At 33.6% G+C, this 72,089-nt stretch overlaps 1 protein-coding gene across 3 annotated transcripts; it reads left to right on the top strand.

Moving 5' to 3' along the window:
* The first annotated feature begins 15,462 nt into the window (after positions 1 to 15,462).
* Positions 15,463 to 47,324, top strand: LOC149565638 (protein BASIC PENTACYSTEINE5-like). 3 transcript variants are annotated; one of them, XM_089819149.1, is made up of 4 exons: positions 15,463 to 15,854; positions 15,953 to 16,020; positions 26,846 to 28,613; positions 45,632 to 47,324. In XM_089819149.1, the coding sequence occupies exon 4, from the start codon at positions 45,637 to 45,639 to the stop codon at positions 46,621 to 46,623; it is 987 nt and encodes a 328-aa protein (XP_089675275.1). In that variant the 5' UTR covers positions 15,463 to 15,854; positions 15,953 to 16,020; positions 26,846 to 28,613; positions 45,632 to 45,636; the 3' UTR covers positions 46,624 to 47,324. The 3 variants fall into 3 exon arrangements, with proteins under 3 accessions (XP_089675275.1, XP_089675276.1, XP_089675274.1); XM_089819148.1 differs by lacking the exon at positions 26,846 to 28,613 and having other exon boundaries at positions 15,465 to 15,854; XM_089819150.1 differs by lacking the exons at positions 15,953 to 16,020; positions 26,846 to 28,613.
* The last annotated feature ends 24,765 nt before the right edge of the window (positions 47,325 to 72,089 follow it).

The raw sequence follows: 72,089 nt of genomic DNA, 5'->3' as shown, positions 1-72,089 counted from the left end.
GCTCGCAAGCCACCAAGCAACCTCCTTGTTTCTAAACCGCAACCACTAGCTCTTCTCCAACTTTATCTAAGATCCAAGTGTAAACTGCCTCATATTCGGCGCTCTGTCCACACTCAAAACTCCATCATAATCCTGTTGTAAACTACCTCACATTTAGTGCTCTATTCACAGACTTAGGAAAACTCGCTCGTCTACTTCCTCCTTCTCTCCAAGCTTCTACAAAGAAGAGATCACACCTCGAAGCTTTCACACCTTGAAGCTCCCAAAGCTTGATTAGAAATGCTCATATGCCTTGCTTAAATAGGCACTTACCACCCAATGCATGATTTATCCACAACCTTCTAGAATTTCACCTACACAATATCCACAACCTTCTACGATTCCACCTACACAATATCAACAACCTTCTAGAATTCCATCTACACACCTCGATAAATGGAATGACAACCATTTTTTTTTTTTTTTCTATTACGCCACCTATGCACCTCGAAAATAAAAATTCCTCTCTTTTTTTTCTTTTCTCCTTTTTCCCTTATTTTATTTTGTTAATTAATTTTCCTTCTATTTTTGTTACTTTCTCTCTCATCCACAATTTTTTTTCTTTTCATTTTTTTTTTTTTTTTTGTTTTTTATATAAATTTTTCCCATGCAAGATGCTCCTGCATCAGGTACCCTGACCAGGGCAAGCTTTAGAAGGTTAGTTCTCTATAACACTTTTCAGAGATGATATATATTTTATTTATTTGACATTTTTTAATATATATTGATTTACAAATATATTAGAAAAAATATATGTATTTAGATTTTACTTTTAAACTTTGCAAGAAAAGCGAAAAGTGATTAGAAAAAGGTGTTTATTTATATATCTAGATTAATTTCGCATCCAAAACTAAAACTGAATTCAATAAGTTTCTTCTAGATAAATATTAAAATACTAGAGGTATTTATTGTTTGTAAATTACTTCTATCCAATAACAATATTCTAAAATAAAATAAAATAAAATAAACCATGCCTCCAAATATTATACGAGTAATTGAATACTATAATTGCTAAAATAACTAATATATTTTTACATTTAATAAATTTCATTAACGTCTCATTATTTATTTGTGCATACAAATATCGATAGATAGATAGGTAATTATTATTCAAAATTTCAAATTAATTAAAATTTATCCAATAAAATTGAGACATAACTCTAGTGCTAAATTAAGTTAAAATCTAAATTTAATCATAACCCTAACTCTAATCCTAATTAAATATTAATCAGTATTTATCAAATATATTATATATTTAAATAACATTGAGAGAGATAGAAGGTATACCATAGTGAGATGAGTGAGTGAGTGATTAAGTGAGTGTGTGTGTTAGTGTGAGAGTAGGGGATAGAAAGAGAGAGATATGATGGTGAGAAGAATTGGGGTTGAAAGGGAGAGAGGGGTATTAAGGGAGAAATCTAGAGAGAGTGGAAAGGGATGTGTGTGTGTGTGTGTGTGTGTGTGTGAGAGAGAGAGAGAGAGAGAGAGATATAATTGAGAGAGGGAGACTATGTGTGAGAGAGATTGCGATATCGGGGGCATATACAGGGAGACTGTGTGTGTGTGTGTGTGTGTGTGTGTGTGTGTGAGAGAGAGAGAGAGAGAGAGAGAGAGAGAGAGAGAGAGAGAGAGGTGGTGTTGAAAGGGAGAGAGGGGTATTAGGGGTATATAGAGAGAGAATTTTTAATAGAAGAAATTGAGGATAGGGGAGAGAGAGAGATGATGGTGAGAAGAGTTCGAGTTGAAAGGGAGAGAGGAAAATTTGGGAGCATATCTAGAGAGAGTAGAAAGGGATGTGTATTTGTGTGTGTGTGTGTGTGTGTGTGTGTGTGTGTGTGTGTGTGTGTGTGTGTGTGTGTGTGTGTGTGTGTGTGTGTGTGTGTGTGTGCATGTGTGTGTGTGTGTTTGTGTGTGTGTGTGTGTGTGTGTGTGTGTGTGTGTGTGTGTGTGTGTGAGAGAGAGAGAGAGAGAGAGAGAGAGAGAGAGAGAGAGAGAGAGATGCAAATTAACACCATATCTAGAAATAGAAATTAAAATGTTAAAGAATAATTTTATAGTAACATTATATACCTATAATTAAATAATTTGATACTTACCTTTTACATCTATAATTAGAAATTAATTAAGTAATTTGATAATAACTTAATCAAATAAAAAAATTAATAAAAATGCTTCATGTTGCACCACAACTACCACTAGCTTATATATCTATATATATTTTACATTGAAAGTAATCATTCTTGAGTTGCCTATTTTTCATAAATTCCAACCAATTTAATAGAAAATAGGTGCCTCGATAGTGATTACTCTCGACAAATTTTTTATATAAATATATATAAGCTACTCTATTTTGTTTGTTATAAATATGAATTTAAATATAACTAAAATAAGAGTGTTTCATAAATGATAAGTAAAAAAGATTTTCTATTAATAAAAAATAATCAAGTAATTGTTAGCAAAAAATAAAACTCACACTCATTCAAATAGAAAATTAATTTTATAAAAACATAAATTAAAATTGTTAAATTTGTAGTACCTAATTAATAATGGAGTTTTTATTAAGATCTAATTTCATTTAATTATGAATTCAAATATTATGTAATAAATTTTCACTTTTCAAAATTATAACTAAACAAAATATATATAATACTATTTAAAAAATTACAAACAAATGTATAACATAAATTTAAAATTTAAATTTTGTAATGCACAGTGGATAAATTGAACTTTTAAAAAATCAAAGGATGTCAATAAACCATGTCACATTATAGTTAAAATTAAATGTAAAGCACCAAGAGGAAGAGGAGGATGTGTTTGAAAAAATAGAAAACGTGTTCTCTCTTTCCCCACTCCCACTCCCTTATCTTTTCTTTTCTTTCACAAACTCAACCATGGTGAAGTAGTGTATTCATTTTCTCCATTTAATTTATTTTTTCAACCTTTTCCACTATTTCATTTGTAGCACTTATAAAAACATCTTATGTAATGTTTTTATGTAATTTTTTTAAAGGATAGATTTGTAGAAGGCATATATTAGTTGAAATTATTATTCTACATTTTGTAGTAAAATATTTGATTTTTTATAGAAATTGAAGGATTCCCAAAAGTTTCATCATGGTGTATTTTGTAAGGGACTGCCATGATAAACAAAATATACTACCCATAATAATTATGGAAAAGGTGCTTGCAATCTATTCAATTATAGTTTATGCATTCTAAGCTTGAGTCATGGTGAATAGACACACACCAAAGGAGTGTTAGCATGAATTTTGATGATATTCATATGGAGGAGTATCCTAATAGTGTTGGAGATATGATTCAATGATTATGTGTTGGTTCATGATAGATTTTTGTCATTGATGTCAACGTATTGGTTATTTTGTGAAGACTAGCAGAACAACAGACAGAGATTGGCTTTGCCTAGTTTAAGGATTAAAGATTAGAATATGCACACTTTGGATTATGTTCTAGAGTATGTCTAGATGCTATAACTAAGAGTGAGTACTGCAATATGAATATTGGATAAAGTTGTGAAGAATTTGGTGAAGGTAGCTTTCAGACAACATTTCTGGAAAGCAGGTACTGTTGTTTGGTTTTTATCTCCTAACACAGATGAACATCTGAAACTAAATTTGGTCAGGTGAAATCTTTAATACCTGCTCGTGTTAACAAAATATGTGATAATACATCATGCACTAGAGAGAATCATTGGAGATAAAGAATTTGTTGTTATGACAAGAAAATGACTCTGAAGCAATACATACTTACTTTGTGAGTTTCAGCCCAAATCTGTGAAAGATGCTTTAGAGAATGAATATTGGATACAAGCAATGAATGAAAAAATTGAGTAGATTGAAAAGAAAAAAACATGGAACCTAATACCCAGACCTAAAGACAAAAATGTTATTGGAGCAAAGCAGGTATTCCAGAACAAGCTGAATGAAAATGGTGAGGTCACAAGGAACTAGGCTACATTGTTATGCAAAGGATATGCACAAGAGGAAGGTGTTGACTATGGGGAAACATTTTCCCCTATATAAAGACTATAAGGAGTTAGACAACTGCTTCTACAATCTACTTATAAAGGATTTAAGGTATATCAAATGGATGCCAAATTTGCATTTCTAAATAGGATACTTGAAGAAGTATACATAGAGTATTTGTGGATCCTACCAAGAAAAATATGATATGTAGGTTCCACAAATATTTATATGGTTTGTAAAAATCTCCTAGAACATGGTATGAAAGATTGTATAACTATTTGGTGAAGATTGGTTTTGCAAGAACAAATGGTAACACCGATCTATACTTGAAGATATGTAAGAACAATGAGGTGTTGTTATCTAAATTTTTTGTTGATGATATCATATTTGGAGGCAAGGAAGCATTATGCAAATCATTTTCTGATGAAATGAAGAAGGAATTTGAAATGTTAATGTTTGGTGAGATCAAATTCTTTGTTGGCTTACAAGTATATCAAATGAAGCAAGGTGTCATCATTAATCGGTCCAAATATATTGAGGAGATAATAAACTTTTTTGGGATGGAAGATTCAAGACCAGTTAGTAAACTTATGTCTACTGGACACAAATTATATAAGAATGATGATTCTACTAATGTGAACCAGACACAAGATAGATCAATGCTTGGAAAACAACAATATGTTGTTCATAGTAGAGTTGATATTGCATTAGCAGTTGGGATAGTTGCAAGATTTTCTACAAGTCCTAAGGAAAATCACATGATAGTAGTAAAAAGGATACTGAGATTTCTAAAAGGAATAAAAGACTATGAATTGTATTACAATAAGAATGATAGGTTTGAACTGAAGGTATTTATTAATTCTAATTGGGAAAGAAATGTTGATGACATAAAAAACACAAGTGGAGGTGCATTCTTTCTAGGAAAGAGACTAATTTCATGGATAAGCAAGAAGCAAAATTGCATTTTCCAACAATAACTAAAGTTGAGTATGCACGGAAGAAGTAGTAAATTATTCAAATATCATATAGATCAAGAAATTGTTGAAAGGTATGAAGGAAGAAATTAATGATCAAGTGGTTATCTATTGTGATAACACTAGAGTTAATAATATATCAAAGAATCATGTAATGCACACAAAGACAAAGCACATTGCTATCAAGTATCATTACTTGAGAGAGCTAGTTGAAGACAATGAAGCGAAATTGGAGTATGTGAATACTAAAGAGAAAATAGCTAACATATTCATAACGCTTTACCAAAAGATGCCCATGAATATCTTAGAGTTAAACTAAGGGCGATTCCCCTAGACAAAGCTACTTAAGCAAGGATGGTGCTTTGCATCAAATTTGTTGATCAGACTATCTTATAAATTGATGAAGACAATTTTACTTTAGGAGTTGCCTAAGGAAGTAGTGAAGAAGAAGAACATGAAAATGAATTAGTCATAGAAGATGACAGAAGAAGAATTCAGAGCTGATAAGAAAGAATCTACATGAGAAAGATGTATGAGTTGAAGGTGTCTTTGGCATTGTTGTCAAAGAGGGAGACATTATCTAGTCACCATGAGGGAAAGATTATCGGAGATGAAACATGGAGATAATGAAAGTTGGTAGAGATATATAAGTAAGAGGGAAAGATTTATAAGAGGGAGTTCATATGACCTAGAGATGTTGCTAGATCTGATATGACAGAAAGAGAGTTATAGAGATGAGAATCAGAATGAAACTAAGGATATTAATGAAGATCTGATACATTGAGGGTGTTGCTCGAGACAATAAAAGTTTTTGGATTGCATGGTAACTTGAAGTGTTTGATGTATTGCTATTAATGCCAAAGATGGAGATTGTTGGAAACTACAATTGGAACAATTTTTATGCTGTCATTGATGTCAAATCTAGTGGTGAGATAGTTTGCTATTTGATCTAAGTGTCATATCTTTTTGATTGATGAAGAAGATTTGAGAATTTGTTCATAACAAAAGTGTCTAGAGGAAAGGTTGAGTTATGAAGAGGAAACTACAAATGGACATTTGATTATCTGGACTTTGAAAGGATAAATTGATTGTTTAAATCATGCTACAAGTGTAGAGGACAGTAATGTTCAAGTCTTGAAAACTACATGTTAACAAAGACAGATCAAATGCATAGGCTTGATTGAGCAACAGAGCAAAAGACTAAAGAATTTTGTACTACATGTCGAGTGATGCTAGTGTTGATCGAGTGCAAGAACAAGTTGAGAAAAATTAGTGTTGACCAAGCATCAGTATCGACCAAGTGACTTTTTATGTGTCGAGCAAGAAATGTAGTAGTGACCAAGTAACCTAGTAATGACTATGTGTTAGAACACAATGTTAGCCGAAGAAAAACATTTTAACTATTTATGAGAAATCGTAACTTCCAACTAACTAAGTTGATTTCTTGGAATATGGAAAGCATGTTGAAGTTAAGGATTGATGAGTTGGATCATTTAATACTAGGAGATGATTAGGTACCAAAAGAAGTTTTTAGAAAAGAAGAGAATAAACAAGATGATGATCAAATTCATTATATGTGATGAATCTAACTGTAAACCCTAAGATCTACAGTGATGTTTAAGTAAATAAATATCATAATTACCTATTTAAGGAGGTACAAGGGTGAACTTTTGTAATTTTCTAAAGAGAATTGAAAGTTTGAGTAGTTGTTAATGTTATTGACTAGTGAATCTAAGCAGAATGCTAAAACGAGTTTAGAAGAAGCGGAGAGTGATTTCTTGAAAGGTTGCCAAGTATATATGAGATTGAGATGACAATGATGGCTAGATAGTGAATCAATTTATGAGTTGAATAGAGATCTATACATGCAAAGTGAGTTGTACTTCATAGATCAAAAACCTGTTGTTACTTTCTAACCATTGTAAATAGTATTTGAAATCCTTTAATCAAGGTTGACCTAACAGTCATATGTAAATCCTTTAACAGGGTGACATTCTAAGGGAATGTCCTAAAGTCCTCTAACAAGGCCACTCCTCACAGGGTGCTAAAATCCTTTAATAAGGTCACATTTAATAGTGTGTTTTGTAACCTTTAAAAGGGTTGACTCCTAACATAGCTCACTTCAAAAGAGTGAAAACTAGTGACATGTTGTTGGTGGTTTTTTCCAAATTGGGTTTCCACGTTAAATCCTAGATTCAAACTTGTGGGTGTTATTTATGGTGTTATACTAATTAATGCTTACATTTTGCAAGTATGTTATATTTAGGACACTTGACAACTAGTCGATTTTACTAAAAGTTGACTGTAGAGACTAAGCTATGGAATGATAAGATCTGAAGTTGGTTAAGTGTTTGTTTGTTCAATTGGTATATGTGGACCTTGGATAACATATTCACCCCCCTCCACCTCTTAGTTATTCTAAATATTCTAACAGTCCCTACATGAACCATGTTCATGTAGGGACATGTCTCTACATGAAACATGTCCCTTCATCAATTTATAAATATTAGCAAACATGGAATCTTCAAAAGTACAAAAAATAAACAAGTGCAACTACAAGATGCAACAACAATATCAGTTACCTTCTCAAGTGTCAAAACATTATAATACTTAATGTAATTAGTTTGATCTTTCATTCTAGTTCTACATTATTATTATTTTTATTTTTATTTTTTATTAGTAAAAGGATTTTTCCAATATTTATTAATTTTTAAAATTTACATTGTTGTTTATCCCTTTTCAAAGTACAGGCACTGGGGGAAACAGAACAGAAAAGAAAACCTCGAGTCTAGCCCAACACGTGAGCATCCTCTCTATTTTATGAGACAATTACCTCTTCTTTTTAAAAAAGGGCTTTGAGAAGGAATACCTTCTCTTACATGAGAGACAAAACTTAGTACAACATTATAGTATCCTCGATCTATCTCCTTTTTACATTGCTAAAATTTGACTTGCATTCTTGTTATTAAAGTTTTTTTTTGAAGCTTGATTGCTATTTAGATTTCACACTTTATTATGTCCTCATGATTCCAAAGTTTAAAATTCAAGTCACTAGATGTTTTTCTTACACACTTTCTTTTGGCTAATAACCTTGTTAGTAATAGTGAATCATAAAAATCATATTGAATCAAAAATATTATTATTAATAGTTTTTTTCCTAACAAATATAGATAGTGTCTTTTTTATTTAAACACTTTTGGAATATAAATTTATTTTATGATAGATTAAAAATTGAATTATTAGGAAAGTTAATATTAACAATGTCTCATACTAAGAGGCACAAAGAATCCTACACAACCTAAATCTAGAAAAGGGAAATACACATTTATGTAATATGTATTAGTGAGCGGCTATTTAAATAGAAGATCTAAAAGAAAAGCAGGAAAAGACATCACAACTCAAGACAAAAAAATCCTACTTGTCGCATAGAAACTATAAAAGGATTGTTTATCCTAGTGTGATAAGTAAACTAATAAAATATTAATGCACCCTATTGCCAAATCCAAATGTAAAATATATTTGATCTTAAAGCTTTCTGCAATATTATATTGAAGGCAAGAGACATTTGTAAAATAAAAGATAATAGTTGAAATAAATTATTAAAATTGTCTACCATCTAAATCTAATAAAAATAACAATTCCCTCTTTTCATCTTCATCAAGTAAAAGGAAATGTTTCTTCAACTGCACAATCATCCCGTGATTCACTACCTTTTCAAGTAGATTTTCTACATGATAAATGTCCTTACCAGGGACAAATTTAGTTGTTGTAGCTCCCTATAGCCTTAACTTCTTCTTACTTAATTAGACACTGTAGAGGAGTCTTCATCTCTAATCTTCTTTCCCTTTGGTCCTTGACTCTTCTTCTTAGTTCTTATTTTCTTTGGTTCTAGTTTGGATTTCTCTACTTTAACTTTGATGACTTTGGATCCACTAGCCTTAGTTGTTGCTTGTGTTTTCTCCTCTAGTGAATATATCACCTTTATTGAGCTTCTTGTCTTAAACGATGAGATAGGAGGTGGAGTTGATAAGTCCTCTTCTAGATCAATTGGTTATGGTACTACCTTCCCCCTCTCTTTTTGAACCTTATCTATTTCTTCTTTACTTATGTCTACTTTGTTTGCTACACTGTCAACCATTTTCTTGATCGTTCTATTTCTTGCCTTCTCAGTCAAATTTGTTTGAACTTTTCAATGGGCCCTTGGTCTACTAGTGAATTTGAATGGCTCACAACGAGCCCATCAGGGATCAAGTTTTGTTGAGTGCAAGGTTTCAAGACATCATAAGGAATGAGGTCGGGAACGTGCCTCAGGCAAATTTAGCAACATGGATGCTCCTTAGTCCTTGGCTCTTAGCCAAAGAGGTTTCAAGCACATGTAGGCCCATATCAGGTACCTAGAACTTGTTTGTGGATGACCTCCATCAAAAAAAAAAAATTGTTTGAACTTGAACATACTTTTCTTCACATGTCTTGAACCTTTCTGCCTTTGAGTCTCTTGAAATTTTCAACATATATTATTAAAATCTTTGAAATAACCTCATGATCCATTAGTTGAATCCATATTCTCTTAATTCTACTACTTCTATATAGCATTGGTTAGTCTTAACCATAAAGCATAAATTGTGTTTTTTAATTTCTCCATAATTTCTCTTAGAATTCTCTCCCTTAACCACATCTTCTTTTGAAAGATCTTAAATTGTCCAGAGAAGAGAATATATACTTGATTATTGTCCTAAGATATGTAAAACTATGTGATTAGCTAAGTTGCAATCATATTCTTGTTCCAAGTGATTCTAGGAATAAATTTCATCAAATAGATAAAAATTATGTAATATTAAAGAACCATATTGTAAACATGTGATCTGTATGTAGCAATGTACGATCATGCTAAAAATATCCTCAAAATTCTCAAAATCCCATAAAGAGATGATGTCATCTCTAGGTGTCTTAAGATTTTATGCTAATTCCTCCCCATTAGGTCCTCGACCTAATCAGGCTTTCGAAAAAATTCACACCAGGGACTAGTGCAACCTATTGTGTAGAGTCAATCAACTCTTATCTAACTCATATCCTCTTTATTTTATCATTAAAATCATTCACATAAACTTTATTTCCCTTAACATAATTATTTACATTATGTGTCTTAATTGAACTATTCATCCTTGATCTATTATCTCTATATCTGCAAATCTTAGTGATATGCCCATAATTATTGCATCTAAAGCAAATAGTACTCTAACTCCAATACCACAATTATGTTAGGATTAGAGAGACATAAATAACAATTACATACAAATACACCCAATATAAAAAAGGAATAAAGCACATCGAAGAGAACACATGACACAAAGGTTTAACATGGTTCACCCAATCCATGGGCTAGTCCACCAAACATCAAGTCCAATATTCTTATTATGTAGTGATTATAATCTGCAATCCCTTTCAACTCAATACTGCCACAAGAAGCTACTAAATCATCATACATCATAAAATCCCTAACCCTAAGCCATTTTATACATTTTTTTTGCTGCTTACAAAATGAGGGCTAGATTATTTCATCTAAACAAGTTAACCATAAAAATACTTGACGAGTCAACCTTGGTAAATAGTTGATGAGTTAATGCAAAAATCCTTGATGAGTGAACCAAAGAAAAAAATTGGGTCGATGTCCCAAACCCAAAAGAATTATAAAAAGTGTATAATACTTTCCTGGCCAGTCACCATATGTCAACAAATTGTTTTGATTGGTCCTTAATCTTTAGTTCATCTCAATGTCTCTAGAGGTTTTATATTTGTGGCACATAAGGTTTTCTCCACGAGCATTAGATCTCATCTGTAGTCAAGATTTGGATCAACAATATCTAGATCTATGTCCATATTTCGAAATGATATCCAAAATAGGATGTGAAATATGAATTTCTTTGACATTCCTTTTCCCTATGATTGATTTATTGCATACAAAGCATCTTCTATTGAATTTGTGGTAAAAAAATTGATTTATATGTGTTTCCTTAGGTTTCTCAATTAGATTTCATCTATCTTTTGTTGCTTTTGAATATTCCCAAACCTTACTTATCTCATACCAATATTTTCCTTTCAAGCTATTGATCAAGCTTTTTCAATGCTCAATTTGAATTTTTCCTTGAATTACTTTTCTTCTGTGAGATCTACCTTCATGACTTCATTTTCCTTCTCTTGTTCTTGCTCATTAAATTCCTTGTCTCATCTAAATCAAGTTGCATCTATCCAATCCGAGTGTTCAATTTGTTGCATTTATTGGTCTTCGTCTTTAGAGGATTTTCAAGTTTTACTTATTTTTTCATACCTTTCATTCAATTCCTTTGAGAACCTAATAATCATAGTTTCCATCTCATTTTGCAACTCTTCTTTTTCTTTCATTTATTTTTCAAGAAGATACAAAGAAGATTTGTCAATATTTATGACAATGCTTCCATAAGATTTTATTTGACCCACAAGTTCCTCTCTTTAAGATCTTGATTTATTTATTTGTTCTTTGAGTATCCTAATAAATCCATCAACTTCCTTAAATTTTCATTTCAACTCAATATTCTTGGCTTTCTTTTTTCCACAACTTCAAGTGTAATCAAGAGCTACTCTTGAATGGTTTTAGATCCCATTAGAATTATCCTCAAGCTGTTAGACTTTTTTTGAGGCACAAATCTCCAATACCATTATGCTCTATTTACTTTGTTGCCAACAAGATTGGTTAGGGCCTCACATGAGGTCATGAGGTCTAGTCTCCACATCCAAAGGGTTTTAGAGTATGTGTTATGCCCATGTAAATGGTTGTGTTAAAAAATTTACTAAGGGCATTGGATTTTATATGGAGAGATATGTAATTCCTACAGTCTTAAAAAGAGTGACATCACTTTCTATTTTTTTTCAACAATCAAACAAGAAATCTATTTTTTTTTAAAAATGTTATCCTATAATGAAAGAAAATAGGTGCAAGTTAGCACATGCATAAAAATTAGGAATCTTAAACACATCTCTCTATTTGGCATTACAACAGAAAGAGAATGATACACTTTACTCAAGAATTCTTGGGCATATAGAGGATTCAATGGTCCTTTTTTGGGTAGTGGAATGTGACTATGAAATTGTGGAAGTGGAAAGCAAGATCTAGGGTAAACTAAACTGAAATAATGACTTTTTACATATATAAGAAAATAAAAAATTCATAGGTTGATTCTAGTAGAAGTTTTGGGAAATACAAACTATAAGTAACTTGTAGAATGAATATTACAAAAAAGTAGGGGGGCCTTATCAGTTGGGGTGACTCACTCTTGATAGCTAGATGAAATGACTTGTACATTGTAGATCTCCAAATGTTTGACCAATATCTTTTTTTTTGAATTCACCACCCATTCTTGCACAAAGAGAGCAAGAAAAATATCGGGTAGAAAGGGGTTTTCTTAGGTCAAAATCTAGTTTAAGAATGAAACTTGAAGTTAAAATGTAAATTGAAAGTATGTTAATATGTAGTAGAGGCTAAATCTGAAAATGAAATGGTTACATCTTCATAGTCTTTCTTAGTGCCCAAATGATCATGGAGATGATTATATTGACCTTGTGATTTTAATAAAAGAAGACAATGAATGCCATCATGAATGCATAGATTTGAAAATTACTCCTTGTCCTCAATACCTTAAATACTTGATCACTTTCTCTCAAGGACTTGAATGCTTAAACATGAAGACACAATCAAATTTATGATGAGTGTTGTCAAATTAAGGGACAATAACTTGATTTTACACCTCACCAAGCATTTTGGATATTGAATCTAGAGCTAGCAAACATAAGTTTAAAATTGATCCACAAGCTAATTGTTAATCAATTCAAATTTGGGCCCTAATTGGTGGAAGTGACTCACCTAAGGCAACATATTTTCCCAATGCAAGCTCAAATTGGGACTTGAGGTCTAGAACTAATGGAGGGTGCCATATTTAAATCCGAGATTGATTTGGATCAAACATATTGGGCATAGGAGGCTAAGAATGCTAAAATGGGCCCAGGAAAGAAATACATTACATAGGGATGTAATTTATGACATTGGATATCCAAATAGGTTTTTAATTAAAAAAACAAATTAATTCTCTTACGTTTCATTAGTTTATATGATTTTAAAATTTAAAACTATGTAAGTTTCAATAAACTACATTTTAAAACTAGATTGATGCTATGTATTTCCTTCTTATAATTATTATTTGTAGTGTTAAGCTTTCACTTTTAACACTATAAATGATGGAAATTTAACACCATAATTTCAACTTGAGCTTAATTTTTAGCAACATAATGCATGACACTATCTTTTTACTATAATGAATTAATATATTTTGTAGGTTCATGGCTAAATAAAATTAGATTTATTATTTTCATGATTAAAAGCAAACATATACTTGTTAGGACTAAGGATCCGTCTACCTTGTAAATCACATAACATCCTTCCAACATCCTCAAAAGTGTTGTAAGACACTTAGGGTGTATTAGAAAATACTTAGAAATATTTAATCTCGCTATTGTTTGTAATACAATCACAAGGGGTGATAGATTCCTAAAATGAGAGGTGAGTTGTGAACACAATCATTTAATATTATTTTCCCCACACATAGACACCTAAACTGAAATAATTGATGACACCAAAAAATGGAAAATAAGTAACCTTTCATCTTCTCCAAGTGGCTGCTTAAAAGAGGAAACACGTATCTATTGGTATTTATCATTTTATCGTATCTTGTTTTATTGGCAAAATGGTTAGTGCTCCCCTTAGGGTTTATACAAGGGACTAACTACATCTTATGGATTCTATAAGTATAATGGTTGTATCAAGCATTGGTAAGTCAATCTTTTGGTGTAATGACATCTACACTTGTAACAAGTCGTATTAGAGCTTGGTCACATGCTTGAATCCCCTTGTGTAACAGTGAGGGGAGAATTATTGGCAAAATGGTCAATGCTGCCATTGGGGTTCATGACGAGGGACTAACCATGACAAGGGACTAACCACCTCATATAGATTTTACAAGTTAGTGTCTATAACAAGCATAAATAGGTCAATCTTTTGTGCAACAAAAACCATAATTTTAACAAGTTTATGTCCCATGTTTGTACATATGGACCCAAAATTGGTGCCCTTTACCATTTCATGAAAATAAATTCAAGGTTTAGGAATGTTTGGAAAGAAGAGTATTCTCTTGATGTTTTATTGGAGGTTTTAGAGCTCTTGTCATTCTATATAAAAAGTTCTTCGAATCTAGAAAGTACGAGGAATAGTTGAATGTAGAGCTATTTTATAGGAACACAAACATGTGGAGGCATATGGAGATTGTTTACATGTATGCCTCCACATTGGAGGAGAAAAGGAGAATATAACTGAATGTATTGTGATCACAATTTTTCATCACTAATGCATACTTGATCTCTCTTCTTGGCAGAGTTTTTCCTATAAGGGTTTTTGCATGTCAAGTCTATGTCTTGTGGTGTTCTTACATTTCCAATTTATGCCTGTATATTGCTATCTTATGATATTGTTAATGTTATGATGCTTTGTTTATAATTGATGTTATAAGTTCAAATAAGGATGTTTTGATAAACATGGTATAAATATGTAATATTTAACATCATAAAGATGAAGGATCTAAGCATGGTTTTTCCACATTAAGAGAACTTAATTTTGGATTTCCATATAAGTTTAAGATTACCATGTTGTAGTAGTCCAAGCTTGGCATCTCATCCATTTATTGATTTTTTGAGTAGAGATTGAATTTCCAACTACAATATTAGAACATGTATATTTCTCAATAGTACTTTGAACCACTCTCCACATTTACTCATACATTTGGGACCAATAAGCAAAAAATTCAAAAAGAACAATTTTTCAGGAAACAAATTTATGGTGAGACCAGAGAAGAGGTTGTGGAGCTATATGTAATCGTCTTAAGCTCTTTGGCACATTTGACAAAGTCATTTAAAAGTCTATGGTTTGTCAAAATAAGCATATATAGGACTACTAATGTCAATATAATAATATCTACTTAATGACAAGCTTTCTTAGACAACACCAAAGATAGTAAGGCTTCTTAGATTGTATAATAATTTTCTAGATTCTATTAATTTGCTAAACTTGCTCTCATTTGTAAGTGAACATACTAAATATCTCAATAAAGCAGATAAAATTATATATATAATTGATATTATAATCTTTAGTAGACAAATGAAACATCTAAATCAACATTATTGATAAATTGGATGATAAATCCTGACCAATAAAGCTTCTAATTTGACATTCTTGAATATGAATAATAAAAATGAGATCCTTGCACCTTTAACACATTAGGTGACAATGAAAAGAACCTCCTAACCATATTCTATCCATTTTATTATTAAGATTCAACTTTCTCACGAGCTTTCTAAATTCCTTTTGAGCACAAAGGGGTTTGAAATTTGAATATGGATAGGGTGATGAGGAGGGTGTGAAGGCCTATGACCGTTTTTGATGAGAATTAAACCTGATAATCACGCAAATATTCCTATCATGAAGGACCCCAAACTTGACCCATTTGCCGCTTAAAGGTAGGGTCTTACCATTGGTTGAGCACTAAAATTGAAGCATTTTGAGTTTCAGTTCAGTCGAGCGGGTTCAATGATGAAGGGCAAATTACTTATTCTATACTAGGTTACTTCCATTTTGGCCATTTGTAATAGAAATATAAGAGGAATAGATGCCATAAGTGTGTCCCACTTTCTCTCATTGGTTTGTCGCTATTATTTCCTGGTCTGCTCTGGAAATCGAGGAGAGGAGAATAAGTATTATATGTACTGCGGAGGGAGCGAGCCGGTAAGCCAAAACATCTCATACTACACATTTTGTTCATTTTTCGATTTTCCATTCTAGCTTGGTTCGATGTAAACGTAACTTAATATTACCTTACCTAGATCAATGCTGCTGGATATCTCACCAATACGAGGCACCGATCATCTTCTCACTTGATGGTTTTGAATGAGTGAGTGCATGATTTCCCGTCTGTAATTTCCTTTGATTATGTAGATCACAAAAGTTTGGTTGCTTTGTAGGGTGGGCTCTGTGAATTTTGTTAACGGTAACTTTTATGGAATCATGAAATGGAGTTGCAGCTTTGACTTCTGAGATGAGTTTGGTATTTGGAAAGGAAATTGAATTTGGGATTGTAATTTCTTGAGGACACTTGGTGTCGAAGTTCATATCAACATCCAAGTAGACTCGTCTTAGGGTTGAAAGTTAATGCTGTTTGACAGTTGCTCCACATCACTCTTGCAATTTCCGTTGTCAAGATGTGATTTCTGTGCAATCCCACTTAATTCTCAGTAAAGAACTATCGTGTATATGCAGCCTTATACAAAAAGCTTACACAAAATCTAGATTGATGAGGGTAACTGCACATTTCCTAAAGTGGATTGCACCTGCAAATCCAGGGAGGGGAATACTTCTGCTACAGACGGGAATATCGCTTATGGTTGTTTAAAATGAAATTAGGTTTGGTTGCATAGAGATGGATTTAGATTACCATATTGACTAGGTACGAAAAACCTTTGTTATTTATTTGCGATTCACCTCCTCCTCGCCATGCCTTTGCCTATGCTATAGAATCTCAAACATGAGACATAGAGTTAGAGCTTAAAGTACAAAGTAACGGCTATACATAGATTTTGTTCAAATGCTACATTTAGGTATGCAGCATGCACATTACCAATCTTTGTGCTACTCATCCTATTCTCAGAGTTTAAGCTAGTTACTTCTATATTCTGCGAAGGTGCTTTATGTCCATCCTTGTTGAAGATGCAAGATAAAAGAAAAGTGTAGAATATCAAGGCTTGATTGATGATGTTTTGCAGATTTTGTACTCTTTCAAGAATATAGAATATTTAATAATTTGATTTAGATCCCTTACCTGCACCAAGAAACAATGAACTGGTCATCTTCCTTTCTACGATAGCTTAAGGGTATTTCAGTTTTCCCAATTATTCTTTCCTTAAAATAGGGTTATAATCATTTCCACCAGGACACGTAATTCACAATATCTGAAGGCATTCACAATTTGCAAAAATGTACAAAAATGCTAATGAGCAAATCAGGGAACCCACATTAATGGAACTAACAAACCTGAGTGGGTAGTGAGAAAGGTTCTGGTACTATGTTTGGAAGTCACAGTGTGCATGCATACATTCAATGAATGAGAATAATTTAGAGGAAATGCTTTGATGTTAAATACTGCTGGAATACTACATCATAGTTAAGTATAATAATGTGGAGCATGCCACTTAAAATGTTCATCAGGTTTCTAGAATACTAATAGTTGTTTGTTTTTCAGTAAACAGTTTAAGTTGTGACCTGGAGTTGTAATTTAATCTAGATACTTGTCACCTTTTTGTAATATGGCGATCTGTACATTTTCTTTTGTTTGGTGTTCTAATTTATGTCAACTCTGCCCTTGATCTGTATCTGCAACTGCCAGCAGTAAAAAGATAAAAATGAGACAGGATGACATGCTACTTTAGCTGTGCCTTCCTCTTTCAAGAAATCTAAACAGAAGTTTACCTGTTCTAGAAATATATTGCATAATAACAGTCCACAAAGAGGGAGACACCAATTTTTTTTTCACGGAGAAGATGGGAAAATTGTATGGAGATCACGTGATGAAGTCATCAAGGCAGTGTTCAGACCACAGCAAGAAGAGTGGAAGAGAGTCTGCTCCATTCCATGATAATGATTGCTCCTGTTGAGGAATACATTCTTTGAAATAAATCTTATATTTGTACTTATGCATGTCTTGAGTCACAAGTGGAGTCTATGTTCTTGTGGACAGGGAGTGCATCTCAATTCAAAAGAGAAATGCAGTATTATGGATAGCAAGTTTTCTCAACTCACAAGATAAATTTAATTCATCAGCAAGGATCCGTACCGACTGATATTATCACGGGACATGAATTCTAGTATGCGCCCTAATCCATAAATTCTTATCAAGTGATAAGAGTTATTTAGGCTGTTGTGTTTGTAACAGTCCAACTGCCATTGTTCCTGCTCCTGTCTGGAACATGATGTAGTAGGAAATGGGTGGGTAGTGAATGTTGGAAATATTACATCATATCCAGGTATACTTAATAGATAATAATGTGGAGCATACCACCTAAATATGTCTATATAAGATATTAATTAGAGCTATATAATAATAATAGTCATATGTTACAACTGTATAAATAAGCTGGTTGTAGGTGGTTATGCGAACAAACTCCACTTTGTCTAAGAACAGCATTCTAGTTACTAGAATGTTTTCAGGCTTGAGGCTTTTCAAACAAATATTGTGTGCAAATTACATGAATGGGCATAAGGTGGCCATAAACATAACCTCTTTTCCTTACCTAATTCTCACATGACAATTTTTTGTATGGTTATGGTTGTATTACCGTCTAACTGATAAATACAATGTTAATCTTACCTATTTCCTATGTCTAACATAGTAAGCACCCCTTTAATTGGCGTCACATTCATATGTTGTTGATTGATGGAAATTAGAATTTAAAGACCTTCCATAAGCGATTTCATCAGCATGCGAACTTCAGAGTTTAGTGAATATATATATTGTAAATTGCTTGGTTGGTACTTGGCTACCTCTTGCATTTTACATGTACACAAATTACATAATTTTGGTAAGAAATGTGATTACTTTTGCTTCTTTGATAACAATAACAAACAAAATGTTGACCTGATCTTGTAATTGTAGGAAGCAAAGCGATGAGTTGAATTAACTCTACATGTTCATGTCATCCCTTGTGAATGCAGTACTAAATGATGATTATGCAGCCGATTTGCAAGGGTAGAGTGATTGGGAGGTAGACACTCTCTTGAGCTGAAACCTATCTAACCCTGCATCTCTCTTTATTAGACCACTTTATTCACTGCATCCCAAGGAAACAAAAGGAAAGCTTCATTGTGTTTTGAGAAAACAAAAGGAGGGTGGGAGCACAAATGGCCAACCTTTGTAGTTACTGATTGATCCTGTTGTTCATTTTTGTTGCAACAATGTTGTTTGGTTGGACAATGGGAAGGGACCATGATGTGTGTTCTAATGTTTTATATGTAGTATGATAGAAAATGTACCTTTCTTCGGAAAATTAGTTTTAAGCGATTGTCCTGAAAGCCAGAGATATGATAGTTAGCTAGTTTTCCTGTGACACATCATTAAGCCTTATTACAGTTTCATACACTGAGAAATGTGATGAGGCCCTAGACTACAATTTCTTAGTCATTTGTCAAATATCTTGGTACATGAATGGTCAAATGCAACAAGATGAGAGACAGTTGTTTTAGGAGGTAGGACACCCAGTGGCTTGGCTGTTTTATGTCTGCAGACACCTTTTTTAAGGTCAAAAGGTTGATTAAACTGTCTTTAATGACCTGAAATGACTATGCTTGGACACGCTTGTACCCAAAAAGTAATGAAATGTAATGTCCCCTTTTTTGGATTGTTCTAAATCTTGCCCTGAAATCACAAATTCCTTTCAAATAAGAACTGTAAGATAGTCAGAGGTATAAACTTACCATTTAAAATGTCTTTTAACAAGGTAAACCCTCATTTAAGTCCTGCCACCATACACACACACATATCAATTTTTTCCATTAGGTATAGTAATCACATATTTGAGTACAAAATCATATAATTATTGTAAGACAATAGATACGTCATATCACATCTTTATTCATTTTTAGTATTCAAGCACAATAGAGTTTGAATGTGGGAGCATGATAAGTTTGGCCCAAAGCAAATCTTTTCACCAAGCCCAAGAGGAGACACTCACCTTCTCGGCCCCAAATGGTAGGCCCAGGGGACATCTAGCATGAGTTGTCTACCCAGTGGGATGCTTATATTTGCACTCCCTATTCGTATTTTCTCATTCATCCTCTTATGATAGAGCATTGTAGGTTGGTCTGAAGCCCTCACACTAGCCCATGAGAAGACAATCACCCTTTTGGCCCCAAGCAGGCACAATGGAAATCTGTCATGGATTGGTATACTTAGTGGGGTGCTTGAATCTGCATTCCTTACTCATGTCTCCTTTGTCATCCTCCAAAATCAAACATTGGTGGAGGTTGGAAATGAAATTCCAATATGGCGCCTAGAAATCCTCCTAAACCCAATAGCAGACAATAGTCGGCAGTTTTGCCGTGTTCATAAATAAATGCGTGTAAATTAGGTAATGGTTTGTCAGTGATGTAATGCCATTTCTTCTTGATAGGTAGTTGTTGGCAGTTGTTGGTAGTTGACAGACTTAGCCAACCACTGAGTAGTATTTATGGCAGTCATTTTGTGTATGTGGAACTAGTTCCAATTTTGTATGCATTGCATGTGGCAATAAACGTAATATCTCTCTGAGACTCTATTGTGTTGACGATTATTTTGTTCAGTTATTATTTGTTATGTTTTGCAAATAATGTCTCTGTTTAGTCTGCATAGTAATTAATCTAGTACTCTACAGGAGTATATATAAACACTCACCCTCTTGGCCCCAAGTGGTAGGCACATTGGGCATCCATCACAGGATATTCTACCTAAATTGTCATCTCTGTCTTCTTCCCCTCATCCATTTTCTTATCCTCTTCATGATTATTCATTGGGGTAATATTCTAGAATATGTAATTTACTTTATTATTATCTATGACACACATATAAGGAATTACATGTTAGATAATATCTTCATAAAGCATACACCAAGCATTTATCTTATGCATATTGCAATTAGATAAGATTGCTAATGGCTGCAATGTAGAGATTCCTGATCTGATCTATATGCTTGATTGCTTGACACTGTTTTATTCTCTTATTTTTCTGCCTCAATGTGTTTTCCTTGGAAGTCTGATCTCTTTATTTATCGTTGGATGATGCTTTTCTCTAATGTAAAGATTGATGTTTCTTGAGATGACTGCTTGAGGGCTTGATTTCTTGATCTCCTTAATTGCTGATATATTCTGAATTGTTCTGCTTTTTAGTGACAGTGACATGACAACAAAAGAGAGGAGCTTCTTTTGAGCAAGTATTTGCGAAGCATTGATTAAATGTCTCCACTTTCTAACTTATTTGCCATTTTTCTACTCCACTTATTAATATTCATGAATTGTCATGCCCTAAGTGTTGACAAGACAAGCAGCAACTTGGTTTGGACTTGAGGTGTTACAAAATCTAGGATTGGTAACTCAAGAATCAAACTAAGAGTCTATTGAAATTATACCCAGAATTATTAGTCAAATCAGTATTGGATGACAATAACCATTCTTGTCTGCCACAGAATTAACGTTTCAACATTTCATGTACAGTCATTTAGATTCTAATGATGCTCACGATTATCCATAAGTTTCCTCCTTCTAAAGGTGCAGCATTTGTTTCCTCTTAGTGATGACGTGCATGAGGTTTGAATCATTGAGGTACCTTGGGACATCTGTGTATGGCTTTGCAGATCCTTGGATTGGCTTCTATGACAAGTCCATTTTGACATGGTGTTGCAATCTTTAATTTTGATAACAGTTAGACTTCCATTAGTGTATTATCTTTGCTTGTAAATTTCCCAAAACATTCATCTCCGTTGCTAGTCTTTCACAAGCATCATGCAAGGTTTTTTATCTTTGTAGCAACTGCTTGATGTTGGGCTTGCAAATCATCAGATTGAGTGAGTGCAATGTCCATCTGATTCAGTATTTGGTTATGTTAGTAAGTGCTGTGTCAAAGTGTTCACATAATGACGATATTTCTCCTCTGTCTCTGATTTCATGGCAGACTTCCAAATCTGTAGAACTGATGACTATTGAGCAAGACTACTTCTGTAGGCCAAGAAGCCTGTGATGGGTCATCCATATACAACAGTCAAACTTGAAACCTTCATGACAGTGGGCATAGAATAATTGCTTTATAATTAAATCATAAGCTTATTTCCATTGCTCATTCTCGTTCCTATGTGTATATATTGATCTTCACTGGCTCGTATTCATTTATGAGATCATTTGACTGTTACTAAAATTTTGCATGTGTAAAATTTAAGTATTCAGACAAGGAAAGTACATAAGTGCCATTCATTTCACAAAAAAATAGAAATGTCCTTGTATTATTCATTTTCAAATATACAACTGATGTTTACAAAAGAGTGAAATGAATTGAAATGCTAAAAGGAAAAAGATCTCACACAAGCCGTGAGTATAGCTTACTATACTAACTTTCTTTCATAAAGGAATACACAAACAGATAAATATGTTCAAAGGAAAGAAATGAGGGTAGAGATAACCAGTCATTGCCTTCTGCTTTGATTGGTTATGGATTCCCTGGCGTGTTCGTCATCCAACTCCAAGCTTTGCATTCTTCAGCAGCTGCAAAAAATGAAGGAAAATGATATTAGATCCCGAAGGATGTAAGCAATGACTGAATATCTCTACTACTACACATATTCTATCTGTTGATGCATTTCGTTACAAAAGAAAGTAAGCTATATTAAATGCAATGCTGAAAGATATTTTGCAGTAGGTTTTTCAAAGAAGTAAAAGTCATTTGTGGGTGTCACGAGCCCATGCTCGAACCTCATAAATGATATGCTACAGGATACAAAAGATTACAGCAAAGAAACAATGATTGATACTGTTTCAAATGCATAACTTACTGCAGGAAAGCATGAAAGATAACCGACAGAAAATACCTCAAACAATGCTGAAAGTTGAGGGGTTTTTTATGCAAAAGCTACATAAGCAAAGTGCAAAAAATGATCTTCAAGAACCTCAAAATGCAGATCCATTTTTAAAAATGGATAGGTACAGTGACTCATTATAATGCCAAAGCTATGGGTAAAGTATCTCGAGATAAGAATTCTTGTCAAAAGATCAACTAAACTAAATGCTAATGATGAGCCACACAAGTCTTTCAAGGATGCAAGGAGGACAAAAAATTGTGATGTGAAGATGGTCAAGATGCTATACTGTCACAGGTGAGCATCCAAATGCTATGTTACCGATACTTCCCCTTTTGCCTTCACATACGGGTACGATACGTATTGGAATCAGATACGTCCAAAATACCCCGTCGAATCGAACAGGGTTCGATTTATACGTATTTGCAATGAATCTGATTTTTTTGGATGACGTGGTGATTTGAATGGTAACGTGGCAGTTTGACTAAGATATTTAGGGTCGGTGTTTGATTTTTGTTAGTCTTCAACGCGTTTTTACTAGGGTAAAAACCCTAAAGTGAACGGAACAAACATCCGCTGCGCAGAACAAAACAAAAGTTTGCACTTTGTAGGAAAAACATCCATCGCGCTCGAAATTGACAGCAACTGGAAAGCAACGCCAATAGTAAACTGACACCAACTTGAGACCTGTAGCTGGACGACGACGGAGACTTGCAACAGGGACGACGGAGCGGGAGTCTGCGTTTGGCTTAACTAGGTAAATTCGTGAATGTTTATTTTAATTTTTTAAAATTTATTTAAAGTTACAAACTTCTAAACAAAGTTTTATGTATAGTTTTATTCATATTGTAAGTTTATAATATTAATTTATTGTTGAGTTTTTTCATATGTTTATGTTTATTTTTATTTTTTTTAAATTTATTTGAAGTTATACACTTTTAAATTTTAAATACTATATATAGTTTATAAATTATAACTTCAATAATATAAAAGGTTTTTCAAGTTTTTTAAAAATTGTATATATCATATAATATTTAAATTTTAAATTGTAATTTTTTAATGTCAAGCAATATTTAAATATTATTTAAATATTGAATAAATATTATATTATATAATGTCTAGAGTATTAAATAATAAATGTTAATAATGTATTTTTTATTTTATTGTTTATTAATTTAATATTTATATAATAAATTATAATATTTGTTATAAATTGTAATTATAAATATTTCTTATAATATATATATATATATATAAAATGTTCAAATAGAAATTGAATTTGTTTATTTTTATATTTAATATTGTATTTACTATTATTTAATTATTTAATAACATTTTTTATTTTTAACTTGTTGGCTCTTGTAAACAGGACAATGTCAGCTTCTTCTATTGCTCGACCCAAATTCAAGACCGATCCCAATTCACCATTATGGAAATATGTCACAATGAAAAGTCAAGTAAAAGGAGGTGGAACATTTGTTTGGGAATGCAATTTATGCCATGTGGAGAAAACTAGCTCCTATAGCCATGTGAAAGCCCATTTATGTGCCATTCCCCAAATGGGTATCAAAGCATGCGAAGGATCGGATGCAAATGGATTGCCACCTCAACAAATAGCAGGATTCATTCAAGAGCAAGAGGAAGCAGATGCAAGAGTCGGACGTGCCACAAACCATCCTTTGTTGAAACGAAAAGGAAGTAGTTCAAGGCCCCCACCTTCTCCATCTCATAGTGACTTTCCTGATATCATAGTAGAGAACCACCCGTTCTTGGGCAGAATTGAAGAAGAACTTGTTACTGAGAAGAGAAGTAAGGGACCATTGGAGAGAGCATTCCAAAATGATGCTAGGGAGATTGCAGATGAAGCTGTTGGAAGATGTATCTATGCAAATGGTTTGGCATTCAATGTTGTGCGCTCACCATATTGGCAGGATATGTTGAGAAAAACAAATGATGCTCCGCAAGGGTGGATAGGGCCAGGTTATGAGAAGGTACGCACCACCTTACTAGCAAGTGAGGTCAAAAACATAAACAATGCATTGGCTCCCATTAGAAATTCATGGAAACAAACAGGTGTGTCAATTATCTCTGATCGGTGGAAGGATACCAAAAATCGGCCATTGATAAATGTGATTGCAGTGTGCCCAAAAGGGGCAATGTTTCTAAAGGCTGTGGATTGTGAGGGATAGGTGAAGGATGCACAATTTATTGTTGATATCCTTATAAAATGCATCCAAGATGTGGGTCCTGAAAATGTTGTCCAAGTTATTATAGACAATGCAAAGAATTGTCAGGCTGCAGGTTTGTTGATTGAGACGTTTTGATCACATCTATTGGACACCTTGCGCTATCCACTCTCTCAACCTAATGCTACAAAAGTTGGGTAGGAAAATAGATTGGATCAAACAAATCTATGCTGAGGCTGAAGAGATTCAGATGTTCATCACAAACCATAACATGTCACAAGCCATTTTTAGATCATTTTCAGAGTTGGAATTGCTGAAGGTAATTGAAACACTTCAAATTTTCAATTCTATATTCACCACTAATATGAATTTACTTTTTAAATTTGATAATGATTTCTTCATAATTTAATTATGATTTTTAATTCTTGAATAGGTTGCTGAGACTCGATTTACATCAAACACAATTGTCTTGAGGCGACTTGAGTTGGTGCGAGAGGCACTTGCTGGCATGGTTATTGGTCAAGGTTGGATTCAATGGAGGCAATCCAATACAGAAAGGGCAACAAATGTAAAGAAAATGATCCTAGAAGACACATGGTGGGAAAGAGTGGAATATCTTCTTAGTTTCACCGAGCCCATCATGAGCATGATCCGTTTTGCTGACATGGATCACCCATGTTTGGGAATGGTATACGATGGCATTGACTTAATGATTGAGTTAATGAGGGACGTCATCAATAAAAAAGAGAAAGATCCTGAAGAAACTTTCTTCAAAGAAGTTAAGTCAATTTGTGTTGAACGGTGAAACAAAATGACCACCCCATTACATCTTCTTGCATTTGCATTGACTCCAAAATATTATAGTGATGAAATTCTTTCTCAGCCAACAAGGGTACCACCATACAGAGATGGAGAAGTAAGTGATGGATGTAGGACAGCACTCAGTAAACTCTTTCGTGATCATGCAATGGAGGATTTAGTTACAACTGAGTTTGTTAATTTTGTATCCTCTGACGGTCAAAGTGTTGCTGCTATCCGTGACAAGTACACGAAGGATGCTCATGCTTGGTGGTACCTTAATGGCCATACATCACCACACCTTCAAACTCTTGCAATCAAACTTCTATCACAAGCATGTTTCTTAATTTTTGTTCCAACTCTCTAACATTATTAGTCTGTTAATGTCAGAAATAAAGTTATTTTTATAGTTGCAACTCTCTAACATTGTGACAAATTTTCAATAGGTTGCTAGTTCTTCTTCAGCTGAGAGAAATTGGAGTACATACTCCTTTATTCACTCAGTGAAACGCAATCGATTGGCAGCAAGTAAGGCAGAAGAATTGGTTTATGTGCATTCCAACTTGCGCCTTCTTACTGATAAAAAAGTCAGTACAAGGAAGGGGGCACAATGTTGTGGGATGTAGATCCTGAGAGAACAGATTTAGATTTTTCAGTTAATGCACCATCTTTACCCTCTGTGGAGACAAATAGCCAACATGCTTCTAGCTGTGGAAGTGAAACTGGGGCTGCATGTGGTTCCACTGATCTTGATTTTCTTGATGACCCATATGATGCTGATTACTAATCAGTCTAATCAGTCTAATTGTAATATTTTGACAGTTTACTGTTTAACCAATGCACAATGAATTCGATATGGATATAATCATATATGATATATCTATCAAAACATTCAATTTTTGACATATCAATTGACAAATTGATATGAAACTAGACTTAAAGTTACAGGAAATCATTATAAATCTGTTACTGCAATATTTATGGCAGTCTTGTTTCTACTTTTCAAGCTGTAAGCCTGTATACATGCACAGATATAAAATATATATTTATGATTTTTTAATTTTATATGCTTTTAGTTTTGTTTTCAAGTTGTACAAATGCATATGTATATATATATATTTATGATTTTTATATGTTATTTGTACAGACGTATCCAGACGTACCCAAACCCACTTCCCAAAAAATTGCCGTACCCATGTATCCGTATCCGTGCCCGTACTTGTACCGGTAACTTAGTCCAAATGAAGAGACCATACAAGTATCAAACAGGGGATAGTGAAAACTTTCTTTAAAAGTGCATCTATGAACATGCACCCTTGTCAGCTGCAAGAAAATGATCCTGAGCATGTAAAGGTAAAGATAAAACAGAGGCAAAATGTTGAATGGAAATTGGAGCTCATGAGAGTCATCAAAGGAACACATTAGTGTTGCAGAGCTTGAACACAGACAGCTCTATATTCTGTCAGTAATAACCGAGCCAGAGAGATTGGTGGCTTGTAATGAAGACCCAGCAAGAATTCTAAGTGATGTTGAGCAGCTTGATACTAACAGGTAATGGTCAAGGGCACTTGAGGGATCAGATTATTTACTTGACATGATGGATCTCAACAACATCAAAGAAATTGATTTTTGTCAATGTAACCATTTAATCACCAATGCGGATTACTCCTCTAAGGAACTTTTGTTTTCTTATTCTTGAAAATCAAGTGAAGGAGTTTTTGAAGTGGAAAATGCTGGCATTCTACCTCCATGACAAAAAGTAAGTGCGAGGAAGTAATAAGCTATACCACATGACAGTAAAATCTACAATTTATAGATGGTAAACTTTCAGCAGCAATATGTTTTAACGGCTATCAGATAAAAGCCAAATAAGCCAAATGGTGTATGAAAAGAATGTAATCATGAAAAAGGATCTTGATAGTTTGGAAACTCGGGATGAAGATGGAGATAGCCAGAATAATTGTATCATGTCATCTGCAAGTCATTACAGTCAAACAATACTCAGTATATTAACCTTGTTGGGCCCGAGGATTGTAAATTATGATTTGATTAAAGCTCTCATATTTTTAAGTTACTTGCCAATCTTCTAAAATTGCAAATGGGACAAATCTCAGGTGACAAAGCTAAAAACCAGTATATATCTCGTGCCATGAACAAGATATTGGAAGATTTTAACAGCAGATATAAGTTATTTGAAGCTTGAGCAAATAAGAACCAGTCAAAACCGAACAGTACAAAAAAAAAAAAAAAACCCCTCAAGTTCATAATTCCAGCGAAGTGAAGGGTTTTGAATTGCCATTAAAAAGAAGAGACCACCAAGCATACATGGCGCAAATAATATTATGGCAAAACCTAGCAACCTCAAAACGGCAAGGTATCTCAAATACATCAATGGTACGGTGGCGTATACAGAAAACCCAGTGATGGCAAACATTTTCGGCAAAGGAGAAAACAACAAACCCTGAAGTTTGAGATGTTCCAGCCAGCGAAAACCCAGAAGGAAAAAACTAACAATAAACACCTTCAGTGTATTTCTCATGGTGTAAGGAAGAGAATCACTTAAGTTCTTCAGCAGCAAATGATATTGTGAGCAGCAGTTAAAGCACAATGATGGCAGCAAACAATAACAGAAACCTCAATACCCAGTTTCAAAACAACGAAATTTCCAAAATACTTGAACAACAAACAATTAAAATACTATGAAGTATCTTCTATGCTCATAGTAAAAGGAACCAGCAAGTTTACCTTCAAGCTCGGTGGCAGCTCAAACACTTGCAAATCTTTCCTGTGGTGGGTGAAGGAAATCATGCAACAGACTCCAGAAAAAAAATTTCATGGTGGCTGTTCACCAAGAAACCCTCCTTGCTCTCGAAGTTTCCAGAATGCAAAAAATGAAAGAAAAGACCAATTTTAGGGTATTCAAATAGTTTCTATGCCTTTTTCATATTGTTATGGTTTGGAGTCCATGGGTCAGATAATGGGATTTTAATCCCTTTCATTTTTTTTACCATGAATATGGATTGTGGGGGGTTTTATGTTTGCATTTTAAGTTCCTTTAAGGGTTTTATAAGGGTTTGTATTATTTGCATATGGTTTTATTTAAGACAAAATATTAAAATGATTAATCATTTTAATGTTTTTGTTCATTTAAATGCAAATACAAGAAGATTTTTTGTCTTATTTTCTTTTTGCATAATCTAACATTGTAAAGGGAATCTTTAAATGATGAAACTATAAATCATTTAAAGAATTTTCCTTCTTTTTTTTTTGGCAAAAAGAAAGTGACTAGATTAATTCCATATGTCATGGTCTTAATTGGAAGTTATTTTGCAAACACTAGGAATTCTTCTAGGAGGGAATATAGGCTTCTGGGGTCGAATTTGGCTTTGCCCTGACAGTTGAAAGATATTTGTTGACTATTAGAGCATTTTTAGAAGAGTTTGGAGTGAGTCATTGGGTTCTCTATGAGGTAGTGGAGTTTTCCTAGGGGTAGGACTTAATTTTGTGAGTTATTGGGTCCTTGTTTTTATGCTATCTTTCTGCATTCGACCCAAGGGGTCTGAGGTTGTATTTAGTGAGTATTTTGTACTCATTTCAACAGTTCTAATTTTATGCATAGAGGTTTTGTGACTACTTTCTAAGTCCTAGACTTTATTCTCCAGAATCTGTAATTCATTTTTGGAAATACAATGTAGGTGATAGCAAGTGTGTTTATGCTATTTTGTGTTAACTGTTAAGCCTTCTTTCTTCCTGCATTTCTGTGTGTGTATCTGAGTGATTTGATAGAATAACTTGAGAATTGTCATAATTCTTTGCTATTCTATCTCATTCCAGCACCTAGTTGTAGGAGAGTAAGTTTATTTGCAGGTTATAATTTGTGTCTTTAAAAATGAAATTGGTTAAAGAGAGGTGTCGATATTCCTCCTTTTACTAATTCATTCTTAAAACCTTATTATAAATTATTTATGCAAATCTTTACAGGAAGATGTGTTTTGCTTGCACTTCAAATAGTTGCGTAATCCTCTCCATCAAGTGTATCTGAATTTCCATCATCACTTTTGGTGTATCTCCTTTTTTTTAATTTAGGCTATAGGTTTTAGGTTTACTTTCAGCAATTTCTCTCCTTTTCTTTGCAAGTTTAAATTAAGTTCATAGAGATTTCACTGAAATATTGAATAGGAGCCGGCCTAGAACCTGGAGGTTTCACTTTATTTGCATGTCCCACATAGTGAAGTGATTCCCATGCTAAGTCAGGATTGTAAACTCTTTGAGTTCAGTAATGGGTGCAAATTCTAACACTTAACATTGACATCAGTAATTATCTTTTTTTAAGCCTCCAACATCATAAATGGAGGCCTTGATTTTTGCCAAAAAATAGGGCTCCATCATCTAGTATGATACGAGTGGATGCCCAATGATAAAGTGCAAAACATGTAACCACCCGGGACACTTTGGAAGAGATTGAACAAGGGTGGAAGTGTCGTAGTTGCTATGCAGATGGTGTAGTCCCGGAGACCGCAACGACATGAAGTGCCTAAAGTGTGGAGTAAATCTTTTTAACATTAAAGGGAACGAAGAGGAGGTCCTCACGGTCACTCGAGCACAGGAAAAGAAGGATACCTTCCTAGACCCCAAAACGGAGAATGTGGGAAGCAAAGGTAGACATTGAAAAAGAAATGATGGCGGGAAGAAGGGAGACAAATGACACCACCAACAACTCACTAAGGGGTTAGGCAAAACGAAACATCGTACAACAAGTTTTACAAACCAAAATCCCCATCAAGTTGAAAGACTTCTGGTTGCTATGCCACACTTGAGAACAACTTTGTTAAATGTGACACCATCCTTGAAGGCGTCAGATGTGACAGAGAAGGGTATCCATGGTGAAGGCAAAAACCTTCAAAACTCTCTCGTGAAGGAGAATCCCCTTGGGACTACAGAGGATCCCATGCTACTTGCACTATACCCTAGAAGACATCCAACGGTGGTAGAAATGGGCATTTTGGGAACCATTCTGACAAATACCATTGTGGACAGTGGCTCTAGTATCAATGTATTGGTGGAGGAAACGTGGAGGAGATTAGGGCGCCCTACATTGTGGTCACCAACATTTCAGCTCGTGGGTGCCAATCAACACGACATTAAACCTATTGGGACCTTAATGTCATAGAGACATGATTGGGATGCAACCCTTCGTCTTAGATTTCGTGGTGATACCACTGAAGATGCTATCCTTGGCAGAGGTTGGTTAGTACAAGCGAAGGTAAACCACGACTGGAAGAGGAATACCCTCTCAACGAAGAGAGGAGGTAAAAAATTTACAATTGAGCTACACACGCAAATGGTGAACAAAGGACATGGCATCTTCATCTGAATCAAATCCGAGGAAGAAATGGATGAAGGGAAGAGACAGATGGAACCAAATGAAGAGGGAGTTTTGGAAATAGAGGGATGTTTCGACGATGATTTGGACTTACTGAATGGACTCTTCCTTTGACAATTGGAAGATTATGAACTGTTCTATTGCAACATGTTGCAGGTGGATGAAGGGGAGGAAAAGCCTAACTTCCCTTCGGAGTACACAAAATACAAAGAAAGGGGAGATGTGAATAATGAAAGCACTTGTGCATCAATTTGACAAAGAGAAACCAATAAAGTACGAGAAATCTTCAGTTAAGGCAATGCTCTTAGGAGACGAAATTAATCTGAAGAATATTTTTGTGGGTGATGACTGGAATCCCATACTGAAGGTAGTTGCGTTCAAAATTTGAATGGAGTACAAAGATGTATTTGAGTGGACCTATAATGATTTAAAGGGGGGTCCACCTGAACTTTGCATCCATCGGAGACCACTAGTGCAAGGGGTTGTACCTGTAAGCAAGCGTTCGTGTAGGATGAATAAAAACTATGTTGCATGAGTGAATGAAGATATTAAAAGGTGCTTGATACATGCATCATCTTTCGGGTGTAGACGAGCAAGTGAGTGTCCCCAATCGTCATTTGGCTGAAGAAGGATGCTAGTTAGATCAGAATATGTGTTGACTTCCAATGTTTGAATCCAGTTACCATCAAGGATCCGTTCCCAATGCCCTTCATGGATAGCATTCTGGAGGAGGTGGCAGGACATGAGATTTATTCATTCATGGATGGATTTTTTTAGCACAACCAGATATTCATCATCGAAGAGAATAAGTTGAAAACAACTTTCATAGTGGAAGTCAGAGTGTACACATACAACTGAATGCCTGTCAGACTTTGTAATGCTTTGGCAATGGTTAAGAGGATCATCCTGCACATTTTCAACAAGATGTTGGTTGGGAAATTCAAAGCTTTTCTTAATGATTGGTCCATTTTTAATGTCGAGGACAAGCAACTGGCAGCCTTGAGGGAGTGTATGGAGAGATGTCAACATGCTAGGTTGGCACTTAATCCGAGAAAGTGCAGATTCATGGTACTTCAGGGGAAACTATTGGGACATGAGTGAAAAACTAGATTGAAGATGGATCTAGACAAGGTGTGGATAATTCTAGAGGTGGAACCTCTGATGGATGTGACCAGGGTGAAGTCATGCTTGGGACACATTAGGTACTATAGGCGATTCATCAAAAACTTTGCTCAAGTGTCTTACCCACTTGATAGGTTGACCTAGAGAGGAGAGCCCTACATGTGGGGAATAGAACAAGAGGAGTTCGTAGAACTCAAGTCGAGGCTAGTGGGAGCACCTATTTTTGCTTACCAACTCCTAGACAAGGAATCCCACGTCCATGTGGATGAATCAAACTTCGCAATCTGAGTAACTCTATCACAAATAGATCATGGATCGGACAACCCTATCTATTTTGCAAGTAGTCTTATGTTAAAGGCTGAGAAAAACTATAGTACGACGAAGACGGAAGCCCTCAGAATGGTTTATGTCGTACAGAAGTTTCATCATTACTTAATGACGACTTCATTTGTCTTCTATGTGGATCACCAAGCTTTGATGTATTTTGATGAACAAACCTATTATTCAAGGGTGAGTAAGTGAGTGACTACTCTTATCGCAAGAATTTACATTTGTTATTATCGTAAGACTTGGGAAGAGCCAAGGAAATCGCCGATCACTTATCGAGAACTGAGTCAGGAGAGCCACCCAAAGGAGTAAATGATGACTTTCCACATGCACATTTGTTCCAGATAGCAGTGCTACCATCCTTGTACAGAAGTATTGGGAAATACCTCTCAATTGGGCAATTTCTGTGAGAGATGCAACAAAGTGAATGCATGAAGTTGGTGTTGAGGAGCAAGACTTTTTAGCTGATTAACAAATTGTTGTATAAGATGGGGCCTGACCAAGTCCTTCACCAATGTGTTATGGAGGAGGAAATCCCAACTGTACTAAGGGAGGCACATGAGGGTCTCGTAGGAGGACACATGGGACCAAACACAACAACACGAAAGGTGTTACTGGTTGGATTGTGGTGGTCCATAGTCTACAATGATGCAAAAGAATGGGTAGTAAGTTGTGATACATTTCAAAGATCATGGAAGCCCTTGAAGAGAGACTTCATGCCTTTGACCCATAGTTACACCACCCTAGGGGACGGGGAGATGGTGGAACAAGGGGAACAAATTTTCAGGATGGGGGGATAGAGGGGCCTTAATTTGGGGACAGCAGGGGGACGGTGCCGGGGACAAGAGGGTTGTATATACTGTACCAATAGTACTTAAAGTACTAGTTATGAAAAGATGTATTGCAATATAAGATTTAAAGAGCTAAAAGAGTAAATACTTGGAACATTGCATTGAATTGGAATATCGAACATTGAACATAAATGGTCAAATCAACAAATAGTCAACATTGGGGTATCTCCCCATCCTCAGTGGAGGTGGCAGAATTCGGTGGCATTACTAGGGACGGGGAGACATAATCTCCAAGTCCTTGGTGCATCCCCGTCTCCAAGACCTGGGGCAAAAGAGAGGGGGGCGCGTCTTCGTGTTCCTATGCTCTAGACCCCTCCAATGCACAAGAGTTGTTCGAAAGATGGGTACTTGATTTTGTGGGGCTGCTTAAGGCAAGTAGAGCATGAAGTTGCAGGTATATCGTCGTAGCAACATAATACCTTACATAGTGGATTGAAGCGCGGGCCCTCCCGAATAACTTAGCCTTGAGTACAACAAGGTTTATGTATGAACAAATAATCACGAGATATGATATACCCATCCAACTTACGAGTGAATGATGGGAACACTTCATCTACCATGTGATAAAACTGCTCATGACCGAATTCAAGATTTTTCATTCCTTTTCAAGCCCATACTACTCGAGAGTAAATGGCCAAGCGGAACTCACCAACAAGATATTGATGTTAATGATACACAAGTCATGCAGAATAGAGGAGGATTGGGAAGAATGGTTGCCATCTGCATTGTGGGCTTATCGCACCACTTACAAGGTCACTATGGGACAAACGTCCTTTCAATTGATATATAGATAGGAGACTGTCGGACCAACTGAGTTTATGGTGTTGAGTCTGAGGATTGCTATTGAGAACAATTCGTGAAATATGGAAAATTTGAGAGAAAGATTGTATAATCTCAATAAATTGGATGATCGACGCCTTATGGCACGATGGGCGATTAAAATAGTGTAGCAGTGGTGAAAGGTGTGGCATGACAAACACCTGAAGAGGACAAGGTTTGCACCGGAAAAACTAGTGTTGAAATATAAAAGGACGCAATGAGATCAAGACAGGCAAATTCGAAGTGAAGTGGCTTAGGCCTTACAAAGTGCGGGAGGTTGGCGACAACAGAGCAATTAAATTGTGGACTTTGACAACGGACCCAATTGATGGTTCAAAGCTGAAGATTTACTATCAGAGGCACGAGAGTCCAAGAGGTAATGACTCACACCGAATAGGTAATATAAGATGACTTAGGCAAAAGAAACTTTTTTAAAAAATTGAAAAAAAGAAGGAAACCCAATCCATGTATGCGACATTTCAATGGAGTTATCACCAATAAAGAAAAAGTAATTACCCAATTTGACGATAGAAAAAGCTACCAAAGGAAATATAAGCATGAAAGTTGAATGACAAAGAGAAGACAAATAGAAGCGCTTAGAAAACAAATTAAATCATTCCAAAGGCAATTCATAGTATCTAGTACCATATGGTAAAGATAGAAAATTTGAGAAAAGAATAAGAAAGCACTGTACGATATAAGTCTTTGTGAAGGCATGTGGTCTTTTTGAAAAGACAAAAGACCTCTATCGAAGGAAAAAGTATTTGATGGCCTGCAAGTAACACCGTATGATATCAAGGAGCTCACAAGACATTGGAAGCTAACCGTATGACACAAATAGAAGAGAATGTTATGAAGATCGTACGACCCGTGCTAAAACAAGATTAAAAGATATCGGGATGGAGAAAGTTAACATGTCTGGGAAGAGTCTCACCATACGATGAGGGATGTGTTGGACTAACTGCCAATGTTCCCCTTTGGGATTTGTGACATGGCTTAATTGCCTTTTGTGTTCTATAAGTCTAGTGGTTGTATCGAGCATCGACAGGTCGATCTTTTGGTGCAACGACAACCCCAACTTGGAACAAATGGTATTAAAGCTTGGTCACAAGTTCAAATCTCCTCGGGTAACGTTGAGGGGGGTAGGATTATTGAACTAATCGCCAACATTCCCCTTCGGGATTCGTGACATGGCTTAACCGCCTCCTGTGTTCTATAAATCTAGCGGTTGTATCGAGCATTGACAGGTCGATCTTTTGGTGTAACGACAGCCCCAACTTGTAACAGGAAGGGGAGAGTTTATCGAAAGATAAAGAGGGATTACTTCCACTGTGTTGCAAAAGATTTGTATAAACACCATACGGCGACAACAGGGGATCAAACACAACACAAACATCGTACACAACAACAGGCCCATTGTACAACATACAAAAAGCATAAGGAAAGAACAAGTGATGAATAGCATAGTATGGTGTTTTCCTAGAAAAGACTTAAGCACGTAAATATTATTCAAGAGAGTGCATACTTCATAGCAACTATTTGATTTGGATCGTGCAAGAGACTAGAAGCCATTGGTAAGGCAAAAGAGTGCATACTTCATGCTAAGGGCATAAGACGACACAAAAATGCAATAGGGCCTATGAGCATACACGAAAAAGCACATAGAAAGGATGGTAAGAACACTTGCAGGCGAACACGAGTTCAAGACGAAAGGAAAATAGTGCCGAGAAGGAAGACGCACTAGCGACAAGGGAAACCATTCCCTTGATGCCACATCGTGAAGTCTCAATGCACATGTTCAAGGCTGCCTAAGAAAAAGAGGAGATTGCACACCGCTAGAAGACGACATTGACAATGAGAAAGCCGCACAACATTCTCTAGTGCCAACATACAGGAGAACGCCTACATAAGCATCGTAGGGAAGAAGTTGGAAGTGGTCTGCATATACAATATAGCCGAAGAGGGAACAAGGAACACCGTACAAATGAAAGCTGTGTCACAAGGTTTGCCGAATTTTCGACACGAGGTTTGAAATTTAGTAAATGTATAAAAAAAAATGGAGTTCAAAAAAATTTGCATCAAGCTCATACAACTAAAGTGACTCAGACCCTTCTAAAAATACATTAAAATAATACCCTTTCACAGGGGATTCCGATGCGTAGGGCAAAACTTATCAAAGTGTTATGGGAAATCATCTCTTGTTTAGTGGCTCTCTTGTTGGCGTTAACATTTGTGGCTGCTAATCTTTTTTTTGCATTTTTCACTTGTGGGTGCTAGGAATCCATCGCTTGTGGTTGCTTTGTTGCTGGAAACCCCTAAGCGTGGCTTGGCATGCTTGAAACCCCTACATTGTCGTTGGTTGTTGAAACCTACTAGTTCACTACTCACCAAAGTCATTCACTGTTGGCCAAAGCTCGCCAGTTGCACAAATGTAAACTGTTTTAACTTTCTAAAGGTTTTCAATTTATATACAACTTTACATTTTATCATAGGTTTTTCCATTTCATTTTTATTTATTTTTTAAGTTTAGAATTATTGATGTTTATCATTTTAAAGTTTAAATTTGTTTACTTAATAATATTAAACTTTTTAAGTTTACTTCTTATTTAAGAAGTTAAAAGTTTATATGAATATTATTTCTTAATTTTAATATCTAATATTTAGTATTATTTTAATAAATTAATCTAAATACGGAAAATTCAGATTGTAATAAATATTTTATTTTAGTTATTATTAATATACTTTATTGATTAATTTGTAAATAAGTAAATTAAAGTTTATTTTTAGTTTGTATTAAAAAATTTTAAAAAAAATAAAAAATATATATATATATATATATTATTTTTATGTTTTGAAAGATATAGTTTTGTTATTATATCTTATGATTTTGTATTTTAAGTTCAATAATTTAAAATTGAGACTAGTTTTATTTTATTTATTTTTAAAGATTGTAGTATGCTTCTAATATATTCTATTTTTGTATCTACGTTAATTAAAATAAAATTTAGTATTTATTTTTTATTTTGTAGTAAGATTAAAAATAAATCATATATTTTGTTTTAATTTTAAAAAAATATTGAATGATCTTAATTTACTTTTGCATTATGTAAGTTGTAATTGAATGGAGAAGATCAAAATCTGAAGTATAGAAACTAATCCATTGTAGAAAGAGTCATATATTTATATTTTTTAGAAAATTATATAAGGCTAATTTAACGTCGATTTTTATCGAATTTTCGGACCTCGCCGAACTTCATAGTTGTCAAACTTGAACTTTGTGACTTAGGGTGAAAGGGAAAGAAGAAAACACAACCATACGAAGAAAAAAGAGAAGAAAGCTCTAATCGTTTTTTTCTCCGTACAAAAACCACAAGAAATGGTTATGGATTCAGCAAGGCAACGTAGATGGAAGACTAATTTGTAGGTGATTGGCCTTGGTTCAAGTAGCAACATGACAAAGAATGTATAAGTTCTACCTTTTGGTGTGCAAGTTGTAAGGTGCATTGATATTGGAAAGAAGAAAGTAAGACCCAAATTAGCAATGGTACCTGCAATCTCTTCCAAGGACTGTGATGCCGTAGACCATATCCTTTGAAGGTTTGAATGGGTTATAGTGTAGGAAATGGTGGCATGAGACACCAAAGAACAATCCTATCAAAGAAAGTTTGAGGAGAGCGCAAGTACAATGGGCAATCCAAATGCTCATTTTTTGTATTAAGGAGTTTGAGGTCCCTTTGCGTGCAATGATTAAGACATATGATAGGCACTCTAAAATCAACACCGTGTCCTACTTCGATTGTGTCGTAGAGATTTCATTCACAACGTCTAAAATTACAAGGGTGTTCAACATACCTAGAAAAGGGCACAAGATTGACCTAAAGGCTCAAAAAATGAAGGGGTGAAGGATTTTTACATCAAACTGATATGTTGGGACGACCTCTCATAGGCTGAAAAAGATTCTCTCGGGAAGTCTTCTAAAGGAAGGGGAGTGCATAAATCCTTAATTAGGGTGCCTCATGGATGTGGTGAAAGTAGGCTCACAGGATCAAGTCGTGCCTCAGATAGCTCTTTTTCACAAATATCACTCATGAACAGATTAATGGGTGGTAAGGTGTATGATTGGGCCGGATTACCAGTTTATGAGTAGCATAAGACTTTCTATATGTTGCATTATGCCATTAGGTTGTTTTTGGATGCTACACTCAAGTAGATTCCAGTAGACATACTTGAGGTCAAACTAGGACCTTTGGCATCGAGAGAACATCCCATAATGCGTTGGCGTTACTTGGACATGCTAGGACAAAAAGTTGCCGTAGGATCAAAAGTTGCGATGCCATAGAAACGGTACAGACATGAGGTGGATTTAGGGTCAGATCACGAAGAGACAGATAGTGGTCGATAGGATATGTCCAAGAGTGAGAGTGACACGGATGAGGGAGACAATACTCAGATGATCGAGGAGGATAAGGCAGAGGTAGTCAATCTGGTACCTATACTATTTGCACAACCTCTCCTACCTACCACAACACACTTGACCACCGTCGTGAGCACAACACCTACGCCTACCTTCAGACAAGATAGGCCACTCTTTGACATGACTTCATCTGTAGTAGTGATGGAGATGGTGACAAAGAGAGCCCCTATAACTATTCCTGAGGCAGAGAGTCTACAGGTAGTCATAGTGATTTCAGAGAAGGAGATAGAGTCCCGCACATTACCACTTAGAGTTGTGATAGAGGAGGTTATAGAGATACCTCATGAGACAATCAAGGTAAAGGGCAGTGAGACACATGAGGAGCCACAAGTGAGACTCGAGGTAGTTGGGTCTGATGTAGCGGTGACTATGGATGTCGCGTTATTGGCCAAGCCAATAAGAGAGAATTATGTGATTGGAAGGGTGCTCAGCTAGCCACGTCGGCTAGTCGGCCATGTGAATGCCTACTTGACACAATGGTTTAATCTTTGTCTAGTCACACATGAACCTTCTATTTATTCACCTATGAGAGACACCTTATTCTGAGGTTGGAGAGTTTGGAGGAGAGCTTGTTGTGGTCGCTACACTTGCAACTAAGGAGGGAAGATGTCAGCCAATGGAGATGGATGAGGGGCCAGCTGTAGTAGAGACCTTGCAAGCTATGGTAGATGTCATACAGAGAGCACTTAGTGCATAGGAGAAATCAGCCATAGAGCCATCCAGAGACATCCTTGGTGAGGATGTAGGGGCGTATTTAGCAGACATGGTGACTAGAAACTGCTAGGTGGTGGAGGTGTACATGCGGGGTATGATAGCTCGAAGCCGACAAATAGTAGTCTCTACACAAGCCCGAGCTTGAGAGGATGTGGTTTGAGAGTGATAAGTAGGAGATAAGTTTCACAAGTCAAATTGTGATATTGCTATCAGGATTTAATTGTGTAGTTTTTGAGTCAAAATCATTGACCCATACTTCATGAGTAGTGATTCAACACAAATCCATCTCTCATGAGAATAAATGGAATACTTAGCACTCATTGGATCTAGGTGATGGTTGCAGAGGTGAAGCACCAAGACTTCCTGGGAGGTCATCCATCCCACTACTACTCCAGCTTAGCATGCTTAAAAGCATGTGTTGTCATTCATGCGAGTAGGGTGTCCTGCTGCATTGTGCCACCTTCTTTGTGGCGTGAGGATGGCTAGTAGAGACTCCACTAATGTTGGAGGATTGGACTGTTGGGGATACTATAGTATAGAGCTGCATAGAGACCCTTACCCACAAGATAGTGCAGGTGTACCTAGTATGCTCAGAGGCGGAGTGAGGAAGATAGGGCAGCAACAGAGAGGGCTCGGGAGGAGTTAGCAACTAGGTTAGCAGCAGTGGAGAGTGACTTGGTTAGCCAACAATTGGTATGGGAGAGAGAGCAGAGCTCCTGGTGCAGTTGGAGCCTACAAAGACTCAATTGACTCAGGCGAAGAGGGAGTGCAGTTATGTTAAAAGAGATAGTGGAGGCACAGATGTAGGCAGAAGAGGATTTGAAGGTAAGGACTCAGCAGGTGTATGCATTTCAGGCACAATTGAACTCTTTAGCATTACAACTAGCACATCCAGGAACACTTCCTCAACCCCCTTCATCTTCATCTTAGTTGTTCTTCTTGATATGTATATAGAAAAATGCATTGTTTCTATTTTGTTGTGTGTCATGAGGAGACTACTTTCTTTTTTGGGGGGATGATGTTGGTCATAAAGTTGTATTATCTTTCAGGGATAGTTGTTAGGAAGTTGTTAGTTACCGAAGGGAGTTATGACGCAACGGTTGAGTCACAACATGCTTTGTCATTTATGAGAAAGGCATTAGATGTCGTTTCATTTGTTGGGTATTATCATCTGATATACTTGGAAGAAGCATTAATGAAAGATACAGTTGTGTTTCCTGAAACATTGTGTTTATATTTGCTTCTGTATTACATTCGTACTTCTGTAGCATGTATTAAACTCAGTTTACTGTAACCAGTAAATAGTGAGCATAGCTAGACCTTGCACTATTAGTTCTAGTGACTGACAAATACTACCAGTAGCATAGTACCATCTTGGACAAGGTTTTAAAACTGCAAGCACAATTCCTCTAAAGTCAATGCCACCACCAGATGCATTGAGGGTCACATAAGCTTATTATTTGGATATCCAGATCCAGATGGCTTCATTGTACGTAAGGAATCTTGTTTGTATTCATAGTTGGAAAACTCGAATCTGCCTAGAACTTGGCATATCAAAAAATTGGACTTAGACTCATTCTCAGAAAAAACTCGGGAGAGGACTCAACAAAATTAAAAAACTGTAGTTTTACCAAAAATAAAAAGAATTTAAGAACCCTACAGACTTGTTTTGAGCAATAGCGAATCATAAAACTGATGAAGGGTTTTTTTCCCTTTTTATGTTTTAACCTTGGTTGGATGTTCCCAGAAAATGTTGACAGTCTTATTTAAGGACTCCCGAGTCTTTCAACAGAAATCCCAAGTCCAATCCACTGACTCTCCCGGACTCAACTCGAGAGTCAGTGGCAAGTCGACTTGGCTAGCTCATGGACTGGCGAATCTATTTGTTCTCAGAAAATGTTGTCTTATTTAAGGACTCCTGAGTCTTTGTCTAAGTCTTTCAAAAGAAATCCCAAGTCCAATACACTGACTCTCGCAGACTCAACTCGGGAGTCAGTGGCAAGTTGGCTTGCTCATGGACTGGCAAGTCTATCCGAGTCCACAGGTTTTTCCAACTATGTTTTTATTCAATGTAAAACAATACACATCTCTTTATTTCCAGGGTTGACCAATTTGAGTCGGCTTGCTCATGGACTGGCGAGTCTATCCAAGTCTGCAGATTTTTCCAACTGCGTTTTTGTTCAATGTAAAATAATACACCTCTTTATTTCCCAGGGTTAACCAATTTATAATTTAGGGATTCAGGAATACGGTAATGCAGTTGATAGCTTGGCACTCTCAAGATTCCACAATCCAAGTCCTCTAAAATCATACAAATCCTAATTCATGAATTCTGGACAGGTCCCTTATTCATTCTACTTATGTATTAAGATAAGAGTTCTTCAAATAGAAATGGTTACCTGTACACTAAGTCACAAGGTTGAGTTTGACATCTATGAAGTTCGGCAAGGTCTACAAAATTCGGGAAAAAAATCGATATTAAAATCAGCTTATATAATTTTATAAAAATATAATAATAAATAAACAACTAAATATTAATATTTTACTACTAAAAATAAAAATAAAACATACATAAAATACTAATGTTTTTCTAATAAAAAAATACACCAAGGCATTTTACTGTTGATAAAGATATAAAAGTCATATACATTATAATAAAGTCATAAACTATTAAAACCTAAAAATGAAATGCAAAACTTTGTAAATTACCGCCAGGAGATCATTGAGACCTTACAACAGGTGAGAGATGGGCTGCAGCTACCTTCCAATCACCTTACAGGGACCACCAGCGACCAGACACCGAACATGGATGACCGACAGAGATGGCGTACATGGAGGATTTTAGATGTCAGATGCAGATGATTTCAGTCTTCAGATGCCTCGACCCTCTATTGATGATAGCAGATGATTTCAAGGATGCAACATACAATTTGCCCTAGCCATCCTTCAGAAACAATTTTCAGAAAATTGATGCATTTTCAGCAAATGGAAGTTCGTTTATTAGTTTTTTTGCCGAAAAACTAAACAAATGCTGTAATGAAATATGGTTTCAGCAAAATGACAACCACTACTACTGTATGAATTCTCTGCTGAATTTCAGCAGTTTTAAAAAAAAAAAATTATGGGTTTGCTGAATTTCGAACCTGGAGCTGAAAATTTGGCAAACCCTGTGACTTAGCCTATACATAATCACTTAGGCACGAGCGAAAATCAGTAAGAGGCAAACTTTCATTGTTCAAATTTCTCCTAACATAGTGATTAGATTGCCAACTGATAACTAACGTAAATATGCAACTAAGGATATTTACTTTTATTTCTTGTGCTCAAAACTGCATGCAAAAGTTGAATGTTTCTTACATATTAGTAGTTTTGCCTTTAATCTAAACTTCCTTTTCTCTGACATGTATTGTGCAGATTGATGCTATCTTAAGCTGTTCTAAAACAGAGTATGAAAACCTGACAAGCTTGGCTAAGTTCTTTAATAGCAATCCAAATATTATGTTTTTAAATTTTGAATGATTACTCGTTTCCAAATTGAAAAGAAATAGTTATACATAAATATCCAGATCAGATGATCCACAATATTATGACCACTTGATGTATTCAGGGACCATTAAGGTCCTGATTCATATTTTCAGAATGATAACAAATAGGGGTCAAATATTATCATCCACAACATAATCATCATGATTTATTCATGGATCAAATTGATCCACAAAAGTATGCTTAACGACAGTTTGCTCGGTATGCAAGAATAAATCTAAGGTTTGTATTTGAACCAATACTCAAAGAGGATTAAGCAAACAGAATACTTAAGATCATACAATCCACTCATAAAGAGAACTGCATAAGAACAAAAGACTGTCGTGTTCATCTATATTCCATTGAGATGCAGTGGTTACTGATATTTGATCAAATTTACAGCAAGAGGGTAAGATTCATGTCTGCAGCCATACCTGATGCCAAGTAACAGTATCAGCAAATGCCAAAGATAACTTTACTTATTTTCCAAATACAATAACAATCTCCCAACACCAAAATTACAGAGCTTCACTGCTCGAACAGGCAAGAATAATAATGACCAAGGCAATAATTCCTCAAAACAGGACAAGCAAGGAGTACCTCCTTGTCCTTGGTGGCAAGAGGAATTACTCTTGCCACCCTGTCCGATACCTGGAGGATGCTCCTCCAGCTGCCAAAGAAAAACACAACGCACAACACAATATTTATATATATGCATAACTTATATTTGAACTTAAATTGAGCACATGCCTATGTAATTAATGTGCAGACCTACTAATATCAGCTTACACATTGCATAATTTTAACTTCTCAGCCATGTAAGGTTGCATCCATCCTATCATCAAGTAATGACATTATGAATGTACCCCTGCGTGATTGTTTAGTTAATAGTTTTACGTGCAATGATCGTTGACATACATGCATGCTTGTAATTGCATCCATTTATCTTTCATATAAGTTTTACATACATGTTATGTGTATATATAAATATACACAAATACACGAATAATCATATACATACACCCACAACATCCATAGCATAGTTCAAAAAAAAGGGTTCATTAAGATTGATGAGAAAATCCTAAGCATGAATCAATTCTTAGGCTAACTTATAATTATACCAGGGTACTAAGGTAATTGACTAGACATTTAAGGTACTCCTCTCCTGTACTATATACTTGGCAACAGTTGGGGCTCCAGTTCGGAAGTATGTTCACATACCCCTAGAGTGATGATACTCTACCTCCGTTCGCAGGATGGTCATCTTCCTGCATCCATTGACATGGAAGGATTAGATATCATCATCGCTGCAATAATAGTTCATTAACAGAAACAAATACACATCAATCGTTTATAAAGAATTGCATTATAACTAGTTCCAAATATACCATATATGCAACTATATTATCCATCTAATATTAATTTCATTAGCAGAAAAAGATATGCATAAATCATTCATACTTGAGACTTATAAAACCAAAATAAGTAAAAGTGACATGACTGTTGTCATGACACTTCATATGAAATAGTTAATTACAAAATAAAAGAGCCATAAGGAAGGGATGTACAACATTTAACTCCATATTACAGTGTTTTATGACTAATGCTGTACAGATGGAGCTGATTGTGATTTTATCTGTTCCTTCTGCTAGTTTTGATTGTTCAGATTTACAATGGCTTCTATCCATTGTGGAAGACAGTTCCTTAGTGGTCGGGCAACATTGACATCTAAACTGTGAACTTTATTTATTATGAATATGTTAGGTTTCGCAATTATGTTCATGAATTTTGTTCATTGAAAAAATTTCATGTGAATATAGAGCCACTAGCTCTCAAAATGCTTATAAACCAGATATATGCACACTACTTGGCAAAGATGTACTAGTTTGGAATTTTACATTGTGTTATGAAGTATTTCAAGGCAATATAAATTGTAAATAGTTTTTAAGAAGAATTTGAACAAAATCTGTAAAATAAAACTAGTGAAGTGGAACTCATGAGTAGAAAGAATATTTTTTTCCTGATTCCCTCGCATTAGGAGGTATTGAGGTAAAGAATCATGCAATGCAGATCTTTATCTGTGCAGGGAATGACAATGTGAAGATTACACCATCATCAAAATTAGCTTGACGAGTATAGGAAACAGTTAACTTCCTTGTATGCATAGGACTCTCATTGATGCTCCTGGAATGTTATTGTATCATGTTCAGTTTACTGATTCACACTTCAAAATCTTATTTAATGATCATGCTGTAGTACATACCTTTTAAAATAATAAATTCTGTACATTTATATTTCTAGTATTCAAACTTAGTGAATCTTAAAATACTAGAATTTGAGGAGCATTTGCTTCTCGTAGCTCCAGTAATCAACAAATGCTATATTACACTCATGAGGCTTAAACCATTTTAGACTTTCTTGTCTGTACATGGTAAGCTCCCAATAAATAAATAAAAAATAGTTACCTGTATTGTCTTTCGACTTTGATTTATGTTTTGGATATTGCAGTCATTGAATTGTTAATTCCACCCTTTTTGTACAATCATCATGAGTCATCCACATTCCTTGCTTCATTCACAATACACTTGCAATAAACTAACATCTGATTTTCTAATTCTTTAATTTTCAAGCAGTATCTTGTCTCTTAAAGATATTATTTTTTATTGTGAACTCCAATACAATTGTTTAGAAGGTGATTTTCGCAAACTATTGGTGCTGCAGAGTACATGGATGATGAGGACAGAAAAGAGTTACTAAATTCCTTGAGCGATGGAAACTTGGATGAAAAAAGTCTGAAGGATTATGTGGCACTTAAACTGACATCTGTTAAAGCTGAACATGATGCAGCTATTTGTGAGAGGAATAAAGCAATTGCAGAAAAAAAAATTGCTATTGCAGAGAGGGATGCAGCTTATGAAGAAAGGGATGCTGCTATGGCTCAGCGAGAAGAAGCGATACTGGAACGAGATGCTGCAATTGCAGCTCTAGAAAATCTAAAGGAAGAGAGAAGTCCTGGATGGCATGCTTACAAGACTCAATTAGCACAGATGGTGGGTTCTCCACAATTAACACAGATGGGTGCTTGCAGTCGAGATACAAGATTCTTTCAGACCATAAACATACACCACGAGTGTACATTTGGAAATGGGAGTGATGAATTTCCTACTCTAACAGCTGGGACATCTGAATTAGTACCAGTCTTGGAATGTGAAGCTACACCAAAGTCGAGTACCCAGATTGTTGCCAGGGAACCTAAAAGGGGAAGAAAATCAAAGAAGACATCTCAAGATGTGGATGGTAGCATCCTCCAAGCTCCCTTTTCCTCTAGGAAGGGGTGGTTGCTAGCACAGGAGTCTGAAGTTCCAAATGGGATGGAAGTTAGTCCAGAGGGAAAGGATGGTGAAAACAATTCTGGCAATGTTATACCCATGCCTATACCATACTGTTCATGCACTGGGGCAAATCAACTGTGTTACAGATGGGGAATTGGAGGCTGGCAGTCAGCTTGCTGCACTACAATGATGTCTATGTATCCATTACCTATGAATCCTAATAAGAAAGGCTATCGGTTTCCAGGTCGAAAAATGAGTGCAGGAGCATTTCAGAAACTACTGCTAAGATTGTCATTACAAGGCATTGATGTGACTAAACCAGTGGATTTGAAGGATCATTGGGCAAAACATGGCACAAATCGGTATGTTACCATTAAATAGCAGTAACTGGGATTTGTCATCAAGCCTGTCAATTCTAGCTGTAAATAGAGTTGGTCTCACAACATAAAAGCATGGAACAAATGTCTAGAATACTGTTATATAGCAATATCTGGGTTTTTTGGATGAGCTTTGGAAGAATACCAGGAGTCACTTTGTGTTGTCATATACATGGATTTATATTGAAAGATCTCACTTAAACAGTTGATAAGTGTGAAAGTTGTTTTTAGAATGACACTCAGCAATACCTGGGTTTTTTGGATGAGCTTTTGAAGAATACCAGGAGTCACTTCATGTTGTCATATACACAGATTTATATAGAAAGATCTCACTTAAAACAGTTGAGAAGTGTGAAAGTTGTTTTTAGAATGACACTCAAAATGTTACTAGTGAGGGAATTCTTCCTGCATAGGGCAAATAACAAATGTTAGAGAGATAACATACCTATTGGCCAGTGTGATTTTCTGTCTAAAAAGTTTTTGATACCAATGGCACGGTGTACAGTTAGATACCCTGTATGACATGTTTAGTACATTGGATTACCGTTGACAATTGTAGGCAATTACGCCCCAAATTCCACTGTGAATTTTTTGCTCTACTAGTTCAATTCATCATCGAGTGAGATAAAAGCATTGTAACTTTTCACACATTTCTTTTGTCACAAATGGCATTGAATTAAAATTAAATTTGAATTTCTCTTGCAATCATCATTTGTAGAATAACTATTTCTTTTTGAGTGCTATTAAACTAACAGACCCAGGATGCTTGTATCAGACATTTATTCATAAAGCTGGCCTGAGTGGAATTTTTTTTGGACGTATGTACAAAATAAGCTTGAGATCACACACCATGCCCGAATTAACAAGAGAGAGTAAATAAGGCTTAAATTTTGATGAGAGTGCGTGACTATTTTCCTATTAGTACAGCATATCTAAATTATTCATTTTCTTCTTGAATAATAAAATTAGAGGACCCACACTATTGAATGATTAATAAATGCATTGAAAGCCTTTTAACAAAAGAAAATAGTTATATATCACACAAACTTACTTTCAGTTGACCTAAGAGGAAAACAAGTACATTCAGTTGACTTAAGAAGGAAGTAAGAACCTTGACCTTAATTGAATTTATTTATTTTTCAGTTTGGGAAAGGACAAATCTGTTATCATTGTTGGGATTTGCCCAGAAAATAGAGATAACAGCAACAAGGAAAGCCAAAATAGATGCTCTTGGCTAAATAGTCGAAAAAATGCACCTGACTTGACTGTTATCTGAAATAATTAATTAATTTAAAATTCACATAACCACAGTTCTATGGCTTTTAAATTAATTAATTAATTCAGAAAACTGTCAAATCAGGTGCAAATTTTCGGCTGTATAGACGTCGCCAAAATAGATGCGAGGGTCAAACAGAAATATCCTGGGAAAACCCTTCTAAAATGAAGGGAAAAACCCAGCAACACCAACAAAATATCTTTATTGATAATAAAAATGTAGTGTCCAATGCCTTTTGCTAGATGTGATATATATAACACAAGAGAGACTCTTCACTTCACAACAAAAGGTCTCTTGAAATTTCTAGCAATATAACTCTTTATTACAAATACAAGTCTTCGTATTTCCATGCTTCATGATGGAAATACATGTCTTTATATTTAAAATTATAATTATCATAAACATCATTTTCTAGTTGAAGGTGACAATAGCGAAATTAATGCTCAGAGATAAAGATTTTATCACAGCTACAAACTCCAACAATCATCACCACTAGTCTTATTCAAATTTGGAAGGACACGGCTATCCTTCATACCAAATGCACTGCACACTAAATTTAGAAAAATGGAGAACAGAATGGATTTTCAACATTTGTTCTTCATGATCAACAATATTTTGGGGTAGAAAACAACACAAAATTTGTTAAAAAACACTTTCGTGAACCTGAAAAAATAATAAGTTCAAATTTTATTTTATTTTGTGTCTGATGCATTTTGATTGGAGATTAGCCAGTGTCAATTTTAAATGGCCTAACATCATAAATGGTAATGTATGTCGGTGGAATTATGTGTAGATGTGATGAATAAATGGATAGGGTAAATATATGGGGATGTGTGAGCTTAAAAATGATAGTAAGTGTATATATAATAGGTAGATGGATAATATAGGTTAACGGATCAATTTTACACACATCGTATATTTCTGTATCAAATTATCTCCTCAAAAAAGGCACAAAAGTAAATGGGAGGTGACATGGGATAAGCAAAACTTTCATCAGTACTTTTCATCCCCGCTTTGAGGTGCACGGTAATTCTTGAATGATACATTTCAATTTATGTAGAATTTACAAAATTATGCGTATAAATTAAATATGTAGACATCAAATACAATATCACGGGGTCCATATAGATTAGCAAACATTACTAGACTGCGATCATGTAGATTTTACCTTCTATATAGTTTTAGCAATAGGACGTGTCCCCTAGTAATTGGTTGTACTTGTAGGACATAAGTAATTGTAGGAATAGGGGAGAAACGTTATATGGAAAATGAATTCCACTATAATCATGCATGCATATAATGACACGTCGCAATGATTGTGACTATTGAATTGTGTGATAAGCATATAAATTTCTTGAAGATAATCATGATACACATATGGGCTAAAGATGGATGGTAACACACACATATCATAATCCCCTACCATCGACTATATGAATGAGACTATCATTATAGATTAATATTCAACTTCCAAGAAGCCTTAACTCCATTTTGTTATGCTCCTTTATATTTCTATCATTCCCCTTGATAGGTTTCTATCAAGTTGAACGGGGCTGGTAAATGGTCTCACCTCATATATTTTCTTTGAGAATAGATGATAAGATCTTAATCTCATGAAAGTCTAGCTATTACTGAGTAGGAGGGTCACCACCAACTATCATATGGAATCTCATTTCATTCTTTTGGCACGTGGAAAAGCTTGCTTGTGAAATGGTTTGGTCAAATTTATTTTGAAACTAATTTTTAGTCTTAGGGAACTAATGTTTTCATTTGACCACCCTCAATTAATTTTCATTGAACATATGCTTGAAAAGTCTAAAGTTTAGATGTGTTTATTTATAAATTAAATTTATAAAAAATAATTGCTATTTTTTCATTGGCTTCAGCCCATTTTTCTGGGGTTTAATTTCATTTTTCAATATTTAAAAAAACAAAAAACAAAGCAATAATAATTACGTTGTCACATCAGTACAGACACAATTCACTAGTTTTCAATTACTACGGCTGAAACTATTTATTGTGAGATCAGAATTATAAGACAAGGTAGTCGCTTCAATGGTTGGGGTTTGCTTATTCAGACAATCTACCAACTTCAATTCATTGTTGCAAATTTCAGAGAAAAATAAAATCTAGCAGTTAGACTTTGCTTTTTTACTTATTAGATTTATATTACAAACTTAAACTTTTAAGCGTGTATTTGGAATTGATCCATATTTTGCACTAATTAAAAAATGCCAACCTTTCCTTTCATTGTTGCGTATGCATTTAAAGATGAGAAGATAGGTTTCAATACATTTTTTTTAATAGGATATATTGTAAGCACACCCAACTAAGATTATGTAGTAGTTTAATTTTTCAAATTCCCTTTAAAGAGCGGATATAAAATGTTTTAAATTATTATTATCTTCAAAACAAAATTACATGTTATTTAAAATCTTAGTTTTTTATATTTTTTTAAATGTAAATTTATTTTTAAAAATAGTATAATTCTCTAATTTAATTTAAGAATGATGATAGTGGCATGTTGTGATGGTTAAGTTGTTGTGTTGTTATCCTTGCCATTAAAGTTCAAATCTCATGGGGATGAGGTCCCTCGTTTGTGGCCTCACTGGTTCATAGCTCCAGGTCAAAGCGTTTACCCCTATTTAAGAATGATGATATAAAATTTATTTTAAAAAAACAACAATCTAAATTTAAATTTTATATGGTATAAGTTTTGATTTAAAAATTTGTGATATTAATTATTTTAAAATATCTTTTCATGTAATTTTTAAAATGTTTTTTACAAGAATTTTCTCTAATTTATTTTTACTAATAAACTTCTAAAATTATCATTTTAATTTAATATTTTTCATCAATATAGATTTAGTTTCATGACCTAAACACAATTATATTTTATCTTACATTTCTACATAATTAAAAATTTAGTTTTTATATCAATGATCACATTAGCAAGATGGTCAAATTGATTAGATTTATTGATATTTTTTAGTATTTCTCTTATTTTCTTGTGTTCAATGACAATAAAAATGAACATCATTAGAACTCCTAGAAATATCTCATTGACACTTGCACAAGGCAAGGACTCAAGCTCTCCTAGAGCTCTTGTTTTATAATGATTTCTCTTTTAAATTGCTTTGCCAAATGGATACCAAAGAAAAATTGTAATTGGATACGAAAGAATTTTTTAAATTAGAATGTTTCTTTTAGAAGCGAAGGTTTGTATCTCTTGGAAAAACTCCTTAGCCTTTGAAGCCTAACCGTATCCTTTCTACTTTGTCATGTCTTAAGTCTATTAATTGTTAAATTTTTGTCATACTTAGTAACTATTCTTCAAAACACTCTAATATTATTACAATGCGGTTTGGCCTCTAACCATGTCCTTTCTACTTTGTCATGTCTTAAACTTGTTAATTGTCAAATTGTTGCCATACTTGTAACTATTCTTCAAAACCCTCTAATACTATTACAATGTGGTTTGACCTCTTTGACAAGCTTGATATCTCTATTTCTAACCTAGTAGATACACAAATTTAAGGTTTCAAAAATTATAGTTGTCGCATGGGCTCTTCAATCTCTTTGCTGTCAAAAACTTTTTTTGAGTTTTTTCTTCTTGCTTTGTTTTTGTACCAAACCATTTCTATTTTTGTTTTTTTGTTATGAAAAAGTAATGTGTTTATTTTAATATAGATTCTCCTTTTGTCAAAAAAATTATAAAGCATTTTAATGTATAAGTAGTAGATATTTGCCACAAGTCAAATTGTGATATTGCTATCAGGATCTAACTGTGTCTTTTTTTAGTCAAACCATGTTTCATTAGTACTCATTCACACAAATCCATCTCTCATGAGAATAAATTGAACACTTAGCACTCATTGGATCTAGGTGATGCTCACAAAGGTGAAGCACAAAGACTTCTTGGGAGCTCACCCATCCAAGTACTACTTTAGGTTGAGTGTGCTTAACTACAAATTTTCCTCCATGGTTAAATCCACTCTGCTTACAATCTCATTTACTAAGTGACATCACCTAGATCCAATTAGTGTTAACTGTTCCATTTATTCTCATGAGAGATGGATTCGTGTGAATCACTACTCATGAAACACGAGTCAATGAGTTTGACTAAAAAACTACATAGTTAAATCCTAATAGCAATATCATTTTTAATGTAGTATTTGCATGCATTATCATCCTAAACATATTATATGCTTATCTACTGCCTTTGATTTTGTTTCATAATCATTGAATCGTTCCACCTAAAGATCTAATTGAAGAGAATGTGACTTTTGTGATTCAAAAGATTCCTTGATGTTGTTTGTTATCACCACTAATCCTCGCTCAAATTTAGATAGTAGAAAATCTAGACAAATCAATTTTAGATACTAAACTTTGGTCAACTCAATCTTACAAAAGCATATTAAATTTTTTATTTCAATTCACTTATACATAAACATACACATATTCCTAGACACTAATCCAAACTGAAACAAGAGGCACATACACCAACGTTTTTGCCTTCATGTTTTTATGGTTGACTGAAGTAGCTTTTACAATGATCTCTATCTTGTCAATGCCTCTGTGTTTTACTGATAGAAACTTATGACTCAAGATTAGTTTTTTGTGTTTAGTGAGGAATTAATGGAAAATGTTGAAGTCTCTTTTAAAATGGATACGTTCATAACATTTTTTTTGTATATATACAACTAAGCTAGTGTTGATATCAAGGATGCCTATAGCCCACAGAATATAATATTATACGAAGAGAGAGCTAAAAGAGAGAATGATATGTTATTATAAGGATAAGTAAAGGTAGAATAATAGAGAGAGTTGAAGAGAATTTGGAAAATATTAGTAATTTTATTATTTTAAGAAATATATAAATAACAATAAAAATTATATTATATGAATGAACTACTCATTTCTACGAATTCAATTATAAGATGAAATATTTAATTTAAAAAATAATTGTTGATTACTTAAATCAAAGCACCAAATTATGTAGCAAGTTTGAGGGGTAGTATTAATGGTATAAAAAAAATTGAGCAAAATTGTACAATAGTAGAATATAATAAATGTGTTTAAAATAAGAAATATATTAAACTTTATATTTGATTAAAATATCTATATTTGAATAACATTTTACAAATTACAAAAATAAACATCAATGTATCAATGTAACAAATTACTAGTAATAAATATATTTAAAATAAGAAATATAAAACATTGATGTCTATATTTGAACTTGGTAAGAAAAATAGATAAGAATAATTAATATTGATTAGACATATTTGTGAGGTGGAAAATAAAAATGATTGTATTTTTAAAAGTTTATCCACTTGTCACAATTGTGGAAAAGATAAAGTTGCAATTAATGCATTCATTAATAGAGGTGTTAGAAAAATGATTTTAAAAAAAAAAAGTTTATCCACTTGTCACAAATGTGAAAAAGATAAAGTTGCAATTAATGCATTCATTAATAGAGGTGTTAGAAAAAATATTTGTATTTTTGTTGAAGAAAATTAAAAATTTTCATTGCCTTTTTCACCTGAGCCAATACAATTTATAAAAAATTGTATTTTTCAATTCTAAAAAAAATGCAAATTTTTGCAAACATTAGTATATCTTAAAATTTCTAGATTATGTAACTAACATGGAACCTCATGATTCCATTAGTTTCCTCCTTTGGCAGGAACTAATAAACCACAATAAATAAATTAATAATAATAATAATAATCAAAACATTCAAAAAAAAAATCTTTAATAACAATTTGACTTTTTCCAAAAGTCGAACTAGGCACCACAATTAAATTTGTTTAAATCTTATATATATTTACCAAATTCCAATATTAATTCATTTGCATTATATATATATTTTAACCCTTTCCATTTACATGAAACTATTGTATGTTTTCTGTTGTAATTTATTGTTCTGATTGTTAAGCCAACCACAATATTGACCTTTTTACAAGGTGAAAACAACAAGTACAATACACCAATCTATATACTAGCACTTGCACCCAAAGGAGCAAGGGGTACACCGATAGTGACAAAAGGTGCAAGTGGAGATAAGAAGGTTGGCCACATATATTTTGTGTTAAACATTTAATATAGTCATTGAGACTTCCTAGAAGATCAACCATCCCAATTCTACTCTAGCTCGAGTGTACTTAACTATGCATTCTCCCCCATAGTTAAATTGACCATGCTTGCAATTCCATTTGCAAAACCTTCTCCAAGTATTGTGCCTTATCAACCATTGATTAGAAAGCCCTTAAAATCTCTTTAATTGATAAGTAGGAGATATTTTCCATAGCAACTCAAATTATAATATTGCTATCAGTATTCAATTGGTGTTATGCTCCTCTACTATGGATGGATATAAATTTGGATTTCATGATGTATTTTAGAAACTATCTTTAATATTGAAAATATTCATATAGAATTCATAACCTAAATAATTACCATAGAGAACAATAAAAAAAACTAAAAAAACTTAGTAGTTTACTTTCTTCACTTGATAGTTAAGTTTGACACATATCAATGAATTAGAGAGAGAAAATGAACAAACTAAGTTTTAAAACATCGAGAAAAAAATAGGAAATATACATTTTGACATTAATATTAAAAAATATAGTATAATATTTAATTATAACTTAAATGTGACATCCTAAATAATCCACTTTTATTTGTATATTTTTCTATAAAGTACTTTTATGATTATCTATTTACCAATTAAAATACCAATAATATAAATGTCAAAATCTACCAATTAGTTTTGGGGAAGAGCATGCGTAATTCTCGCATGCTCTACATAGAATCGATCCCCAATTACTAATTTTATAAGAGTATTTAAGTAATCATCATTTTTTAACTTTTTGATTGGTAATTGACCAATTTGTACACTTTTAGTAGAACATTTGTGCACAATTACTATTACTAGATTTTTGTCCAAATGTAGAGGTCAGTAAGTTCCAAAGACTATTACTGGAGGACGAAAAACACAATACATTGGTCATCCGTGAAATGGGGGTGCAAGAAAATCCCTTTTGAGGAGATGTCTGTGGACTTTCCTACCACCATGGATAGAAAGATTGGCCCTTGACAATGGTGGTTGGCTTTGTAATGGGCCCAAAATGATTATAGTTTCTTTGGCAATAATGCTAGAGTTAGAAAGTGCATTTTTTAGTGTCTTCACTCCAGTTATGGATCTCTCTCTCTCTCTCTCTCTCTCTCTCTCTCTTCAATTATGAGAATAGATTTCCTCTACTTTCTCACATTTCTTGAAAGTTTAATAGATGGTAGACTTAATTCATCTAAGGACTACAAAGAGGCTCTTACCATGAAAATTCCTTCCAAGTCCTTCCAAGCTAGATGCACATGGTTAATGGGTTTTTAATGTAATGATTGACCTTTGTGTAGTGGAGGCAGATGAAGCTAGGTCTTTGCATAAGAAAATGCAAGATGCATCCCATGTTCCACTATTAATGTAAGTAATTAATATTTTCCCTACATCTATAATTCAACGTAATTTATTTATGTTTGTTTTAAACAACTTTAGCCCTTAACCTATGTAGGAAGAAACTTGAAATTACTGCCACTAACAACATCCTACATTCTTGGAGTACTATAAAAACTACCTATTGTTACATGTTCAATCACTTTGAATTATAGTGAAAACGGTCTAAAAACTATAGGATTCAAAATAATAGTCAAACAAAAGAATAAATTCATTCATGTGTCTATTCTAATCATAGTTTATATACTCAATAGACATCTTGAATTATACTCAATGATCTAAAATTGGAAAGATGAAGGTAACTGATAAAACATAAATCCATATATCACTTAGTTGAAGACGATAAAAATACCAATATTGATTTACTTAATAGTCAGTTTACTATTCAAACAATATCCTTTACACTCAAGTGACTTGATCAATAAGATCATCACTAAATTGGAAATAACATATGTATGCAGATATGATGGAGGATAAAGATGTAAATAAATAATAAATAGAGTCCATAAATTAATGCTACATATAAGAGATACTAATACAAATGAATCTGTAAAAGAAAATAGAAGACAATACATAGTATACCATAACATATATAATATAGATGGTGCTTATTGAGATTGTATTCCAAAAATATGAAAATGTCATCTAGATATGTTATATGACCTCACCATTAACCACAAGTCCCACAATCCAGACATAATACAAAAAATATCAATGTAGAGGAAGATTACTTGGCAAAATCTAACCTCAAAGAAGTAATTCACACAAATTTGAAAAAAAGAGGGAAAATGCATTTGTAAAGTCAACGCGAAGGAGATGAACAAAGTTGAATGCAGTGAAAGGAGAGGAGGTGAAATTTATTGTGAAGTCTTTGGATAATTTTTAGAAACTTCATGGCTGTATGTAAAGAAAATTACTAAAAAGTGGAAAGTCTAGTATGCCTTGGGCTTTTCAACGAATGTGCGGGGAAAGGAATTTGCATAGCATATATCAACTCTTACCTAATAATTTTTGTTACATTTACTCACCGACATTGATTGGGGATACACCCAATCTTTTTAAATTTTAACCAAAAAATTATCCTTAGCATGTATACAACCATTTATAGAAGCATATAAACTAACAATTGAAGAGGTGAGAGAAGGTGAAAGGCAGTGATTGTTGGACTTCATATACTCAACACTTATATATCAGTTATCACTGATTTGATGTAGGTTGGAATCTTGTATCTATGCTCACGATAATAAATATGATCACTAATATTGTATCCTCTTCCTCAAACTCTATATCATCTATCTTCCCACCCCCCTCCTTTCCCTACCTCATCTCTCCCCCTTCCCCTCATCTCTCTCCCTCTCCCTTCTACATTTATATCTTCATCTCCATCTCAAAATCCCTTCTCCCTACTAAATATTTATTTTTTCCTCCACACACACACTCTCTCTCTCTAAGAATATCCATCTATCATATGCCATACTGTCTACCTCATATCTTTGCCCCTCATTCCTCTCCACCTCATATCTCCCCTCAGCTTCTCTTCTTCTCCTATTTGCATCCTACAATCATATCTTCCCCATAACTACTATCTATTAATACCTCATCTTCTTCCCCCCTCTCTCTCACACTCCATCTTTGTTTCTACCTGTAACTTCACTCCATCTCTACTACTCTCTATATATGTCTATATTTCTCTCTATAGGTATCTTTCACTCCCTTCTCTATCTGTATCCCTATCTCTTCCCCCTCACTCTCTCCCTACATATCCCTCTTCATTGCTCTCTACTTGCGCCTCTTTTCTATATACCCATTTCCCTTTTCTCTTTATCTATTTGTTTGATGTTAGAAACTAATTGCTTCACAATTATTGAGAAAAATGGATGACTAATGAGGTATCTATTGTCATCTAATTTTTTCTCATCCATTTTTAGGCAATGTTTCATGCCCCCAAACATATATAGACTATTCAATGTCTTATTAATTTTTTCATTTTGGTTGTTGGTTATTTGCTACTATTTTCTTGCCATTTTTGTGTTTTCCCGCCCTCGCCATTTTCACAGCTAAAAAGCTACTTTCACATTATCTAAAGTGAATAAAGGGATTGTTTAATAGATTTCTAAGATGGTGTTGTGGATGTTTTGGTATCAAGCAGGGGAGCTCTAGTGTTGAAATGGGTTCTTTCTTTTTTTGGAAGAGATTTCCGTCTCAACCATATTTTTTGAAGTATATAGCCGGAGAAGCTCACAAGGGAATGCGGGGAGATGTGTATGGTTATTCTGCACTGCCAAATAGTCGCGGAAAGATTCCTGTCAAAGAAACCAATGTAATTGTTAAAACAGAGGTATGATATCTTTGTTTGTTTGTGTTCTTCATTGCAACCTTTTTCTCCAGCATGTAGATTAACACTTTTTAAATCTACAATTCGATGTCATTGTACTTTTGTTTTCTCAAAACACTATAACAAGTCTAAGTTCTTCCGCTGACGAAACCTTGCCACATAATTTATTTGTAGCGAAAAACTTTGTTTTTTCTAGCAGCAAGCTACTTCAATTTAGGAATGTATGGTTTACTGTACTATTGGTAGGGTTGGAATGACTTTTTTTGAGGTAAGTTTTATTTCCTTTAGATTAGAGTGTTTAAACTTAGGTCTTGGACTGAAGAATTTCACACCTTCAATTTCTGACCTTTAGAAACTTAATAGTTGAAAATTTTGTTTTACTGGCTGGTTGTATGGCTTTAATATATATACATATATTTCCAATTAATGCACTGTTAGCCCTTGATTACGTGCTACGTGGATTTTTTAAGGCAGTGCTCTTGTTGTGTTTATTGCTTCAATTTTTGAAGCTTTTTTTTTTTGAGCTAGTTAGGGCCAGTACTCACTCTTTAGTAGGATGCTCGATCTCAAAGCTCAGATGCATGGAAACTCTGCAACAACGGATACAGACTTCTTAATTGTGGTGACTTGGGAATTTTACCCAATAGTAGGACTATATTCCTTTTGATTTTTTAGTCAGTGGGCAACAGGGCTAAATTTCTAATCCAAAATTACTAAGCTTTTTGAGTTCAAAGCTCAGCTACATTGAACCATCCTGTAAACTAGCAGGTATATGCACTGGACAGTATTAGTGACCTGAATTTTTTAATGCTCCATCGACCTGTTAAATGTTTCCTATCTTAGTCTATAGAGTTACTAGACTAACAAAGTCTGGTTATTATATTGCAATGCTGTACATTGAACCCACTTGTTTACTTGGTAGTTTGATATTTTAAGCTTCCATTGATGTGTTGATGTTACCTTTATTGTGAGATTCTGATTATTCCATTTTCTTTTTGTGGGTCACAAACTCACACTCACTCTTAGAATCATATAACTTGTTTATTGTTATTTTCTTCCTGTGTACATCAGGATTTCAAATTAGGTATGATTGATTATATTTTGCTAGTATTCATCATTGCTAATAGAGTAAGTGATGATGGGTTACTGATCATGTGTATTGATGCATTTTCTCTTTGATGATATTGCCAAATTATAATGGGACCAATAAGGGTGTTTATTATATGCATAGATCTATAAGATCCCGACCAAGAATCTTCTTTCCATATTTGCAATATATTAGATTTTACCATGCAGATAATTTTTGTCAAACACTTTGCATGCAAGCTATAATGAAAAGCTTCTGATTTTAATTGATTAAAAGCTGTATCTGAAATTTTGGATCGTTTATTCATCATAAACTCATAACCACATTCATAGGATAGCTAAGGCATTTTTTCAAACAATTGGCAAACAATAAAGAGCAATGGTATAGGAAACAAATAATATAACCTGTTCTTCCAGGAATCAGAATTACACATATGCAAATGTTTATTTCTCTAACCTTTGAATGACACCAATTACAATTGCACTAATAGATACCAAGGATGAAAAACTAAAAAACTGATTCTAGATTGAACAACACTTGGAACATTAAGAAAAACAACTAGCAAATTTAATTTAGCATTCATTAATGAACATTGTTGATAATTAATTTAATTTTACATCCACCAATAAGGCTACAATAGAATTGAGACAACCTCCAACCTCAAGGTACTGTAGCTGCAATTACTGGTAGATATTGTTGAAATGAGGATTCCAACCAAAGTTGATAGCTCTGATGAGATTCATTTGTTAGAAATCTGTTCCAACTTGTATGTCTATGAAGTTTGCTCTTGGCGACTTCCCAAACTAGCATAAATTCACCCCAAAGTGTTGTGTTCCATTTAGTGGCTGATTACAGACATTTATGAGGGAAGCACCCAACTTTTCATTTGTACATTATCACTAAATAATGGTGGTCAACAAATTAATACTCAAATCCCACAACAACGACATCCAATAGAAAATAAAATGACCAGTGTAAACTAAAATCATTTTCCACACAAATTGATAACTTGCCTGAAAATCTCCAATTAATCTCTCATTCAACAATTTTCTGTCAGAAATTGCAATCCCCAAACTTATCAAGAACCTAAAAATGAAATAATTATTTGATTCATTTAGGAACAAATGACAAATTTTAAAACTCAAAATATATCAAAACATCCGAGCCTGTAGATATTTCAAAATCCTCAAACAAATCAAGACCCTTCAGAACAAATTGCATACCATTCTAGACCTAAAAGTTATCAGATTATTGTGTTTGAATATATGAACAAAAAAAGAAAAAGAAGAGTAAAAATGCTGCCATGGATGGTTCAAAAGAGCTTACTCGGCCTTTCATAAGTAGAAAAGAATTTTGCGACTAACAAATCTTCAACATTGGGAATTGGTTTCTTTTCTACTCGGAGCCCAAGATTTTGAAGTTTACAGACTGTAAACTCGAACTGAAAAGAAAAAATTGGGGAAAAACAATCAGAACTGGTACCCGATTTTGTTCACGTTGGAGTAGAAATTGAAGACAATCCCTGGGTTTGATGAAACCATTTGGGATCATCGTCCAGAGCAGCAAGCAAGTTGAGATCTAGCCATGGCGATTTGTTCTACAAAATGACGCTGCCTAGACCCACTGATTCTTCTTTTTCTGGTGGGGATTTCGATTTCGATTTGGGGAAATCCAAATCCATGCTAAGATCTTCATCGTTGGTTATGATTTCCTCTTTGAATTCATCATCCTGCTTTGCCGAGCAGCCCTTGACCTTGTTGTGGCTTGCCCAATGCCCTCCCAGAGCTTGAAACGATGAGAACATCTTCTTGCATGTCTTACACTCGTACTTCATCATCTTCTTCGACAGTGCAATCGCTTTCTTCAAATCCCCAACCAGAGGTGTTTTTTGAGATTCAATTTGTAAATCGATTTGTAAATCTGGTGAAATGATAAAAGATATCCCGCTTTAGATTTGGTAAATCAAATTTGATTTGAAATATGATTTGTAAATCTAGTGATACGGAAAAATATATTTAGCCTTTATTGCAAAAGATTACAATCGTGTAGAGTACTTGATCTTTCATGATATTGCATTTAATGAAGGAGATACACGACCCATTAATCCAATCTTACTGCAAACCACCTCTTAAAAATAGTTGGTTGTTTAAATCGCCGAATTGTAATTGATGAAATGCTCACATATAATAGCCTATCGGCTAATTAAATGCTTTAAATGTTTCCTTTCACAACTTTTTCGTGCACAACATCATCGTTGGCGAGTCCATAAAAAGATATAGTTCGCTTGCTTTCCTACTATATTGTTTGTGATAAAATTTTGTGTAGGAAGATTTTAAATTTGTTCTTACAAACTTTTCTTTTTCATAATCATAAATAGAAAGTAAAATTTATAAATATATAAAAGTATATGATAATTAAAATAAATATATTTCTAATTCGGAATGATAGTTTTAGTGGAATTTTAGCATAGAATGGAGTTCAATTGATTAGTTTATTAAAAGCTATGATGGGACATTCAATAATTTTATTAGAAATGGAAATAAGATTTGTTTTTTTGGTAATAGTTTTTAGTTTATTTTAAATTAGGTAAACTTTAAGCAATTCCTTTCAGAAAAAAGATATACCAATATTGACAAATCTTATATTATTTCGAAAAATAAAATAATTTCTATTATTTTAATTGACGAATCATACATTATTTAAATTTTTTTGGAGCTAAATTTTATAAAAATGTGGTGATTTTAAATGTTTTTAAGAACTAAATTATTAGTCAAAATTGTCTTTAATTAGTCAATTGACAAATATATATATATTTGATCAGTAAATGACCGAAGCCTAGATTAATTATTATTTGTTGAAATTAATTATTATTATATGTTAAGCGAAGGTAAATTTGAACCCAAAACCTCTCACATGAGAGGCTTGCAAGTTATCGTTACGTTGTAGACTTTTGCCTAGTTAATTGACAAATATTAGCTACTAAAAATAATTATAAATTAAAAAAAAATTGTATTTAAAATAAAACAAGAGTATTTAATTAATTAACTTTTTCAATATTGCAAGAATTAGGTAGAACATCTCTTATAAAGTGCAATGTGTTAGGTAAACATTTTAATGTGATTGTTGATAGTAGTGTAACATGTCCTTTGTGACTAGTGATGCTCGTGCAACATGTGTTTTGGTACCACCCTCCTAACTTTGTATTCCAGAACAAAAAGTTCTCGCAACCAAACTAGATCCTTAGCCCATTAATCAAATAATTTCAATACATTGTACACAAGCAATTTTTTAGAGATGATTAAATCTTTTAACATAACGAGGTAATAGGACACTATCCCATAAAAAAATAATCCTTCTTTATGTTCCTATCGATACTTGTCACATCAAAAAGATCCACTTTGTTATTATTTTGAATTTTCCAATAATATAAGGCCAAAGATAAGAAACCTTTCATTCATATATATTGAGAGCAAGAATTATGTGAAAATCAAATATATTTAGATTTTTGTTAATTATCTTTATAATTTAAAAAATAAATATTTTCTAAAGTTTCAAATTTCTAACCTACTTTTAAAGAAAATGAAACTTCCTTTGAACTAAGTCTGTTTCAATAAAATGCATCATATAAATGTGGTTAATTTAGGTATGCTAATAAATGATCTAAATATATTATAATAGTTAAATAAAATATAGATATAAATAATGGCCCTTAGCTTTATAGTTGATAGGTATATTAATTTGGATGTAGATCTGAATATGATAGTTTTAAGATTTAGAAGAATGATTCTGAAACTAGGGCTCCTTAGAACTAGAATATTTTGGACAAGTTTAATAGGGATAAGGAATAAGTAGATACAACTTTAGATGTATCTTATACTTGTGTTGTGTCATTTATAGAATTTTATTATTCACTTTACTTGATGCAACTTAGCTTCTTTTGATATTTGAGGATAGGCAACCCTTATAAAATATTTGTCCAAGTGTTATTATGTCATAAGAGAACATGTTCTCCTAAGGTGACACAAAAGAGTGTGTGTGAATAATACAAAGAAACAATGCTCTCTAATCATGCTTATGCTTTTGAGATGTTCAAATAGAATTGAATTCCTTTTAGTGCATTAAAACATTTATTTGTTCCTTAGGACAAGTGAGGACCCTTGAATGTTCAATAGTTATGAGATTATCAAAATGATTGCACTAAATTCCTTTAAATATAAGGGCATAGTATTTGTTTAGGGGGTAAAGGGAAACACTAATAGGATTGTATATCTCCACTTTTTTGGGCCACTAAGCCATTCAAATATGTGGGTGAGGGAAAGAGGGAAATCTCCAAATACTATTCCTCTTATAATCCAAATTGGATTAGCTAGAACCCAAAGGATGAAGGATGACAATACCGAATTCGAATTATAAAGGGAAATGCAATATAAAGAAATACATTCTGTAGCCCTTATAGGATAATGTGTATGCAAAATTGAACCAATTAAGATATAGATCTAAGATAAAGATATTAAAGGAAATAAAATATGAAAGACTCACCTTAAAAGATGTAGATGAAGATGTATTTCATATCCAAAATTCAAGGATTTGTGACTATTTTTTAATATCTAGTTTCAACATCCCAAATGATATAATGCAATGAACAAATCTAGAAATTGTTCATCAAGAAAAACATAAAGGACTAGGTCAACTTGGAAGGACCAATTCCTGCAAGTTGACATAGTCCAACAACACTATAACAAAATTGAACCATCTTCTCCAAAAAGCTTGTGAGGTGTTATTTCCAAATCTGCATGTGAAAGTCTACTATCCTGCTCCTATATAGAAAATAAAGGGTTTTGTGTTTGGGTTGGATGAGGGCTTGCCTTGGTCAAGCCCTAAGTTAAGGAATTAACCATATATTGAAATATAATTGATAAAGGAAATGCTTGCATGTAGTAGATTTGAATAATATCAAATGAAAAATGCACTTACCTTTAAAGATGCAATTGACTTTGATATGTGATCAAGTATGTAAGTGTAATAACCTTGAATCAAAGAAACCATAAGGAAATCAAACACTAGTACATTTGAGGTCAATTTTCAACCTTTAATTTCGACTAGGCCTTTTTATCTTGTTAAATCTTTTTTGTTTTTGTTTATGAGCCCGATTTGGTCAAAATTTTGACCAAATTAATGTAATGTCCCCAGTTCCTCTTGTTTAGAAATAGGGATATTAACCTAAAAACCTTAATGTTATTGATTATCTTTCAGTGTTTCCATATATTTTCTTATCATCTTTTTTGATGCCCTTCTTTTAAATCTATTCTCTATTATATACCCGCTCCATATTGATCTCAAAAGACATGACTGATCGGGTGAACCCACAATAGTGGGTTGCACTTTTTTTCCTAAACTGACAATGAACTATGAATTTTCAAGAAAACTTTCACTTTTGGATGCAAATTGCCATTTAACGGTTAGGAATTTGAAGATGAACTAAACTAGAGTCTTTTAGGATTTTTTGTGTAGAATCTAAATATATATTTTTAAAAAATTTTTGACTTGATTTGATTGAATTATTTTTTCTCCCATGAAAACTGGTATGTTATCAAAAACCTAGTTTTTAAAAAGTGACATTGTTTTTTACACACATAACTTTTTTTCTACAATGGATATCAATGTGATTCTTTCAAATTTAGTTTGTTAACATCCATATCAAAACCATAGAGGTGATCTGATATTTTTATCCTTAGTATTTCATATTTTATTAGCATTTAAAGTTGACCTAACATGAATCTAGACATACATGGCTTTTGACACATGTAACTTATTATATATTTACCTAATTTCAAATTTTCTTTTTTTGATTGATAAAGGACTTGAATACAAAGACCGTAGTTATTTTTCAAAATTTTTTTTTCTCTTAGTTACTATTTTTCCATGAGCGTTCAATATAGAGATTTATTTTTTAGAATGAACCTCTGTTAAATTCACATGCAAAAACGTATACCTAACAAATTCAAAATGTATCAAATTCATAGTCATTAGATAGCTTGTTTAGAGTACTTCTATCATGAAAAATGACATGATTTCAATGCTCCATCTGGACCTAGTAATTGAGCCTGGAAGCCATGAAAACAACTGAAACTATTATAGAATTTGCAAAAGACATCAAGTTTTCTAGTTTCAATAGAAACTAACTTTCTATCGAAAGTTTTTACATAGTTTCGATAGAAACTGTTAATATTTAGTTTTGATAGAAACTAAATAGTTTCTATCAAAACTATTTAGGTTGATTTTTTTCCTAAATAGTTTCGATAGAAACTATTTAGTTTCTATCGAAACTATTAAGGATCCTTTTTTTCCATTTACTTAGTTCCGATCGAAACTAGGGTGCAAATTAGTTTCGATAGAAATTATATGGGTACTTTCTATCAAAAATTTTTAGGAAAAAAAATCATCTTTCGCAATTTTGGAGGAATTTCTTCCTCCAAAAAAGTGTAACCCACTATTGTGGGTTCACCCGATCAGAAGCAATTAGTTTAATAATAATTACATTTATAATTTTGATTATATTAACCATTGATTATTAAGGTATTATGTTTATTTAATATTATCTTATATCGTCTTTTTAATTATATTTTATTATAATCATCTTTATTATGATATTCCTTTTTGATATTATTATAATATTATCATAATATATTTAATAATATTATTATAATACTATAATAATATTATAATATTATTATTATTTTTGTTAATTATTCCTTCTTGGCCACTATCACATTATAATATTATTATCAACATAATTATTATAATATTATGTTCTCTTTTAAGATTAATTATTTCTTTGACTCATTATATTATTGAATTTTATTAGAAAAATAGGGGACATGACAGTCCACCCGTCCCAAAATTGCTTGTCCTCAAGCAATTCACTATTCTCTGCTTGTGATTTGATCGATGCAACCTGAAACAATAATTTCACTTTGATTAGAACAATAATATTACTAACAACTTACTAGAATGAATTTATGACTATAAACATGTCAAAGCTAGAAGAAAATAAAAATTGAATACTAAATTAAAATACTCGAAACAATTCAATGACACTTATCTGGATGTGTTGCAACATATTTGTACTCCCGATTGTATATTAACTTGATCCATGATGGGTGTTGATAATCCTTAGGAGAGACTTTATCTCATCCTAAGCCCTTGTGGATATTCCTTTAGAATTATTCCTCTTTATAATCCTTAGGAGAGACTTTATCTCGTCCTAAGTCCTTATGGATATCCCTTTAGGAGTATCCATCTCTATTTAACCCTTAGGAGAGACTTTATCTAGTCCTAGGCCTCTATGAGTATCCCTTTGGGATGTACTCATCTCTATGATCCTTGAGAGAGACTTTATCCCATCCCAGGCTTGTATGGATGTCTCTTTAGGACTGTCCCTCTTTATTTAATCGTTAGGAGAGACTTTATCTCACCCTAAGGCCTTTAGGGATCTTTGATTAATCACTTGGTAATGATCCCTCCTTTACCAAGACCCTGTGACATATGCATATGCTTAATCCTTACAATATATATATTGTTTCCTGCAGTTTCTCTCTAAATAAGCTTGTAGTTTCTCTCTAAAGAAACTACTCTAAAGAAACTTGTAGTTTATCTCTAAGGAAACTACTCTAAAGAAACAGGTAGTTTCTCTCTAAAGAAACCTACCAAATAATTTTGTCATATTGTATTTTGAGTTTCTCTCTAAAGAAACCAAGCATTCAAATATTGCCATAATATCAGGTACCTCTGTTTAATTCATCTTGGTTGGTTAGCACATTAAGTGTCTCTGTAATATACTTGTCTTCCTTTTAAATTCTTTCTCTAAGTTGACAAGTAAAATATATTTAATGATTGTGTATGTGTGATTGTATTGATAATGATCAATAATATCTTTATATCCTTACAATATTCCAATTTATAAGACACACTTTGGAATGTAAATATATAGATCAACCCTCTTTTCCTATGTTAATAATAATTATGTAATGAACCTCTTGCATTGTTGCTTATAATATGTTTCCTATGAAGTGATGATTTGATATTGGTGGGATTGTTCAATTACAAGGTATTTCCATGCATATGGATTCTTTATTGGTGCAATCTCTGATAGCATTTTAGATACCTACAATAGTTGTGCCTACCATTCTTTGCTTTCTTTGTTGTATTGAAGGTCATTTGTCCACAGTTTGTGATTTTAGAATTTTTTTGCTGACATGTCTACGTAGTTTATTCCATCTCTTGGCTTGTCTTTAAGCAATTCCTTTATATTGTCATTGTGTTAGTGATGAGTGTAACCATTGCCAGCCTTTATGTCTTCATGTCTTCTCTCTATTGTGTTTAGTCTGAGTCATAAGTGTGTGGATGCCTTGAAGATGGATTGGCTCTCTTTCCTTACCAACACTGTCCATGCCAATTGATGGGAATTCAAGTGTTTGGCAATTCATGTCATATCGAGTTGTATTTAGCAAGTAAAAGGACCTTGAAAACAATGTCTAAACTATTACTTGTGATGCATTGCCGTGTTATTGTCTGAAGCACTTGGTGATACATTGCCATGTTCATGTCTAAAGCAATTTGGAATGACATTGTCATGATCATCTATCTTGAGTTTATGAAGGTGAATCGGCGCTCTCTCAACCATCACCGGTAATTATGAACCATCATCGGGTTTTGTTTGCTGGCAATAGTTGGTATGTGTTTGTCTTCCATTATTATTGAATTTTATGGTTTCAAAATAAAGGGTATCAAAAGACATGAATTGTAACTGTCATGGAATAGTTAATGCTCTATGGGTGGTGACTATTAGGCTACCGTCAGTTGTAGTCTTACCAAGCCATGCAAAGTACAGACTGGAGGTTGATCATTAAAGAAAGGAAGTGGGTGACATTATCATGATAGACAGAGAGTTATTATTGCATCCACTTCTAGCTTTGCAACATCTGATCTTTGAATCTTTGTTTTTGGTTATAGACATTAGTACCTTTTCTTATTGTTGTATTTTGGTTCAGACTGCGATGTATGATTTGTGGCATGACATTGTCCTAATCATCATTCTTGAGTTTATGAAGTTGAATCCAAAGTCAAATATGTATCTTATCCATAAATCTCTCTGTCCAGGAATGGCAATCTTTTTCTTTCTAATTTTTTGTTTGATGAGAACTCTTGAGTCAACGTATGCATTTTCTGCCTCTGCTTTATCCATGCAGTTACTTATTACCTCAACTCGGCATACAATTTTGTAGAGGATTATTTTTAGTGATTGATAGAGAATTCATTTCCAAATAGATATGGAGCATATTTTTCATGTTCATAATTACCCTCTACTCTTTTCCAAACTGCTCAAGCTGCTCACTTTCTTGTTTCTTCCTTAGTGCACATTTTCTTTTCTACACATCAATTCATATTTCCCACAATTCTTTTCTTCAAATTCAACCTATATATGTATATGCCTTTATCTTCTTAAATTTGTGACTTTACATTTGAAAAGATACGTCTCCCCATTTCTATTTTAAGAAAATATTATTTTATTTTATTATACTCTCTAAAACCTTAAATTGCACCTTTTGGTGATAAACCTTATTACACTCTTTTTTTTTATATCAAAACTTCCCAATTTCAACAAGCTTTTCTTTTATCGCTCGAAATCCATTCTTGCATACTATTGGGTCTTTCATGTCTTACGATTCAACTCGAACCCAATCTGAAGCTACACCTGTATCTCCTTAAAATTCCATGGTGGCTGATGTTATGTTTACTATTTAAAACATTGAAATCACTCAATGATTTCCATTTGTCATCTCACTTTGCCTTTTTTTTTCAAATACTGCATTTATATCACTCTACTTACTTTCATGTCTAATAGCTGTAAGTATCTTTAATATATTTCCAAAAGTATCTATCGCTGGAAACTAACACTTTCATCGTTCTTCCACAAATTGTTGTATGCGATTTCTTTGTTCGAACATTATCATGAGTTCAATACTTCATTGAATTTGTTTAGATGCAAGCACGTGGTCTTTATTATATATTTTTGGCTTCACTGATGCTACTAATTTTATTCTGTAAATTTCATATGTGAAGTGGAATCGTTTGTTCATTTTGGGGATTAAACTCAAAACTGTCGCTCTTTAGTCCAGACATGGCTAATGCTGCATATTTTTTAATATATTATTTTAATGTCTTCTAGAACTGCCTGAACTCGTGATGACTAGATATTTTAATATGTTATCGCTGCTTGATATAGATAGAATATTCTTTCTTTATTAAACCTGAGGCTACTGAGTTTTGTTCCACTTTTAATTCATACATAAGTATGTTAACTTGTACTTCTCTTGAATAGTTTATCACAATATACAAGTCTCAAATAGTTCTCCATATACATCACTTTTGGGCATTCGTTCATTGATACGATTAAGCTTTGGCAACGTCAATGTCCATCAATTTCTGTCATTGTATGATCTTCAAATTTTTATTGTTGTGGTTGACTTTCATTGAATCTGCTGTATCAATTTAGGTTTACACAATAGATCATAATACTCGTTCCATTCTCTTCGAGAATAATTTACTATAGAAGGCATTTTCGCCACTTGAATATTTTTGTTTGTGCATGTCGGCAGACTCCATGCATATGTAATCTGAATGCTCCCATTAATGATATAAGATACATTCCCAGGTATAAAATGATACCCATTGTTTAGGAGCAAGATAATCTGATATATTTTTGAAAAGAATCAAACCTCTTATCCAACATCTGGCTAGTCTGAAACTAGAAGTTCTTCACAACAATGAATGCCACTTCAATCTTAAATTCAATCTGTGACTACTATGTCTTTTCTTCCGCTAAATTTTTGTGCTACTTAACGGTACTTTGATATTATTGATTTACGCTGGAAACTCACAGGACAACAGGATTATGCTCTAATACCACTGTAATGTCCCCAGTTCCTCCTGTTTAGAAATAGGGACATTAACCTAAAAACCTTAATGTTATTGATTATCTTTCAATGTTTCCATATATTTTCTTATCATCTTCTCTGATGCCCTTCCTTTAAATCTATTCTCTATTATATACCCACTCCATATTGATCTCAAAAAACATGACCGATCAAAAGCAATTAGTTTAATAATAATTACATTTATAATTTTGATTATATTAACCATTGATTATTAAGGTATTATGTTTATTTAATATTATCTTATATCACCTTTTTAATTATATTTTATTATAATCATCTTTATTATGATATTCCTTTTTTATATTATTATAATATTATCATAACATATTTAATAATATTATAATATTATTATTATGGTTTTTTGTTAATTATTTCTTTTTGGCTACTATCACATTATAATATTATTATCAACATAATTATTATAATATTATGTTCTCTTTTAAGATTAATTATTTCTTTGACTCATTATATGATTGAATTTTATTAGAAAAATAAGGGACATGACAATTAAACAAAAAAAAAGAAAAAGGTACGAGATTTCACTAAACCTTCATTCACTCTTTGGGTATTGTGGGTGGGAGGTTTTGGAGGTCTGCGCATGTGGGAGCTGGTTGAGGTGAGTGTGAGTTTGAAGATGTCAATGCCACATTTTCCTTGATGTTTACCTTGACACATTTTCTTGCAGGTTCTTCCATTAACATTTTGACACGTTCTTCCATTGTATTTTGCCCCTAAATAGGTATGCATTCCATAGATCACATTTACCTTTTTCCTTTTCAAATTCATAGCTTGATTTGGTATTTGATAGCTCATTTTTGGGCAACCTTATTGTTTATATGTTTCTATCTTTCTTCATTATTCTTGTCTATTCATGCAACTAGGGTTTGATTCTTGTTCTTTCTATAACATGTAAGAAAACCGCTGATTTCTTAGAAGTATTTTTTAATTGAAATAAGAAGGACCAAGTAATGTCGTACAACTTTCATATCTGCACTGCTCACTTGCATAGGAAGCACTACCATAGATAAGTTTGTGACCTCTTTCAACTTGCTTAACTAGTGGTAAATAATTTCTATCAAGTGTTTCAATACATGTTATGTTAGAATCAGACATAGGTCCAACTTTTAGCAATTCTGCAGTTGCATCATCCGACCCAAATTTCTCAGCTTCACCACATTTATAAAATGAAAAATCCTCATTCCGACCATAACATTCCATGCTATTAGCATGCTCTACATTTGAAAGCACAATATGAATAAATTTGAGTTTTCATATCCCACATGAATAATGAAATAACACCAAACAGTAGCCAAACATACAATAGTAATGTATCAGTAATTTAATGCTTAACTTATCAGTTTGAGATAACCCAACACTGATTCTTTGAAGATCATCATGGTAGTTGTTGCTCACACTTGCACATCTAGTCTTTACAAGATCAACCATATCCATGTCATTATTCTCACACAAATGGGACTTATCATCCTCACCAACTACTCCTTGGAGTTGATCTGGAGCATGTAATGCATCTCCAATTTGGACTGTGCTCTTTTCTTTATTGTCACATTGAATTTGTGGTGAATCTAGAACATCCACATCAGGAGTTTTCTTTGATTTGATTTGTTCTTTGATTGATGCTAGATTAGAAATACTATCTATATGGCTCCCATTATTTTTAGATATATGTTTTCTCATGCTCCCAGTAACAACCTCCAACCCTAGTGGCAATGTTGAAATATACGATCATGGCCTATTGCATGTAAACATGAATATCAAATTAAATATTCAATAATAGCCCCCAAAATATAGCATCACATTATGATATTAAATCTGATTAAATATAGGCAATTAGATGAGACATCTGTGTTGTCATTAATTATATGAACCTCAAAGATGCAAGGATGGGCTAACTTTCAACAAAGTGAGGAGGATAATTAATTAGGATTTTCCTTATGTTGTTGTTGTCTAACTTTCTTGTTGTCTCGAAGAGAACAAGTCTCTTCTAAACCTAAGTTTAGACTAGTCCTTCATACTTCCAACTCTCTCCAAAATATCTTTTAAGTGGATTTTCCACCCCTAGTCTTTCCAACTCCTATGTTGGGGTTCTTGACTTTTGATTTTTTCTTGCTAATTGTTCACTTCCCTAAAATCCTAGCCTCCTCATTTTTAGAGGGACTTTTTCAAACATCCATCGCCTACCTTATCCCCTCTCTCTTCTTTGCCTTAATGATAGCTAAGTTAGCCTTGAAAATAAAAGAG

Source organism: Cupressus sempervirens, chromosome 3, assembly GCF_028749045.1.
Source record: "Cupressus sempervirens isolate cs-2001-9-10 chromosome 3, ASM2874904v1, whole genome shotgun sequence".
Classification (NCBI taxonomy): domain Eukaryota; kingdom Viridiplantae; phylum Streptophyta; class Pinopsida; order Cupressales; family Cupressaceae; genus Cupressus; species Cupressus sempervirens.
The sequence above is the reverse complement of the archived record's forward strand: the minus strand, read 5'-3'. Positions and strand labels throughout refer to the sequence as shown.